The sequence below is a fragment of the Musa acuminata genome, chromosome BXJ3-8 (assembly GCF_036884655.1).
Source record: "Musa acuminata AAA Group cultivar baxijiao chromosome BXJ3-8, Cavendish_Baxijiao_AAA, whole genome shotgun sequence".
NCBI classification, from domain to species: domain Eukaryota; kingdom Viridiplantae; phylum Streptophyta; class Magnoliopsida; order Zingiberales; family Musaceae; genus Musa; species Musa acuminata.
In genome coordinates this window covers 47,343,209-47,413,721 of record NC_088356.1, presented here as the reverse complement: position 1 = coordinate 47,413,721, position 70,513 = coordinate 47,343,209, and the positions used below count along the sequence as shown (strand labels likewise).

Below are 70,513 nucleotides of genomic sequence, written 5' to 3'. Positions count from 1 at the left end.
CCGTGTGTGAGCTTTGTAACATTGTTGCAGTTCCAGCTCAAGGTTTTCAGCTTTTTCCTTCCACTCCAAGCCCTGCTAGATTTCAATGCTTTGTAACACAACAGACCATATATATATATACATAAATTTATATACATTAATGACCTGAGTGAAGATGATTTATGTTATTTTCAGTCATTCATCACCGAATGACCACTTTAGTCTAACATAACAACAACCAGAATTTGAATTTGAATTCAATCCATTAGATATGACTTCATTAAGAATAGAATGTGTCTAAAAGCAAATCAATAATGTCAGTTATGGGTGAAATACATGTGTTATAATGACTATTGGTTAAGTCTGAGTTTATTCTAAATGTTGGTTGGCCTTTTGTATGCACATATATGTCCATTTTACCCCAAATTATAACATTAACATCCTACTAGCCATCCATCACCTTTCTGCTTCACTCTCTTCATTTCTCCTCCCTTTGTCTCTCTCCTCTCCCTCATTGTCACCAAATTCCCAATTTCATGATTTTATAATTCCCTGGAGTTAATTCTCTAACTTCTATTATTTTTGAAGTATCTGGCCTTCAGCTTAGTTATTCGGTTCGAGTGCTGAGGATCCTAAGTATGTCAGACATAAAAAGCCTGATCCAAGCGAAGCAAGTTTTACCAACAGAGCAAGGGTGGGAAAGACAATTCCTACATTGTCAGAATTCGGTGCAGGGATGAGAAAGAGGATTAAATTAAAAGTTGGGGAGAATTTGTAAATGGCAAATCTCACCCTGTTCCACCCAACTGTCACTGCTATTTTTTTTATTAAAACCATCATACCAAAGACATATAAGAGATGGACACACTTAGCCTTAACCTCCCACAATTTCTTTTGGAGAGATGAGAACTCAATTGTATCTTGATATGATAGAAGAAAATCCAATATGAGGATACAACCAATGAAAAAATTTTCATCTGAAACTCAGTTGAAATTCACCACCATCTTGTCATAATCCGAAACATAGAAGACCCCGTCACACCTCCAATAGCACAGACACTAATTAAGGATTGGACACAGTTTAGTGGCAAACCAGTATGACATGATCCTTATATATGCTACAAAAAATAAAAATTAAATCCTTATTAAGCCGACTCATCCTTTTTAGGGCTCTACAATTCCTGGTGTCGCCTAGCGGGCATGTCTGGCTAAATGCAAATGTTATAGCTGTCATATAAGCCTAATTTTTTCATGCTTGCACATGATGGTTGAAAATTTGGATAGGTTTATATAAACTTTATTCAGAATGGTTTCTATGTAGTTTCAAAGGTATTCATGCAAGATTGTAACTTTACGAGGTAATTTATGAAATAACTCGTGGTTGGAGTGGCATGTAAAAGAATTACAGTCTCATTCTCTGGTGACTTAGATCCTTGAGCCATGTCAATCTAGATCAAACTACACAAACCATTCCAAGGATCAATGACACTGCTCATTCTCTGGTGACTTAGATCCTTGGCCACAATGGCGATTCTTTATGACAATTAATTCGGATATAATAACAAGATAAGGCCAGTCCCAGATTTTCACAACAGTCTAACAAATTGACTATGCTTTTATTTCAAAGCATACTCAAGATAAAATTTTATGGTATGTGTGCTTCGTTGACGATAATGATTTTGACTAATCAGAGTCTAGCTAGCATTGACCTTTGACCATCAAAACAACTTAGGAACTAGGGTTTTGAATAAAAAGACTAAGACAAAATGTATAAAACATATGAAGTGAAAATTTAGCAATACGACAAGAATAATTAAGTCATACTCTATGGTTAATTAGGATGGATAAAAATTTTCAAAAGTATTTAAGTATTAGGGGTGTTGAATTAAGAGCACAGGGGAGATGGATTAAGGAAGAATCAATTTCCGATATAGCCTCCAGACAGCACCAGTCATCGAAGACGACATCAAATCGCATGTTGTGTAAATTTCATCTATTTACAGAGAGTATAATCCAATTCCTCCGTGTTAATAGGCACAAACCTAACAATGGTCGTTCTCCCGTGGTGTAGATCCTGTTCTAGGATTATCAACAAGCACCGGAAGTCCCACTATTACATCAATAGAGGGTTGCCATTGCCCCCGATTCCATGGTGCAGTCTCGACGTACCTGGGCGACGAGGGGTCTGGAGAGGGCGTTGATGGCCGGAGCGTGGGCGCCTTCCTCGAGCAAATGCCGCTTTCGGAGCGCCACGATGGCGCGCTTGATCGCCGCCGTCCCGATCTCTTCCGAGCTCCTGGAGATCCAAGAAAACACAAATCAAAATCCAGCAAGCAAACAGCTGCCCCAACACAAGGACGATTGGAGGGGGGAGTGATTGGAGCTTCCATACATGTCTCCGAATCGAGGCCTCAAGAGCAAATCAAGGGGTCTGGGGGCATCGAATCGATCGATGTTCCTCCTCTTCACCCGAATCGACGATCGATGGGGAGGAAGTGAAGGCAGAGCTGTTTCTTAGATGACTACGGGTTTTACTGGGAAGAAAGAGGAAGCCCGAAAGCAACCCGAACCCGGTTTGTCGGCTGATGTTGATGCGGTCGTCTCCGGTTCGGTCCGTTGCAGAACCGATTCATCGAAGAAAAACCAAACCCGCTGGGAGCCAACATTTTTAATTTATATTCAAAATAATATGCATATTATTTATCTATTTTATCCATAAATAATGTAGATATTTTTTGTATCTAAAATAATATGTATGAATAAATATTTATATCTAAAATTTTATTTACAGGTTCAGCTAATCAATGACCTGAGGATGATGCATGAACCTGAAATGGTACATAAATATAGTCGGCAACCAACTATGATGCCATGCCATGCCATTGACAGTAGCAGGGAAGAAGGTTGACGATCAGGAAAACCAAAGTGCCAATGGTTGGCAGTGCAAAAGGAAAGAGTACCAAATCATGAGGAACCATCACATGTGGCTTGACATTAATACATTTACTTGACAGTTTACAGAAAAGACATTTAGATATAGCTAAAACAGCTAGCTGGTGTCATATCATCATCCTAAAATGCCTGGGAGAATTATACCTTCTGATTGAAATATCAGTTGCAGAAATTGATTGCAACTTAAAGGGACTAACTTCATTTCTAACACTAAGAAAAAGGAAAACCTATACATTCTTATCATTGGTTGCCACAAAAGAAAACATCATGAGCAATTCCACTAAGAAACTGGTTAATTATCATCAGAAGGAAAAAAATTGTCCAATCATTAACCAATTCATCAACTAGGATTTACTTTCAACATCCATCTAATGCATATAAACATCCACAGACAGATTATATGATTGATAAACATAAAAAAAATGTACACAACCCCAATCAAAGCGCATGTATGAATTTTGCAAAGAGGTGAAAAGTTCATCCAGCCCAGATCCTATCCAATCTGTCAACACTCTTCCGTCCTCTGTCCAGTTGATCAATGTTCTTCCTAGACTTATCAAAACAATCTAAACTCCTCCTAGACTTCTCCATTTGGTCAAATGATATCTTTAATTTTTCCAAATTTTCCACATTTGTAGTCCTCTGATCTTTGCTTCTTGACTTCTCTGTAGTTTGCCTAGATTTTTCTCTTCGATCAATGCTCTTCCTTGATGGTTCAAAGCAATCAGTGCTCTTCCTGGGAGGTTCAAACTGTTCTGCACTTTTTCTCCAGGTGCTCCTCTGAGAAGGTGATTTCTCAACTGTAGATATAAACTTCTTGATGTGTTTAAGGTATTCTGGAAAAAGCTCCAAGTCACAATGCTTTCCTCCTTTTAGCCAAAGAGGTTCATACTTCTCATTACACAATTCCCATAGCTTCTTACCATGAGAAAAATCCACAACTTCATCAGATGTTCCCTGCAGATAAAAAATAAATAAGAGATTCATGACTGAAATCACACTCTGAGAAAATTAAGGCAAAGATTTGGAGAAATCTGTGGTAGGATCTATCCATGGTGCAGAAAAATGCAATAGCTTGTGTAGACTCTTATAAAAGTAAATCAATAATTGCTGAGAGGAAACTATTTATGCACCTTTCTCAGAAATTTTGTATACTTCATTTTGTTGAAAATTGTCCTTTTGTTCTCTTACCAACAGAAAGAGACATCAAATTGTGTATTCAAGGAAGGCTAACACCTAGAGTAGACCAGAGTCTGGAACCATCAACAAATTCAAGAAAACAAATGTTTGTAGAACTATTTGTGAAGCTTCACTTTGAAACTTTAGTTGTCATAAAGAAATTTGAGAAGACAAAGAAAGCTGTCCAGTGCTGACTCATGTATTGTTTCGAGGGAGATGAATGGAAGATGCAAGTATAAGCATGTTGAAAGTTGAAACTACTGAATGTGACACGAACACACCATGTCATAAACAATTATTATACAGAGATAAATAAAGATGTCTAATGCTGTCACATGTATGGGATTGTGGGAACATGATAGTTTAAACATGTTAAAGCTACTTGATATGATAGATAGCATCTGCTCCATATGACATTATAAAGCAGTTGGCAGAACAATCATGTCCATATCGGGAAACTAATGGCTTATTAATTCAAAGTGAGCCATAAGATACTGTGAATAAGCATTACATGTACATTTCATTAGATTTCTCCGTTCCTTTTCTGTTTCATTGGTTATTGTTAAGTCCATATGTCAGTTCTTTTCAAGTAATGTACATATTTGGATCAGATATAAATAAATAATTGCAAGTTATTCTCAGAAAGAGACAGTACCACATGACATTTACAAAATCAATATACAGTGTAAGGGGGTGTAAGGGCATATATACTCACATGAATTACTAGCACAGGACAATTAACCAATGATATCTTGTCGATGTTCTGGAAATAGAATGATGAGTAAGAAAAAATTAATATATGCAAAGGAACCATGAAAAGAAAGAAAAAGAAGCATTTAGATGAAAACTAACCTTGTAGATGTCAAACCAGTATGTGCGTTTTACAGGATACATCACTCTTAAACCTGATAGTATAGGACTATGCAGCATGATAGCACGAAAATGAGGTAAACGGGCAGCCAAGTCCACAGTTGGTCCACTTCCCACAGATTGGCCATAGAGGATAATTTCTTCCTCCTTAGCACCATAGTTCTCTATGAGGCACTTATAAGCGGTCTCTATATCAGCATAGGTGTTTTGCTCAGTTGGCTGTGAGAGTGAAAAATAAATTTACTTAATTTGGACCTATTATCATCCTACCAATCACAATTTGCAAAGCAAGAAAATGTCATCGAGCAGATCTAAGGAGATTAGTATCTAACCTTTCCGGATGATTGACCATAGCCAGAATAGTCATACCTGCAAGCATATGAAAGCCTCAGATGATTTTTGCATTTTTCCTGCAACTGCTTGAATTTTATCATGTGACATTAAACACATTCTGCTTATCCAACTGGAACTAGAAGGGAAGGTATATACAAACAACAGAAAACCTAATATGCTCAGCTGTGGCTCTCAAACTGAACAGTTTGAAATGAAGCAAGATCTCAATTTCTCACACTAAGATCTCAATAATTGAACTAACCGTGAAAGAATAAAGATAGTTTACATATGACCTTAAAAAAACAGGGATGACGTTTTGTCTTCAAAGGAAAAAAGAAGGTTCATGCTCTGATAACTGATCTTATGGATTAACAAAGCTTTTGATGTCATCCCAACAATTGAGCTGTATCTTAAATCTTAATTATAAGATTCTAATACAAAATTGATAGCCCCATATCAGCAATCAAAGAACAAAGAACAAAGAAGATACGGTGCTGTGAGACATGGCTACTGTGTTACACCAGGAATTCATCAGCTTTCTGTTTTTCCAAATCTAATCCCCTTCATAGAAAGTATTATCATGATGCTTAATAAAAAATGATTCACATATGTTATTTCATCAGTTAGCATAAAGAATTAGCTATAACATACAAATAGTAATTAATCCATCCATTTCTGTATAAATAGATATATGCCAAGATGTATCTGAATATCTTACAACAGTAAACCATGTTTTCATTAGTCAAGTCCCTCTTCATTGACACAAAGCTTTTCTTCTACTCTTTCATCTATATTGTCATACGATTTCAAAAGATTCTCATTATACGTCATTATAAACAGTTCAACACATCTTATTCATGTTTCTTAGCTACTTATTTAAGGCATTGTATGACCGATAAAAAGATAAACTCATTGGCAAGGATGTGATGATCTCAGTGCAAAAGGCTTCTGTGATACTGGGATTAGGTTAATTAGAGGTAACGCATACAGTTGATAGTAACACATCCCAATAGGGTGAGGGAAAGAATACCTTTTTGAGGCCAAGTCTGTATATAAGCTCATCCCAACAAGATGATGCCTCATATGCTTGTATGAAGATGTGCTTATTAATATGCAAGAAATGACCATCCCTTTACAAGCCATGTGAAGGATATTCATTTTGACTATCAATTTATCATCTTCAAAACCAATAATTTGGTATTGAATAACATGCTACAAAACCATATATGCAGGAGCAGAGCCATGCCATTCATGCAAAGCGGACATTCATGGAAGTATTCATTTAATTGGTTACCACATGGTCCACATCTGTAATTCTTATTTTAAAAGTGTTTTCAATTAACATAAAATTATGAGCATATGTTCCTAATTATGAAAAGATAAAAAAGAAATTTGCAACGATCATGATTTCCTCATGCCCTGCAATGATTTCTTACACAGATATTTTGAACTAAAACTAATAGTCTATTCTGTTAAATCAAACATTTGTAAAGAAGCTTATGCAAGTACATGAGGTACTTGATGCCTTCAGGTATATGGCACATACTGTGTGTACACACGAGTAGAGAATGACACATGAGAGAATGGCTTTGTTCTGGCATAAGTTGCACCTACTGATTAAATAAAAAGACAAATGTAGAAATCAATAGTTGGTCTGTAAAAGAGAAAAAGAATACACACTTAGTAATTGATCATTGATTTAATCAGTAGGTGCAACTTATGCATTGTACTGATAAAATCTTCAGGTCTATAATTCAGCTCTGCTGAGAAAGGAATGTTAATCAAGCCACAGGAGCATAGGCATGGGAAGAAGGGAAGGCAAGTTACCCTTCTTGCTACCATTCATCAGGTGTAATATGACAAATTCATTTGGTTAAATCAAAGTGTGAGTAGCATGGTGGCACATATGCAATTAGTAGGCTAAAACCTTTTTCTAAATAACCAAGCACTCACACAAGATGTCATTCTACTAGTCTTTTGCAATGGAACAATCTCCAGATTGCCTCATTGAATCAAGTTATCTTAATTTTAATGTACAAAGGAGAAGAGTTGAGAAAGGTATGTTTGTCACAAGAGAGAGCTCAAAAAGCAACCAAGAGCAATACCGAAAAAGTAGCAGCATGCCTCAAGAGACATGCTTAAATGTGAAATCCCAAGATGATGCTAGACAAAATAGCTCTTGGCTTTCATTTCAACCTAAATTTCAAGCAACAGCAAAGTCAATACCATTGAACTACATGTAGACTAGAATAGAGCATCATTCATGTAATAAAGAAAGTCATGGCGGCTGCCTTGGCATGTTAGAAATTTGGCAACCATTAAACTCTAGTTTACATGGCTGCTTCCTGAAGGCCCAACCAGAAGAGAATGAGAAGGGAAAAGAAATATATGATTGCATGAACAAAAGAAAAGAAATTTACAAAAGAGATTCACTTTAGTGATTCTAGGGGTTCTGATATGTCTGTGCCCCTATTCAGGGCTGTATCATTAGGGACTATGTCATGTAGAAGTATTTGTAGATTTAGAGTTGAACTGTTTAAGTATTTTATTATAACTATAATAAGAGCTAAGTACAACCAAATGGGTAGTAACGGACTATAATTATGGGTTGTATTCACAATCTTATTGTTTGCATTAATGGACACCTCAATAATCGGATATACAACATGACCTGCTTTTATGATGCTAAGCTTAATTTCAGCGACTTTAAATACTAATATTCACATGAAAGGCCTTCTGATCAAAATGAACTGAAAGTGCCCTTCACACATTAATCTTGAAGTCCAATGACAGTCACGGAAGATGCAAATTCACCCAGAATTCAACTTACTATTCTTATTCGACCCCAAAAACCTATAATACTAGCTTAAACCACACCGCCGTCCTAGATTAGTAGCTGGTAGAAGAAAAGCATCAAAATTTTATCGCATCAAACCCATCTTAGATCTATAACACTTGCAAAAGTGTAAAATTTCCTACTCGATTAACTTAAAGATTCCTTACGAAGCCCAATAAAGAAAAGTGCCCCCGAGGATGTTCGGAATCGAAGCAAAGAACCATTTTTCGCTATCAATCAGGAACCGAGAACCTTCTCAGCCATCAAAACCCGAGCTTCTAAAGCCAAATTCAACCGGAAAGAGGAATGAGGGCGAAACAGGAAGGGACAAAAGAGAATCGCGTGGAGTACCCCAACAGGTTAACGCGGAGGTGGATGCTAAGCTCGAGGAAGAGCTCGTACATCTGGCCGAGATCGGCAGCGTTGCCGTGGGAGTAGAGGACCGTGAACGCGGCCATGGGGTTGCGGACGTAGAGGGCGACGATCTCCGTGCCCCGGCGGGTGGGGAGTCGGAGCACCTCCACGTTCTCGCGGTGGGGGTAGCGGCTGAGCCGGACCACCCCGGACTCGGGCTCCGTCACCACCTCGTAGGACGGCGGCGAAGGCGGGAAGAAGGCCAGCTTCGCCGCCACAGACGACGTCACTCCGCCCATCGCCCCCCCCTCCAAATTCCCCTGCGATCTCTCTCTCTCTCTCTCTCTCTCTCTTCCCAGTGTGAGTGCGGTGGTGAGTGCGTGGCCGTGAAAGAGAGAGTACTTCGGAGGGGAATACCGTTTAATATTCTTGGAGGGGGTAATGTGCAAATAAGCCCTTAAGCTGTCTGTATTGTGCAAAATACCCTTCTCTACTGTAATAATATTCATATTAGTCCATAAAGTTTCCATAAATATATCATCTACCCCCAACAATTACATAGAATATGATCATTTGTCGCCTTTGTTGCCATTATCAATTTTGTATACTTGTATGTTGTAGCATCAAAATTAAAATTATTAATAATGGTGAATACTAATAATTGATGGAATTTAATATGTGGACATCCAAACATCATGTTCCCACTAATCTATACTAATTTAGAGTACGTGACAATGTTATCGATAATATTTGATGGTTTAGTCAACTTCTTATGTTACTTATCCAACAATATCTTAGAATAATTTTCATAAATTTATATTTTTTAACTTTGTCGATGATTATTATAACCCTTTATAAAAAAGAGAGTGGATTTTTATTTTTTTTAATTCTATAAATTCCTTGTTACTTAATCATTTTTTTAACTCTAATAGTATCAGAATATTTTTTTTGTAAAGCATGTGTTTGGCATAATTTTAAAATAATAAATATTATTTTATTATTTATGATCTTAATATTATTAATTTTATCCTTTTTCTTCTTCTTCTTCTTCTTCTTCTTCTTCTGTAGCCTATTATTTTTATCCCCGTCCATGTCGCTTGAAAGAGAAAAAAAAAAGAATATATGGAAAAAAGAAAAAAAAAAGAATAAGAAGAGAAGGAAGAAGAACATTATATATGGAAAAGATCACTTTTGGCAAGCATCAAAGTTGAAGGGTGTTCCTGCATTTATCCCATACGGAATGGAGGACGATGAGCTGATGTAATGTGATGTGATGTCTCTCTCTCTTTTCTTATTCTGAAGGGGAAAGAAAGCAAAGTTTTGCTTTGAGATTTATGCCTTCTTTTTCACTTGAGAGTGAGTGATCGAGTGCTTTTCTCTTTATCAAGAAAGAAAAAAAGAAGTGAGAGAGAGAGAGGGAGATGATAATTCTTTTTATAGGTCTAAAGAGAGGAAATGTTAGAGTGGAAAGAGGAAGAGAGAGAACAAAAATGGTGCATATATCGCTCGCATGTGCACATCTTTATCACCTAGGAAGAGAGAGAAAAGCCTAGATTTTTTTTCTTTAACTAAGTGTGGATAGATTATGATTAACCAATAGAAGTAGGGATGATAGTGGGTTCCATTTTGTTTAGGTATTTGAATAAGCTCTTAAGCCAAGTTTTATTATTTTTAATTAGATATGGGATGACATCCAATGTGAAAAAATAGGTATTCGAGTTAGATTTGAAAATAATTAATTGATTTCGAATTCAAATAAGATGTAATTTATAGTTACTCTATTCATTTGTCATTCTCTCTTTTTTTTTACTATGATATTTTAGCATTTACAAATAATAAATTTTGTTAATTGGAAGTCATTAAAATGGAAGAAGGGTGATGAATTAGGTCTGATCAATTAGAAATATTAGTAATAGTAAGAGTAATAACAATAATAATCAGCATATATAAAAACAACCAATTCAAATCCACCTGATTCCTAAATTCTATAAACTATTAATCTGTAGCAAACATGTAAAAAAAAAAAGAAGAAGATGAGTGGCATAACACAAGTAAAATATAGTATCCTTATCAGTAGGACCTTTCATGATCAGTGTCTCAAATCAACACTGTCATGCAATCCTTTTATTGGTGAGGTTATTTAAAATTATCCATTTAATGAGTAAAAGATGTGTGAGAAGGGAAAAGAAATGGACTGTTGTTGAACAGTAGGTTGAAGTCTATTTCAAAGGAGTACAAGTTGTTTATGTTTTCATGACCTTTTTACTTTCTAAGATAACTCTTCCTAAATGATCTAAAAGATATACAAATGTTTAAAAATTCTAGTATCAAGATCAACCAAAAATAAAGAAATTAAAAAGAAGAAGGTATATATATATATATATATATATATTATCATAAAAAATAATAATGATATATGAACTAGCACTTTAAAAAGCAACAGATATCTTTTCAATTCAACTTCCTATGCATAGTGTATATTTGAGCAATTGGTTTAATATAATGAGTTTTTATGTATTTTGAATTATATAAAATTTATGTACCTCCTTAGATTTGTCTGATCTTTGCATGATATGTGCAAACATAATTGGAATGTAATTGAGATGTAACAAAAATAGTAGTGTTTAACTCAAAACAAAATACATTGTTCATGCTCACCTATCATGTGCTCATATCATGGTGGATTTGGCATGGTTAAGCCAACCAATAAGTCCAAGCAAAAGAAGTGTCCATGAAAAGGACAATGATAGTATGCTATTTTGTTCATTCTATATAATTTGAGGAAAAGGATTTATATAATTAAAATATTATAACTTGTTATTATCATTGTAGTGATGGATGTGACTTCCTTGTTATTTTATTCATAGTTTGTGTATATATAGACACATCAAATTTAAGTTGTGATAAGCATATCAAGATCCATGTTAGTGTCACATGAATGTCTATGGTGATTGTATCAGTACCATGGTTTATACATGCTTTTTATTTAATTTATATGTATAACCTTTTTTTTTATTTTTTTTAGAATGATGATAGCAACACCAATCATTCCCTTATATCTTGCATAAATGATAAGAATCAAAGTTTAAGTGTTCAATTTTGACAGACTATTCAGCAACATCATTTGTGTGTTTAAAGTAGACAATTCCTTTCTTATTGTATATGAACTGTCTTTTTTTAGTTAATTGATGACTTACCCAACTTTGAGAATTTCTATGTCCATGATTGGTTAACTCTTAGAATTATTATTTTATATTATGTGATAATCTCAATATTTGGTGTTTTTTTAATTCACTTTCAATTGTCATCAGAATTAATAGTCTAGTTAAACTTCTTGTGCTGATTTTGACTTTTTATTTTGAGAGAGAACCCTTTATTGAGTTAATCAAAGAACAGGCAAAAGTATACTGAAGTCATTTTGTGAGCTATCTTAGCTAAAAGAATATAAAAATTTATCCAATCAAACTTTAGAATCCTTGATTCTTGAAAAGTACATCTTATCAATATTTTAGATTGAAAAATTCAAACTCTTAACCCCCATAACTTTAATAAGTGGATGGAACAATACATCATCCCTTAACTAATGTTGTAGGAGTATATTAATAAGATGCTATGTTGTTTATATCTCTGGGAATACAATAAATAAATAAAAAACCATCATGTCAGAATTTGATAAAAGAAAGTTCAATGTTACTGTGTATGATGAAATCATGATGTTCTTCCCACCACAACCATTTATCCAAAACCACATATCAGCCACAAATTTAAATGGTCATGGTTTTTGTTGCAGCAGCCAAGCTCTCAAGAACACAAATGTCCTTCTGACCTCTTAGCACTGCACATTCACACACTCTTGACATGTGAAGGGGAAAGGTGAGGAAACATTGCATGTGGGGCCTCAGTATAGCTTGTGCAACACACATTGAGGTTTCTCATTCAAGCCACACATCCAAAGCTCACCTCCCCAACAGGACCAAGTGGTGTACTGAGCTTCCTCCTCTCTACCTGAATGGATGTTCTTTTGGAGAACTTCCAGGGATCTGATGGGTGGAGGGACCTGCATGAGGAGGATGCTGGGGGAGGACTGAACAATTTGTAGAACACAGGAAGAGAAACAAGGAGAAGCAGAAAGTATGGGTTGTGCGACACAAGAAGAGGGAGGACCACAATGATGTGACTGAGGTTTTTGACACAGAGAGAGAGAGAGAGAGAGAGAGAGAGAGGAAGGACCACTTGCATGCTTGGAATGAGAGGGAAGGGAATATAAATAGATGAGGCATGTGGCTTATGCATGGCAACATGGCATTGAGATTTGAGCCTCACTGCCTGCCTTAGAAAAAGGTTAGCTTGTCCATGATATGAAAATAAAAAATAAAAAGAGCCAAATGATGGCTTTTATTGTGTTGATTTTGCAAATTGATAGTGCTTAATTGTGGACTAGTGTGTGTTAAATGTGTAGAGGAATTCCCAATTTTGTTAGTTTATTTATATTAGGAAAATATTCATGAAATGAAGAGTAAAAAGAGGACTAATAATATATTTCTTAGAATTAAAAAAAATCAATCATCATAGTTTAATTCATAACTTAAATATTTTGAATCAGTGTCTGACGTAATATATGTTAATCACGAGTAATATGATTTAAACTCATCTAATTTAATTTGATTAAACTACTTTTTCTAAATTGCTTGATAAATATTAAATTGTATTAGTTACCAAAGAGCATCACCACAACAACTCCTCTATGCTTTGATGGAGGGGGAGATCAATAATTAAATTGTTTCATAAATAATATTATTGTGATATTTGCCAAAGCACATTACCACAACAACTCGATACATAGATCTTTCAACTTTATCTTAAATCCAATTAAGGTCATATAAATAGCCCATAGAATGCATATGAACTTGAGCCCCTCTGTTTTCTCAAAGCTTTAGCTTATTCGAACATGATGTGTAGTTGATTACAAGGAAAACAAAAGGATCAAGGATTAATCATGAAGAGACAGACAAACGTTTAAAATATGTAATGATCTGAAGTTTCATCATCACCTACTGCAAAGAGCTTAGCATTCCAATGATCATGAAATTACATGAGAACAATAAGATCATGGAATTTCCAATAAAACTTTCTTGGTGGAGGCCCTTTATAGTTCTATCATCCAAGTTTAAAGAGAGAAATGACACAAGTTTCTTCATAATAAATCTAATTTTTAAATAATATAAATCATTCAAATTTATTTTTATCAACTAAACTAACCAACATCTTAGTTTAATTCTATAATAAGAGTTTGAGTCTTCAACATGAGAAAACTAAATCAGATGCATCATTATCATTCCAAAACACATCGAGCAAGTCCGCAATGATTTATTACCTTGCTCGAAACAAAAAGATCATGTAAGCCTCCATTATCATCCTAGCTACATATTTTGTGGCCAATCTTATGCAAATTAATTGAGTCGGAGCACAAATTTGATTGATTCAATTGATTGAAGATGAATCACACCATACCAAATAAAAAAGTTGAACAAATTAAAATAAAAAAGGTTTGATTCACAAAACCAAAAAACGAAAACAATTAAGGAGTTAAAAATATATAACCTTTACCAGTTGATCATTACATGTTCATCATCGACGTTTCATCTTTTGCACTTTATTATTATTATTTTTCTTCTTCCTCATCTCTTGTAGTCTCAAAAGGAGATCCTTCCATCATCTGCAGCTTCTTTTGAGCCCAACATCTTGAAGAAGCCCATGGGAAAATACTCTGCAACTTTAATTGAAGCCTTCTCATATCTCTCTCCACTTACTGTGTCATCCATCAGTAATAGCAAGCATATAAAGATTCCAAGTATTTAATTGTTTAATTGTTTATAATCTGTCAGGTTAATTATGAGGGAAGGTTGTGGGTCAAGAATATTTTGGCATGCCAATTTTTTCGCTTCCATTTTTTGTACAATTATTTTAATCAAATCCAACCTAGCTTTAATTTGCTACACTAATTAACATAATGATAGCTTTGGCAGCATTAATGGGTTTAAAAGAGCTTTTTCATATTGAGTTTTTTAATGTAAAAATTCGGTGTCTCTGATTGATTTATTGTTCTACTATTTATGCTGCTTTAATTAATATTTATATTTTGATAATAAGTTAGTATTTTGATGAGGAAGATAAAGAAAGAGGGAAATGAATTATTCCACTATAACAATTTTTTTTTCAACAAAAAAGAACTTAGTTTCTCCATGTGGATAATCAGATGTAATGCTTGTTATTACCGATTAGGATAAACAATGAGACCTAGTAGATCATCTAAACATTAGGCATACGCATACATACATACAATGAATTCGGTAAAATAATTTTTTTTGGCTCTTATTAATGCAACTTATAGTTTCGTGGTTCTCTTTTCGATAAGTTTCATGTTGGAAATGGATTAAAAAAAACTTAGATTGAGTTATAATAACTTGATGGAAATACTATCGTGAATTTGAATCCAAGTATTTTATATCATATTTTTCTAGGTTTATCAAGTTCATATGATAATTATCACATTAGGGAAGAATATATAATATATTCATTTCTTTATCTGTTATATATTAACTAATGTACAAGCATAAATGAACGAACGAAAAAGACCTATTAATTTGCTTAAGTCATATGATTCCCATCCATAAAAGATTAGTCGAAAAGTAAACATATTCGATCCATAAATGATTTTGTGAAAAATAGAGATTAATGACTTTAAAAAAATGCCGAATAATTCTTAAGGTCTAGTATAGACACGATGATTTAACAAGTTTCCATTAAGAAGCATATAGACAAGAGTTGTTTCAAACTTACTCTCCCGAAGAATATATATATACATATGTGTGCGCGGGCGTGTGTGCTATGTGTGTGTTTTTTGGGGGACAAAATATATAAAATACATAGCAAATCTACAAATCACTTTTCAAATTTTTAAGTAAAATTTCAGTAAATATGATGGAAGATAAATCAAAACAAACCCGAAAAGAATGATGACATGGAGATTATCAACACCAAGCATGTGTGGATGGCCCAATGTTGACTTGCGCGCTCACCTCATACGGTCTTTGAGCCGAGTCCATAACACACATACATGGCTTAATCCCACAGCCAACACTTGGGAGCTTTTCACCCCACTGTTCATCGTCCTCTCCAACCCTAAACCACCGGCAATATCTTGACCGCCATGTCCACCGGTCGACCGGAGTCCAACAAAACATCTCCATCATGATCACTTCATCTGATCACGGCAGCACGAGTTTTAGCGGCCGAGACATGAGCTGATGGCCTTGTCAACGTGGTAGGAAAATTGTCCCATCATAAACGTATACCAACTTTACTTTGGCCACATCCAATGCATTCTCTTCTTCTTTTGCTTTAGGAAGCACATCATGTTTTCATTATTCCCAATAATCCAAACACCTCATGGAATGCATTCTTTGACATGATACAATCACCATGTATCCATCGAAAAAATTATAGATGGGTTTTTAGGTTCCCATGGATTATTCTCATGATTTGTAATGGAAATATGGGGTTGTAGATTTCATGCTAATCATTATTTTTTTTATTAGAAAATTATTTTTTCTAACTTCATGTTCAATTTTGATGTACAATATATATATAATATTTCTTTTTTTTTCTTAATCAATCTATCAAATCATAGTCTTATAAATAGGAAAATGAGATGTTTGTCATTCAACTTTGATGACACTTTGGATCCTTCCTAATGTATTACACAGATAGTGATTGCTTGCGCCATGAAACAAAATATGAGTTTGAATTCTTCTGCACTTCATTCTCATTGTCTATACTCGAGAAATATGAGACAAACATTGAGAGATTTAGTTATGATACGATTAGATTTGATAATTAATCAAAACTCGACATAGAACATCTCATTTAACTAAGACATGACACATGTTTACCAATTAATCATGAGGATCCACTTAGTTAACGATGATGTGATATCATCTCAATATGATGATGTGATACAAGTCATTGTCCCACTCTCGTAGTTGGTGATTTTGATGCAACAACCCACCCTCCAACCGTCGGTGGTAGATTCTCTACCTAAAGCTCAATCGAAGAATCCACACCCCACCTTCCAAGAACCTTCTCGGTTAGGAGGGATAGCCAATGCCGCGCCACAACCTCCAACGATGGAGTGTAGCGTTCCGCTAATCGACACCCAAACCTTACCAGAGGCCTAGTTCATCAATTCTTAGGAATACTCGATGAAGGTGTAGCTCCAAGATATGAACCGAAGGATAGGTGAGGTTCAATTGGAATTTTGGTACCCTCGTGGCGATCCCAATACATCTCACGATTTCCCCCTTTATTCAAATCATTCAAGAGGAGCCCATCCCAATCAACTTCTGTCTCCCCAGTCTAGAAAATTTTGATGGCGGCTTCGACCTCCCATAGCATAGTATTACGTTCCCAGCCTAGATATCTTTGTTCGACACTTCGGACACTCTAATGTGTTAGGCATTCCCGATGATGCTAAGGGAGTCAGCCCAGAAATTGTACAATCACCTTAAGCCATTTTCAATTTTTTCTTTTTTCATATTTTGCCAAAGAGTTTAAGCTCCACTTTCCTTGCCATGTGACCAAAGCCTTTGCCAAAGAGTTTAAGGTCTACTTAGTTAACGATGATGTGATATTGATAATGTGATATCATCTTAATACGGTAGAAAGTCGAGTTGAATTCCTCGTAATCTTACCAAATCGCATCATTCCTCTTTCGTCTGGAATGAAAATTTTGTGACCCATATCGTTTTTGGTGCATACATTTCCAATGATTAAATAATAAATTATTTCCTTTAGAGAAAACTTATCTGTAATTTTTTTTTATCGAGATGTTTTCGTTCTTAATGAGCCGATCGAATCAGAATCTTATAAATAGGAAAAGGAGATGTCGAGATGTGCAAATCCAAAAAGACTTCCGATCGATGCCATTGCGCTTCTAAGATGACATGGATGGGGTTCGTCCAAGCATTTCTCCCACATCCACACACTTCACTCTCATGATTTCTGTTGTGCGATCAATGACAGGTTTATTGTTCATAACCAATATGACTCACAACCCATACTGCTTTGAATTGGGTGTCGGTACGAGTCACAACCCAACGAAGCAACTTCTAAGTGAATGGAGATGTGTGTGTCACAACCTACCTAATATGATCTTTGATGTGCTATTATTATTGTTCCCACCAACATCTTGGAACAAAGCAATTCCTTCTCCGCATGGAAGTCTCAGTTGATGCTTGCCATAAGAGTGCCAAACTCACTGTGGAAGTTGACATGAAGTCGGCGAGCGTAAGTAAAACAAGAAATGATATGTTGTGACACACCACAATTTCCATGCTTAGCTTCATCATACGTAATCACAGAATATATTGAGGATAATTTTAGGTTTCCCCATGACCATGATTTGAAGGTGATGGCGATGTGGATTCTTCCGAATCTTTCACACAGTAGTAATCTTCAATCAAGCACCGAGGAAAGGATGGATATGGTGATGGAATGGTGAAAGCACTGGCATTATTTTATCTATTGATTGGTATATCTATCCGTCTGTTTGTCACAATTGGTCAAATATCATTTAAAAAATAAATAAAAATCAACACTCAAAAAAGAGAAAAACAAATGGCATAGATATGATAACAATTGTTGAATTGATGTGTATGCTGCTCTACCGACATAAGAAATAAAGATAGGCATAATCTTGTCCCCATTATGGATTTTTTATTTTTTAGTTACATAAATCCGTTCTTTTCACTTGGAGTAATTTGATCAATCCTTAGAAAATGAAAATAATAAAAAAATTTCACTTTATAATCCAAAAGATAGTGGATAGTACTATGTCAAAATCCAAGAGGACCTTTCCATCTCATTGGGCAAACCTGATGAATGACAAAATAACGTGATTTTCGTATTTAACGCATAATATTTCGATAAACACTCTCTTCCTATTTCAAATCCTGATTGTCTAGATTGTAAAGGAAGAATCTTAACTTGAGACCAAGTTTTTAAGTTCACTAACTTGATAGATAAAAATTGGTGTGTATATATATATATGTATATATAGTAGATTACCTATTATTGCATGAGTAGATGATAACTTCTACTCATCAATTTCTTTTGCTTCATATTATGTTGCCAACATGTATAGATTTGCTGACGAAGTTGCTTCAACAACTCATCATCCTTGCAAAATGCCTTCTCAATCCTTATCATATCAGCATCGTAACATGCTCTTTCCAACCATAATATATCACATCCATCTTCTTTCTATTTACTCCATGCCTTCTTCTGAGTTTTCTTGGACACCATTATTGCTCCAGTGTCTTGAATCCTATGCGATGCAGCTGTGTCACCGTAACATGTATACTTCAGCTGTAAGTCTCTTGGCTGCATGGAAACTTGCGGCAAGCACACAGGTTTTGGCACTTTTTTCTTCATCAGCAGCTTGCGCACACGACAGAGAAGATACCAGCAATATAAACATATATATATCATGTAATTATTGGGAGGTATGGGTTGTGTGTACCGACCAGTCTATATTTTGATGGTGAGCCGAGAAGAACAGATAAAGAGATCTCAGGCAATTCACTACTGACAGAACTGCTGCGGAAGTTTGGCTTAGGAATCTGTAAAGAAGGTTGCACTGCATCATGGATCGAGGATACTGAACCACATGAAGCACAAAAAGTAACATGGAGGGTGCTTTAGATCATGGGAATCCAACACGCAATTTAATTCATCTTGCTGCTGCTGCATTAAATGGGATCTTATCTTGATGCACATGACTACTGGTTCTTCAATCAAGCTTGATAGTGATTTCCTTCTCACATTGCAAGTACAAAGACATGCACGTCTAAAGCATTATGTCAGGTTTGACATGGAACACTGCTAGTGTGGTAGCTTTTCTCCAAAAGAGAATTCCCAACATTCCATAGAACAGTGGAAACTAAAAGACTGCCACAGTAAATGAACATATGATCTAAACTTCCATGTGCAGCTATTACTTCAGTAAAACATAGTTCACTCTCTGCAGATGATTGACCACAGAGTAGGCAGGCAGTTTGAGAGCCATCAATTAAATGACACTTAATGTGGTTTTCTCTTTGATGTTATCAATCTGCCAAAATATGTCTCCCAGGAGCCATCAGAGAATCCAATAATTTTTAATGTTTATGTCCCAGTGTTGGATAAAAAAAAAGGACAAAGGTGTACCAGATCTAGAAGAAAATTCTTAGTGAATCCATGATTAATTCTGTTATTATTTCAAATCAACTACATTGCAAAGTGTACTTAAAAGGGTGAATAAATTGCTAGTCTATTCCCACAAGGAATAAACTATGTCAATTATGGCACACTTTGGCAGTGCTGCAATTGGATTCTAGTAAATAATGGAGAGCTAAAAGAACCATTAAAGTTGCCCAATAATTAACCCTGTTGTGCTAAATAATGAGAAAGCAAGTACTTTGCACCTCTACTTTGATCTCTCCATACTTTCTGCTTTCCTCCAGAAAATGACTGCAAAGTAATTGGTCTACTGGGCATAAAACAGATAGACATAATTTACACTGTTCACATCAGAATGAACCCAAATATCAAAGATATAATATCATATTATTGGATCAGTATGGTTGGAAAGCCACTTGCTAACTCTATTTTCCTGGGGACTATAAAATTATTTCTATGCGAAAGAATACATTTCTAACGGTATATATAATTCTCGAAAATGAAATCGTTTATACATTATATATATATATATATATATATATATATATATATATATAATCTCTTGAGCCATCACAATTCAGTTTATCTCATATAATCTAAAATCGCTCTGTCCTAACTAAAACTTGACATATCTTAGTCAATTCCTCAAGAGAGAAATTCTTTAAGTAAATGAAATAGAAGGGTTTGTTGTGTACTGATACTACTAAATATAGTTTCTCATTGAGGGCTCTCCAAACCATCTGTAATGACTTAATTTGCATCACTTTGATTGCTTGGAATCCATAGTGAATCCATTTACTGTTCACCATGTTGCTTTTGTCTAGTTTCCGAAACTACTACCTAAATAAAGACCAATAAGTAGAGCACTTTTGACCTGTTCTTTTCTATGCTACATAGCCAAAGATTGGAGGACATGGTGTATCTTTTGGCTGTTCTTGTTTGTATTTTCTGTGTCTTTCTGCTTAGAGGCTTCAAACCCTAATCTTCATGCAGCAGAAAGAGTGATCAGTGTCTTCAACAATGGCAGATGAGAAAGGAGTGGATTGTTATAAGACGTTGCATGGGGTCACACATCAAAGTGATCCTTATCTAACTGAAGTCACTGAGGAATGTTATGAGGTGGGTGGTCCTGTGTACCACTGGTTGCTGATCACAACCGGGACAGCAGCTTTTTGGGCATGCAGGAAGCTGTGTGTTCTAAGCAAGGATGTTGGCTTCTGATGGTGAGAACGGTCTTTGATAGGAAGAAGTAGAAGTTATATTTACTGCATCAAAATGTCTGTGGCATTCACAAGGTAGCTAAAATTAGCTGATATGATGCAGGTTTTATGATAGAATCCAATACTGCAAAAAGATTACTTTCTCTTTCATCTCAGTAATGGAAGTTGACTTGACTGCATCAAAGTTTGTGGTTGTGGAACTCAGAATGTGATTGAATAGATATGTTCTAGTTTTCTGATAGAGTTCGATGTAGCTGAAGGATATTAGTTTGATGGGAATAAGGTCTTGTGGAATTCAGCAAGGTGGCTAAGTAGAGCTGATATGTTCTAGTTTTGTGGTTGAATTAAATTTCGCTGAACACAGAAGTGGATGAGTAAATGGAAGCTGGAAGTGTTACTTGAAACATATATTATGAATGCTTCAACTCTTTCTAAGTTCCATGAAAATGAAACTGATGTATATATATATATATATATATATATATATATATATATATCCCAAGACTCTTCATCTTCTATTTATTGTCTCTATCATATTAGACTTGACTTGCTAACAACATGCCTAGGAAGACAAAAATTGAAACACATCATGAGTCATAAAAAAAGATTATTAATATCCTGTTCCTCATTGGAAACATGTTGGCTCTCTCTCTCTCGCTCTCTCTCTCTCTCTCTCTCTCTCTCTCTCTCTCTCTCTCTCTCTCTCTATCGTGAGTACTATTTAAGCAATGAACATGAGTGCAAAAGCGAATTGCTCTCATTTTGACAAGATATATTGCCTAGCATTAAATGTTGAGAAGGCAAAAAAGAGGAGTGATTGGTCCCTCTTTCATGGGTTGATAAGAACTTAGATTCGAGTACTCATGGTGATGTGAGTAGTTGACCTAATGAGTTCTCGTTGGGGAATCACTGCATCCTTTATTTCTAAAAAAAATTATTGTTTCTATCAAGAAAAAGGGCATAGAAAAAAAAAAGATTTATGATTTATGATTTATTATTTATAATTTCACAATATTTTTGTTTTAATGGTTTTTAAATATTTCATAAATATCATCTTCAATTAACTAGGAGAATGTAAAAAAATAAAAAAGAAATTATGCTAGATAATAAGATAAGAGTTAAGTTTTGCAATGCAAACAAAAATAAGACTCATCCAATATTCATGCCTATGCATACAACCCCATATTACATTGTCATGTATTCCGTTGCTGTTTGTATATATACCGTATAATTCTACGCCGCTATAAGTAGCACCTTTCTGTCCACGTCACACCCAACCCTCGCCTACTCATCACGTGTTAAGCACGTGCGAGCTGTCGATTATATACTGACGGAATTGGTCGAGATTATCACCCTAATTACTCACCCACTTAATTTACCCGCCTCAGAGTAAGATAAATCCTCAACCTCGGACCACTCAAATCAACAGATTGGCGCCGACAAGCGGCGTGGGTTGACGGTCACTTGCTAACTCACCCCATAAATACCTCATCGCCCCCCATGTCTCCGCTCCGCTCTCCCTCCTCCTCTCTTCTCCGATGCATCCTTGCATCCCATTCTCCTTCCGCTCCACGGCGGAGCACGACACTGCGACACCGCAGCCCCGACCCCTCCGCCTCGCCGTCTCCACCGTCTCCTCCTCCTCCTCATCTGACGCCCCCGCTGCCGTCGTATTTGACGATGCCGCCTCCATCGTCACCCTCCCCTCTCTCCCCTCCCTCCAATCCAGCGTTCCCATCTCCGGTTACCTCAATACGACGCCCCCTTCGGCCTTCCACTTCTGCCTCGCTTCTTTGAAGCCACTTCGCCCCACCTCCTCCGCAGCGGCGCTCGCCGTCTCGGCCGCCGCCTCCCTCCTCTACTCTGCCTCGGATTCGGAGATCACGGTCTTCGATCTGGTCACCGTCCGCCAGGTCGAGACCTTCGACGCCGTGCCGTCCGCCGGTTCTGTCAAGTCCGTCGCCTTGTCCTCGGCGGGCAAGCTCTTCACGGCCCACCAGGACGGCCGCATCCGCGTGTGGTGCCGGTCGGAACGCTCCGGAAGGCACCGCCTCAACGCCACACTACCCACCGCCGTCGACCGCCTCCTCCGCTTTCCCCTCCCGGGCAACTACGTAGCCGTCCGCCGCCACAAGAAGCTCCTGTGGATCGAGCACGCCGACGCCGTCTCCGCCGTCGCCGCCCGCGGAGACCTGCTCTACTCCGTGTCGTGGGACAAGACTCTCAAGGTCTGGCGCGCCGCAGGCGACCTACGCTGCCTGGAGTCCGTCCCGGCCCACGAGGACGCGGTGAACGCCGTGGCCGTGGCCGTGGCCGGTGACGGCACGGTGTACACGGGGTCGGCAGACGGGAAGATCCGAGTATGGGCCCGCTCCCCACCGGAGGAGGGGCGGGGCCGGAGGCGGCGGCACACCCAGCACGGACTGGTGGCGACGCTGGAGCGGCACCGGTCGGCGGTGAACGCGCTGGCTCTGAGCGGCGACGGGGCGGTCCTGTACTCGGGAGCTTGCGACCGCTCGATCCTGGTGTGGGAGCGGGAGGAGTCGGCAGACCACATGGCTGTGGCCGGGGCGCTGCGTGGGCACGGGAAGGCCATCATGTGCCTGGCGTGCGTCGGGGACGTGCTCTTCAGCGGCAGCAGCGATCGGACGGTCAGGATCTGGCGGAAGGAAGGCGAAGGCAAGGGTTACAGTTGCCTGGGCGTGATGGAGGGGCACGCGACCGGTGTGAGGTCGCTCGTCGCGGTTACGGTTCCGGTGCCGGCGCCCGCCGAGCTCCATCCCGAGCCCGAGGAGGAGGAGTATCGGGTCTGCAGTGGGAGCTTGGACGGGGAGGTGAGGGTTTGGCGGGTTCGGATTCCCATTACTCAACGATCCGATTCAAAATAAAGATTCTGTAGAACCCAAAATAAAGGAAAGAAAACAAATGGAAAGTTTGCAGTTTGCGTCCCCTCCCCCGGCTTTATTCTTTTGTTGCTGACCATGGAAGGTTCTTGATGCCAATTTTATGTACTCAGTAAGCTTGTACGCCATCATGTTTCCATGATGGCTTCAGCTGTAAAGGAAGGAACAAGACATGGTCCATAGCACTGGACCAACGATCCCTACAACTGTGAAAGCCAGTATGCTGGACGGGAACTGGGAGTGCTGTTTGAAATCTTGGGTGACTCCAATAGTGAACAAAAAAAAGTCAAACATGGAGATCATGTTCTCACCCTCTGTATCAATTTGTTCATGATGATGAACACTTAAGACTAACACTGGAGTATCTGAGTGCTTGCGTTGCAGATGGAGCATGAATCTGGTGTAACGCGACTGCATCTGATATCCAAGTGGGCTTTGGCAATTGTTGGCAGTGGCAGGTAGTCCTACTGATCCTTGAATGAAACCTTTTTGGAATGCTGTAGTTTCTTATAAATCCACCATTTAAATGCTTGCTGCCCAGCAAACTCAACTAATAAACCTGTCTTTAGTTAATTTAGATTCTTAACAGAAAGCATGTTAGCTGAAACATATATTTTGAGACAAGTTGATGGAATCCTGTTCTGGATCAGTCAATCAATCGAGTTAAAGGTCTAACTTGATTGGAATCTGAAAGAGGATTTTAAAAGCTGCTGCACTTAAATCAGGTGCAACTTTGCTGATTCATGTTATGATATGCTGAGGCAGTCTGGATCTCCTTGCACATTTTAAACAACCAGTAAAGCTGGAAGAAGACAGATCAGGAGTCAGTGTCAATTAAGTTACTGTGGTTTGACAAATCTGGAAGCCTAGTTGATTCAACTCTCGGTACTCATTTTGAGTCTTCCAACATGTTAACATTTACAACCTGTTCCAACAGATCATAGATGCAAGATAGATGTAGGAGATGAGGAAATGTTTGGTCTTTTTGATGTCCACTTGCCTAGTTAAATGCCCTCCCTATCGCAACACTATTAACTCAAGCCATAAGCAAGTTGATTATGTTGAATAAAAGCATTAGAACTGAGGATTGAAGAATGCATAAAAAAACATGACAATATATACTCTAAAACGATTTACATATGTATATTTATTCATTATATGTGCAGTATATATCTGCAAACTGTTAACTGATGATAAAAAACTAGTGGTGAATATAGTCATGGAACTAATCAACTTGCTTGTACTTAAAAGGAGAGGGCAGTCTGTCAAATCTGTGTCAGGCAACACCTTAGATATGTAGGTCATGAAACAGATTTAAATGTTTTCAGCTTTTTTTTTCTATCATGACCAGCTCTTCCACAGTTTTAGCTGAACAGATTGCTTTCATGCTACTAAAGGATATCATATGGTGCAGACTTATCTGGGAAAGGTGACCCCATATTTGTAATCTTGAAGTAGTGATGCAATTATCTAAAGCTAAACTTCTCTGCTTCCTTGCTGCTTTCACTTTTATGTTCAACCCATGGAATCAAGGACAAGCTAATTTCCTACGTAGAAATTGTAGCAGAAGAATGATTATATAGCATACTTTGCGACATGGTCAACTTATGCATATTATCTTCTTGGCTGTCATCATTTGTATGAAGATGAACCGTAGTGTGGGATATGGCCTTAGCTTTTGTAAGTAGACATCTTTCTCAAACAACACATAAGAAAAAAAGGAAAAGAAGACCCAGCTTATCTAAATGAGAACTTCACATATTGATGAATCTGAATCTACATTTTTAGCTGATCATGAAATCTTATGATGAGTGAGTCATAAATTTTACGCATTAGTGACAACTCTGGAGTGCGAGTTGCCCAACTTGCTCTGCAGCCATCTTTTGGGACCAATAGAAGGAAGAGCCACTACAACTGCTTCTTCAAGATTTTGCAGTCTCATCCATAACTTGAGGTCATCACTTCTATCACCATGAGTTCATCTTTTCTGTTCTTTTGCCACCAAGGTCTTGGTTATCTTGGAAAGTTTTCTTCCAGCTAAAGCTGCAGTAAGACTTTTGGTTGCAGAGAGAAAAAGCATGGCCACTTGACCACTCTTGTCTGCACGATGACAACAATTAAAAAAGGAAGCTTGATAGACGAGTTGATGTTATATTGCTATAGAACAATTTGAATACCGTGAATGGGAATACAAGAAGTCATTGCTATGATATTGCCCGTAGATTCCCGAATTCTTCTTCTGCTTTTCTGAGATGCATCGGCATATGTATCTCTACTATTTCCAGTAATTGCTCTTTGTTCTCTTTCAACATCAGCATTCGAGTGATTGGATCAATGGTTTCAGGAACCATAAGGTACAAGTTCTTCCACAGGCTGAATGCGCAAGTTATGTACAATGAATGATGTAGAGAATTGACTCAATTTCCTTGCAAATTGGTATGACTTCATTAAATGGAAGATTCTAATGCAGGTACGGAACATCGAGCGCATGTGCCATGAAGCTGCAACTAATGCAGACCAGGCTGGCATCAATCATTTCATGAGGCACAATGCAGACAGTATCATCAGTTCATCACAATTTGCAGAAATTGAGCTGAGGAAAGCAGTGGGCAGAGTCCCAGTTGTAGGACCTAAACAAGTCTGTAAGAGTCCAAATAAACATTTGCTTGTCTATACTCTCTGTGAGGATTTAGAAATGTAGAAAGCCAATATGATTATGTGATTGTTGATGAAGTCTGATAAGGTGCATATCAACTGAAACTTTAGAACATATCTTGATGATGAACTGCTGGTGATGATTGGGGAGAGAGAGAGAGAGAGAGAGAGAGAGAGCAACAAGCCTTCCGGACCTCAAGTGTCTAGAAACAAAGTCTCCTGGTATGATTCTATTGGCTTTAGAGATTAAGCAGAATTCTAATTTTTTTGCGACATGGTGATGAAGTCTGATAAGCTGCATTCCAACTACAGCTTCAGATTAATCTTTGAACTGGCTTGTTGGTGATGAAGGTGGAGAAGAAAGTTTGGAGAAATGATGAGTTTGGAGCAGCCATGATGATTGGGTGGACATGACTCAGCCATATGAAGCAGAATTTTATGTGCTATTATTGTACCAATCACATGAAGAAAATGATGACTTGTTTAGCCATCTTAACATGCAACTTGGGATAACCTAATCAAACTTCGTGAACATGGTTGGAGGACAGTACACAAATACTGTCGGTATACATTTTTCTGCACGTGCGTGTACTAACAACCCTTGGAGTTGTTATCTCCTTTTGTCTCAGTGCATGTTCTTTTTTGTGATGTAGTGCACGTACCCATCTAACTCGGATCAGACCGGCGAATCCAACCGGAACTCGGACCCATGATTGAGTTGACTCACAAATTAGACCGATTTAATTAAACTCAATTGATGTAATCTTAATGATTCGAGATTTGATCGGATCTCATAGTGATAACTATGATTCAAAGGATTATGAAATCCTTTACTCTGCTGCTTCCGTAAATCCCAAAAAACCCAATATGCAACTTCTCTTTAAATTTCTTAGATTCGATGGGTCTTTTGGGTTGGATCAGATCGATTCGGGTCGACATCACCTTCACGTTGAGTTTTACTAAATACAACGAGTTATGGTATCAAACTCAATTGTACTCGTCAAATTTAATTTGTTTGATGAACACCACCAAATTCCTTGACCTAACGAGTCAATTTAATTGGATCATCGGATAGGTTGGGTTGGGTCACGTCACGTTAAGACTGTCAAAATTTGCAGGAAGAGTCTCTATAGGTGGAGATGCTAATGCGAGAAAGATAAAGAAAAAATATGCCATGCATGCAACGTAAACATATAACTATTTTAGTGATTGGTGCAAAGATACAAACAAGCATAATTCGTTGCTGCTGTTCTTGCATTATTCGATCATATGTGTCTTGTTCTTGTTTGAATGTCAACTTTAAAGTCAACTAACCCACTCACAATACTCTCTCTCTAAGTTGATTAGCTACATGCATGTAAATGGACAAGAGAGACATGACAGAAGCCAAAAATGAGGGATGGATTGGAATGCTACTGGATAAGCTAAATTAATATCTCTCACACCAACTTCATTAGCTACATTGTGAAATGGATGTAAATGGACAAGAGAACAAAGTCAGAAACCAGCTGGCTTTTCTTTTTCTACATGCACTACTGTTGAGTACGTGAAAGAAATGTCTGAATTCAATGAAGGTTTCATAACAAGTAAAATCTAAGCTCCTCATATCTCAGAAAGGCCACAGTGGTTCTGTGCAAGTTGCTCAAAGCTGCAAACTTCTTTCTTTCAACTCGGCAACTAAAACCTAAACTCCTCATGCTCTCATAAAGGCCAGTGGTTCTATGCAAGTTGCTAAAAGCTGTAAACTTCTTCCTTTCAACTCAACAAGTAAAACCTAAGCTCCTCATGCTCTCAGAAAGGCCACAGTGATTCTGTGCAAGTTGCTCAAAGCTGATTTACAACTACCCATCTTTTGAGGCATAGCAAGAAGAAGAAGTTTCTTCTTCGCTACACTATCCTCCAAGCATATGGTGTTTGGATTCTTGGGTTTAGTGTATATCACTGATCCTAGAACATTCCTGACTTATTGGATTTATATTTAAGAGAACAAAACAAAAACTAAAAAAAAAGGAAAAAGACAAGACATGATCAACTGTGGGCAATCCATCTACACCACAAAATCTTGTCGGATAAGGTTGGTGTGTCCTGTGATTGCTCCTGCAGTATTAAATCAAAACATTTTAATTAAATTGAAAATTGATTTATTTTTTAAAATATGAGTCATAATCTTGATCGAAAGAAAAAAATAAACTACTATAATGCATTGAATATATTAAAAAAAATATGAAGTACGATCAAGATGGGTTGAAAGACCAAAAGATCTAAGGTTTCAAATATTATAGGCTGTTATATGATTAACAAAAAAATTTGTTTTGAATTGTCTCTATTATTTTTTTCAATTATATTTGATCTATAGTTTCTCAATGTCCACTTTGCTATGATTAATGCGCATTTTGGTCTTGTTGTCCACTCATAGAATCCCTGTGCACATTTCTTATGCATGTCTGGATACATCCAAAAAATGAAGGAAATAATTCTTAAAGGTTGTTCTTTCATTTCTGATGCAAGAGTTATGCAACATAGGAAATTACCTTTTTATTTAGTTTATTACATTCAACAACTTGGAGCCATAAAGATGGTACTGTGACACTTGTTCTATTTTTCTGTTTCATCTCAATCATGAGTCAAATAGTCAGAGATTTGACTTTCTACATGCTATTTCTTTTTCTTTTGGCTTGCTATATATATATATATATATATATATATATATATATATATATATATATATATATATATATATATATATATATATATATTCATACTGCATGACATGCAATGATTTATTAGTGAATTTGTCATTATTTAACATTTCGGTCAAGAAATAAATGTCTCTGATGATTCATGGTAAGCTATTTCGATGTAGTTAAGTTAGAGATGACAAAAGAAAAAGTTTTCAGGGCATGATAAAATCTTATCAATGAAATTTGAACAAAATTAACATTATTTATTTTAAAGGAAAAGTAAATCATAATACCGAAATTAAATTGGATTCCTAAACTAAATTAATTTCATATGTTTTTTCATTAGGCATGGCAAGTCCTCTAATTGGGTCAAAATTGATGTTTTTTGGGGCCCCATCTAATATAGCCCAATGTTTGGTGTCATACGTGCGCATCATTTAGGTGATCAGCAAATTAGACAAAAGACTAAACTATATATCCATGAAATCTCTCATAAACATACATGTATACCTTTGTAATTAATCTTTATTAGTTGACTATGATTTGAATTTTGACAATGTTTATAATTTTTTTTCAATTTACCTATAATTAGTAGAGGATAACTTTAGATTTGTTTAGATTGATGATACCGAGAAGGATGTAAGGGGCTGATCTTAATATTTGGAGGGACATAATCTATACTATAATTTAAAGGGATAAAAAAATTGAGGATAGATAAATGAGAAGGCTACTAAAGAATCCCAACACTATGAGATAAATATGTGAAGCTAAAAAAGGTTGTTGGAAATTCCATGAATATGTACTTCTATAAAAAAAAAAGAATAAAATAATTGTATATCAAATAGCAGATTATTTTCCTAAATCTTTGTATTTTTAAACCCCATTATTTCTTATTTGAGTGATAAGATAAAATTCTTATATTTTCTTAAAAAATATTCTATGCTTGAGAATATCTCATGGGAAGGAACAAATTAAAGAAAAATCAATCTTTTTTATAGTTCCAATGTGAAGTAACATATGAGAAGTAAAGATAGAAATCAAATAATTATTGAGAAATCACACACACACACACACACACATAAATATAAATATAAATATAAATATAAATATAAATATATATATATATATATATATATATATATATATATATGTATGTATGTATGTATGTATGTATGTATGTATGTATGTATGTATGTATGTATGTATGTAATAAACCCTAAACCCTATAAGTAACAAAAGAAGATAAGACAATGATATAATCTTGTGAGAACCTATCTATGAATTATATAATAACAAAAAGATAAAGAGCAAATATTATGATGCATTCCTTTTATGTAATGTTAAGGAGTATAACTTCTTAATTTTGTTTATTTGTTTTATAAGGTATATAAGTCAAGTCTAAGAAGAAGTCTATCGTCTTCATACCAATCTTATCTTCCTTAAGTTATGTGCAATGATACAGTTTGTAGTCTACAGAGAAATAGGACATGCCTAAATTGAGTGGCCAATCGAAAGCTCATACATTGTCCATCCAACAAGAACCCGTTTTAATTGCTTTGACTACCTTTTCAATGATCAAATGAGTTGACTATTTCGCTAAAATGTGGTTCAAATGTTTATAATTTGTCATAAGATTTAGTCATCGGAATGTGTTCTTCGCATGATATTGTAGATCGATGTGACTGCTTGCGAACGAGCAGCTACTTCACTCACAACTTCATCTACATGTCCGGATCCAAGGCAATCATGAAGTGTGGAGCTTAGAGTCCCAGATTTTGTATCCCAGATCTTGACGATCCGATCCTGGCCGCCACTAATCACGGTATTGTTCTTGATGAGCTATGACTTTCGATATCAGCATTTAATTGGAACAAAAAAATTATCACAGTACATAAAGTTCCAACAAATATTTAAATCTTCCTCCCTTAGTTCCTCCATTGGACCTTCCTCTTCAATCTATTTTTCTTCCTCATCAAAACATCGATATGTACTAATATACCATGTGTTAATACATCGGTACAGGACAACACGTTCTATGCCACCGGCTAACCGACACATCGGCTCTAACCAGTAACTCAAACCTTAGTTTCAAATCCTTAAAAACACTCTTCTTACAACATCAATTAATGCACACTTTTTACCTCGCTATAAAAATGAGAAATATCATCAAAGATTTTAAATTTGGTCTGCAATGTATCATAAAATATGCAGTTTAACCGGTCACTATCTCCGAACACACAGAATGTGCATTATACAGCAAGAATTAGGTAAAAAATAATGAACCAAAGTGCATCGACTTGAAAACAAACAAACAAACAAGAGCATACCTGCTGAAAGGAGAGAACATCAGACCTGAAACTTAATTCTTTCTCCTTTATCACACTTTATGGAGGATTGAGGAACATTTGGAATGGACAGACAGTTCACCAGGAAGGACGATGTTGTGAACCTTATCATGATCAATCTCAATCAACGATGGATCCGGGGAATGTCTCTTGAAGTGCTTCAAACGGATATATCCAGTGATGTCATATCAAATTAAAATATTGAGAAATCTTTTGACTCCTCGATTATAGCAACGATCATTTCCTTCTCGTTGCGTTAATATCCATCATTATTCCCTTCGTTAGGGATGACACCTCAATTGCGATAATAACATGATCGTTCTCTTTAAATTGCTTGTACAAGAGGTGGCAGAGCCACCATAGCATATCACGCAGCATTAACGAGAAGCGCATCCGCTTTGATATTTTTAAAGAGAACGATCATATTGTTGTCGCAATTGAGGTGTCATCTCCAACGAAGGGAATGCTGGTGAATATTAACGCAACGAGAAGGGAATGATTATGTTATTACTGTAATTGAGGAGTCAAAAGATTTATCTATATTTTCATTTGATGAACTAATGAGTTCCTTGTAAGCACATGAAGCAAGGTTGAATAGGTCATTTGAAAAAAGTAAAGTAAAAACATTTCAAGTTAAGGGGGAGTCTTCTACTTCAAAAGAAAAAAAAAAATCAGCAGGAAGAGGATGTGTCAGAGGAGGATTTCGTGATAGAGAAAATGAAAGAGGGCACTTTGATGGGCATGATGAACAAAAGCAATCAAATTATGATTAAAAAACTATAAGAGTAGAATTTAATGTCACCATTGTAAAAAGTTTGGTCACATGAAGGCAGATTGCTAGAAAAGGGAAAAGCATGCAAGCTATGTGGAGAAAAATGAAGAAAATAGTAAGTTGTTTATAACTCATTCACAAGTTAATGATATTTAGTTTCTAGATAGTAGATGTTCTAATCATATGTCAGGCATAAAATCAATGTTTATAAATATTGATGAAACTCATAAGTTGAAAGTTAGATTTGGAGATAACAAATAAATTCAAGTGGAAGGGAAAGGAACAATTGAGGTGAAGACAAATCAAGGGAAGTCGCTTTTTCCCTTAAAATAGAGTCAAATTTGTATATCGTGCTCTTTAAAAGAAAATAATGAATTATTTATTGAAAATCAATTCCCTTCACTTATTTGCCTTCACTTATCATTTTTAAACAGGAAATTGTATTTAGAGATAATTTTAACTTTCATTTAACTTATTTTTTAGGTGTTTCCATTTTTTTCTTTATCGTGAAGCTATTGATGTCTATGATAGCTATTATGTTGAATTTATATTCATATTTTAACAAAAGTCACTGATACAAGCATGCTATGAAAGCCTCACTCGAGTATGAAATTCTTGAATAGATACTTATTTTATTTAAACTGATTTTTCTAAATATTCACATGAACATGCTCTCTTGTACGTAGATGATTTAATATTTATAGGTAATAATAGCTCTATGATTAAAGATTTTAAGCACTTTATAAAAAAAGAGTTTGAGATGTCTGATTTAAGCTTAATGACTTATTTCCTTAGTAGCGTGCTTGATCATCGTCCTCTCATTCTCTTTCAAGAGCTTAGAGATCCAAGAAAACACAAATAAAATGCAGCAAGCAAACAATTACCTCAACACAAGGACGATTGGAGGCAAAAGTAATTAGGGATTTCATAAATATCTAAGCAAATCAAGAGGTTTTGGGGGCATCAATTCTCTTCAAGTTCTTCACCTAAATTGACAATAAATAGATGGGGACGAGAGGAGAAAAATGTATATTTTTTTTTATGACTATGGGTTATTGTTGTATTGAAAAAATGAAAAGCCGAAAGCAACCCTTTAAATTTATATTTAAAATAATACTCATAAATAAAATAAATAATATGAGGAGAATTTACGGGTTCATGCATATTATTTTTGGATATAAACTGATATGCATGAACTAGACTTATTATCCACTTTATTCATGAATAAAGTAGATATTATCCAAAATAATATGCATGAATATTGAATAAATATGTATATCCAAAATTTATTTAAATCGATTCAGAAAATAAAATGACATGAGAATGCATGAACCTAAAATGGGTACATAAACATAGTAGACAACCAACCATACTATTGCCATTGTAGTAGACAACCAACCAAGGTGCCAATGGGTGGCAGCGGAAACGAAATGGCCTTTCCAGCTTGGTTCCATCCATCTCTGTGCTATTTCTCTCTTTGATCTTTCTTTCACCAGCTCAGTACCAATATTGATATCAGCCTCTTTGCTTGCTTGGTATCAGTTAAGAGTAGCAGGATTGAACTTTCTGGCAAGTTAGTCGATTTCTCAGTGTGATGATAGTTTTCATCTTTTTTAATATAAATAAAACAGAAACATCCTTGCGAGAAGGAAGCAAAAGTCTATTTCTACAAAAGAATTACCTTTTTTCGTACAAGTCTCATTCAAGATACTGATATGATAATTTCTTCTTCTTCTTCTTCCTACTTGGAGTTCATCGTCAAAGCACCTTATTTACCATATTGAAACACTAACAGTCCCACATCCTCTATGGACTCGTTTTTTCATCCCTAATAGTGAGAATTTATGATTCACCTGTTCCCATCATATGTTGTTGTTGTCGTCGTCGTCACCAACAGCCTCTCTCTTTTCCGAAAAAGAACTTCCCAAAGAGACATTTCCTAAGTTAAAAATCAACAAAGGAAAAAATTATGGTGGCTATGAGCATTCTCTTCACCGAGGATGTTATCGAAGCCATGCTTCTCGAATAGGATATGACTGAAACTTGTACGAGAGGTGATAGAGGAAGCGTGTCTACTTCGATATCATGTCCTCCTTTGATGAAGGTAATGCTGGTTGCTATCATGTCTTTTCCTTTGCTGAGGCAAAAAAAAAGGTAAAGGGAAACTCTTGAACGAATATCCTCGATGCAGATTCAATTTTTTGCATCTCCTTCGAAAAGAGAATGGACGATCAAAAGTAGAAGGTTCACCTCACCAATGGGGTCGTAGGAGGCTTGAGGATTCCACTTCTATGTTAGGGTTTTCTTCATCATTACTTCCATAAAACTAATGGTATGATCTACAGTAGCTTGGGCAATCTCGAGAGAAGGGTCCGAGTTGTTGTGACAATCCAAGCTACACCAAATTTAGATTAGATGATGAGCTAGAGTCAATATCGCCAAAGAACAAAAGCAAAAAAAAGAAGAAACATCTACCATTCCAACACATTTAATTAGCTGTAACATATCTAGCATCTGACGAGATACAAAGCCTTTTCATGTTGTCTTTCTCTATGCCCACTGAAAAGTAGCTACAGCACATAATAATACATTTCTAACATCACAGAAAATTGTATCAACAAATTTGCACTTGAATTCTCTCCAACCTTTCTATGCCAAGTCAGCCTAATTTATATTTAAAATAATATTCATATCAATCTTGTCTTCTTTAGGTTATCTGCAATGATACACTTTCAAGTCTACAGAGAAATAGTACATGCCTATATTGAGTGGCCAATCGAAATCTCAGACACTGTCCATTCAACAAGAACCCGTTTTAATTGCTTTGACTACCTTTTCAATGATCAAATGAGTTGACTATTTCGCTAAAATGTGGTTCAAATGTTTATAATTTGTCATAAGATTTAGTCACCGGAATGTGTTCTTCACATGATATTGTGCAGAAAGTCGTGCTATTGTATTCTTAAAACAAGAAGAAGACTTTCGTGCTGACTCAAGTCAGATTCAACTCTTCACAGAAGTGTTTCTCTGCAAATGAGAAGTAATCCATAGTGTGCCATTGTCTTCTTAAGCTGCTCACAAGTGTTGCAGTTTAGTAGGGCTTTATCTGTGACAGCATTAATTTGACGTCCCTACTGTTCGGCCTCTCGGCGGGGTCGTCATATGTGCAGAAGTAAGCAACCTTCAACACCAGCAGCATCTGCTCCTCGAACCCTTTCCCCATCAACCTCCCGTCGATCGCCGCCGCCGGGTCGGCCGACCGCAGCACGTTCCTCAACCACCCCACGATGCACATCTCGTCCGTCGCCTGGAAGAACTGATCGCTGGGGAACCGGCCGGTGACGAGCACCGCCAGTATCACCCCGAAGCTGTAGATGTCGCACTTGGCGGTGCAGGTCATCGTCTGATAGTACTCCGGCGCTATGTAGCCCAGCGTGCCGGCCACGTTGTTGGAGGCCACCGTCCCGCTCATCATCTCGTGCACCACCTTCGCCAGCCCGAAGTCGCCGATCCGGGCGTTGAGGTTGCAGTCCAGCAGTATGTTCGCCGGCTTCAGGTCCCTGTGGATGACCTGTGGCCGGTGCACCATGTGGAGGTACTCGAGGCCGGCGGCGATGCCGAGCGCGATCTTGTACCGAACCGGCCACTGCAAACTCCTCTGCTTCAGGACGTCGTGCAGAGACCCGTTCGGCATGTACTCGTACAAGAGGTAGTGGCAGTCGGGCTTGGGGACGTGGGCCAGCAGAGGAAGAAGACTGGGGTGGCGCATCCGCCCCACGGTGAGTATCTCCGACCGTACCTGCCGCGTGTGGATGTTGAGGAGCTCCGACTCCTCCTGGCAGACGCTGGCGGCGCCAGTTGCGGCAAGGTGGTCGATCTTCTTGATGGCTACGGGGATCGTCCGATTCTCGACGAAGATCTCGGCTTTGTATACCTCGCCGCACCCGCCCCGGCCGATGATCTGGGCGAGGAAGGGTAGGCCTTCGTGCTGGAGATGCTGGAAGAAGGGGATGGTGTCCGGGTGGCGGAGCATCGGGCTGAAGACAGTGGCAGCGTTCGCAGGAGCTTGCTCTTCGGCCAAGATCCTGCTAAGGGCGCGTCGGTGGATGACGAACCGGGAGAGACGAACGACGGACCACCAGAGGAAGAAGAGGAGTATGCCGATGGTGAAGCCGATGAAAAAGGAGAAGGTGGCGCTCATCCAAAGAGGGTGTGACAGGAAGAAGGCCGTCGAAGGAGGCGGCGGCATGTCGGGAGTCAAGCCGGTGCTGCTACTGAGAAGAGAACGTTGTAGAGTGAGGCTAGCAGCGCCGGAAGTAGCGGCTTGTAGCTTCGTGCTTCTTGTGCGGGTGGCACAGGGAACGAAGTCGAGGAAGAAGAGGGAGCGAGGAAAGGATGACTTTTCAAGTCAACCGAAGAACGCGTCCTATATGGTAGAATCAGATGGACGGTGAGATCAGCGACAACAAGAAACCATCACGACTCGTAAAGCGTTCTACTTTCAAACGTGGACTTGCACGTCAAAACAATGATCACACCAATCCTTCCACAAACGCGTGGAAAACTTAGCTTAGCCTTTGGCTTCGTATCATCACTCATCAGATTGATTCGTAGCTTAGCATCAAGAGTCATGCAATTCGTAGCTAAGCATCATAGAAAGGCTCTTTGCAATTCAGACTCTACAATCTGTATCATCCTTACTGCTCTTCAGATTTGAGCCCATGCGATCCAATAAAAAGCCCATGTAAGGCGGCCTTTGAATCCAATAATATTTACAAGATCATATCATGCGATCGAGTGTGATCTGATCTGAATGTCGCATGATCGAGTATGATTTGATCTGAACGACCTAAAAAATCAGTTGATTTATAGCTCAAATAGTTTGGGGTCTCGTGAAACGTGTTTTAAGATAAAATAAAAAAATAATATGAATTTATCTATTAATAAACTATATTTTTTATATTCATCTAATTAAATAAAAAAATCAAAGTGTTAATTTAGTCCGAAGAAGAATTTGATGGGTAGGTATTGGACTCTACCGGTTACATTAACCCAATTAAGGATTAGCTACAAACCCGAGTTGGCGAAGAATTTGACCATGGTTAGGGTTTCTCTCTTCTCTCTCTATATATATGCACGACGTGCGGTGCACAGTCGGCCACCGCATCGCCTCCTTCCGCGTCTGTTATCCTCCTCCTTTTCTAGGGTTCGGGTTAACGTTTCTTCCGTGACAAGAATCCTATTCCTCCTCATCTCCGTCTTCCGATCTCAATTACTCCCTCCTCTTTCTCTCTCGAATCGAGTCGATCATGGAGATCGAATGCTTGAAGGAGTTTCCCCACCCTCTGATGGATCGCCGGCCCCGGAAGCGCCCGAGGTTAGGGTGGGACGTTGACCCCCTTACCGCGGCCAAGGTATTGCCCCCTTGTTGTTCTCCCTTGTTTTGATTCTTCTATTTTATCATCTGATCTCGGATCGGGTAGATCAAGGGCAGTTTTTCTTTAGATCTAGCGGTAAGATGAGGTGATATCTCGGAATTTACTTTTTATTTGTTCTTTCTTTTATATTTCGTGTTTGATCTTGTAGTTTGTCTTTTCAATTATCTTTTTTTGTTTCTATCTTGATGGATCTGGGCAACCGTTGTGTATCCTTCTTCGCTGGTGCTCGTCGTCGTCTTTTTTGTTTTTTTCTGCATGATTTTGAAGACTTCGTAGTATGAGCTAGAAAAGTATCAATGTTTTCCCATAAATAAGCGGATAAATTTTTGGAAATTGACCATGATTTTAGAAGATTTATGATATGGCAGATCTGGATTCGCGGCGGAGTATCTCTTCGTGTAGGAACTTGATATGTTTCTTGGTTCTTATGAATAGATAGCTGGAAGAAGCAGACATGACGCTGTTTTTTCCCTTAAAATATAGTCGAATTTGTATATCGTGCTCTTTAAAAGAAAGGAACGAATTATTTATTGAAAATCAATTCCCTTCACTTATCATTTTTAAACAGGAAATTGTGATCGAGAGATAATTTTAACTTTCATTTAACTTCTTTTTTCAATGTTTCCATTTTTTCTTTGTCATTACGTGAAGCTATTGATGTCTGTGATAGCTATTATGTTGAACTTATATTCGTATTCTAACAAAAGTCACTGACACAACAGGGTGAGTTTCTTGTTTATCAGATATTGCAATTGTTCTTAGGTGAGGATTAATCCACTGGCTTGTTAATGTATTATAAGGAATTTTGATCTGATAAATGCATATTCATATTAGCATGTGCTTGGCCCTTGACATTCTATAAAGCTTGATATTGTTCCTTGTAGAGTGGCTTTAGGCTTTCTTGTTTGTCAACAGCAACCAGTTTTCTGAATGTCCATCACGAAAGTGAAGAAAATAAATTTATAAGGAAATAATGATTTTGTTTGATGGATGGGAGAAAAATAAATCAATGGTTGTCTGTAGGCTCAAATAGGTATCTTATGTGGACAAGAAGTTAACTTGAAGAGCTTGGTTCCTTCGGGGGGTGCTTCAGATCACACTTGTGCATCCCAGTCTGCAAAGGATCAGGAACGAGATGCTTCCCCTCCTTGGAGAGGAGATGATAAAGATGGACATTACAAGTTTGAACTTGGAGAAAATTTAACCTCTCGCTGTAATCATACTTATCATTTTTTCCCAATTTTCTTTCTCTCTGCTGGTTTTGCTGTATATGGTGTGTGATCTATCTGTTAAAAAGTCTGTCTTTCTAGAAACCTTCAGTATATGCCAGAGTTTGCATCATTTTGACAACTTCTTAATGCCTTTAGCCAATTGGACTGATTATTTGGCAAAGTGATATATTTTGAGTCAATTTTTTATAAAGTATATAAGATTGTGATACCCAAGTTTTATCATAGGATTAAAGAAATATATCTATTCTTCATGGTTGTTTTTGATTACTATCTATGATCTAATCTATTTTTCATCTATCACAAGTCTGTCTTATTATTTATACTTTATTGATTAATGTTTTGAAAACAGTAACATCCTTAATTATTCAATCTACTATGAGTTATCACCTACAATGTTTCTAAAATATGTTTTTTTTGCTTTGACATTGTTGGATTTTCTTGTATTGACATCGTTTTGCTTTCTGTGGATGCTGCTACTGTTTATCTGACTTCATACTTTCTTTTCTTTTTTCTTTTTTGGCAGATAAGATTCACAGCAAAATGGGTGAAGGCAAGTTGATATCCCTCCTAATCTTTCATATAAATCATTTCTCCTTGCATGGAAGCTCAGTGGGATTTATCTCATTTACTGCTAATGCTGTCCTCTGCCAGTTTCCAAGTGGTTCATCTTTCCCCCCTGTAGTTCATTTCATCACTTTTTCTTGTCCTGTGATTTCAGGTACCTTTGGGCAGGTTCTGGAATGTTGGGATAGGGAAAGGGAGGAAATGGTAGCCATCAAAATTGTCCGGGGCATCAATAAGTACAGAGAAGCTGCTATGATAGAGATTAATATGCTGCAACAGCTTGGGAAGTATGATAAGAATGCAAGTCGGTAAGTCTTGTGCATCACTTATGTTGCCTCTAATTTTTAGATTTACTCTTTTGAGTTGTTTTAGTAGGTTTAAGATTATACATGTATAAGATGGTGCATTCTTGCAGTTGTGTGCAAATACGGAACTGGTTTGACTATCGTAACCATATCTGTATTGTAAGTATATGAGTTGTGATAATTTCCCTACTTTCCCAAATACAGTTGGGAGTTGAAAATATCTGTCAACTTAAATGATCTTAACAGGTATTTGAGAAGCTTGGTCCAAGCTTATACGATTTTCTACGCAAAAACAGTTATCGCTCATTTCCAATTGATCTTGTCCGCGAGTTTGCCAGACAACTATTGGAATGTGTAGCATGTGTGTAGACAGTACTTCCACATCTTTTTTTTTATTGTTCATCTTCATCTGTGTTTTTCTGCTTGTTTTGTTTTTACCCTTATGGTTATATAACCTATAAAAAGTGTGGTAGTAAAGGCCTAAATTCTTGGGCCATAATAATAGCTTTGCAATGGAACAACGCCTTCACTCTCATGAGGGGCTTGTATCTCGTTGCTTACTATTGGCCACTGTTACTTGAGATTTGATGATCTCTTACCAGTGGTTTTAACTTTTCTGAATCTTCTGTAGTCACTTCCTTTTATCTATTTGTTTGCAGTTATGCATGACATGCGCCTCATTCACACTGATTTAAAGCCTGAGAATATTCTTCTTGTTTCTCCGGAGTACATCAAAGTACCTGATTACAAAGTACTATTCTATTTCTGTCTTAAATGATGTAGCTTAGAGTTTGTTGAAAATAACTTTGACCTTATGGTTGACATTTGCTCTTAGTAATAGGTTAGCTGAATCCTTCGTTTCTTTGTGGTTAAATAACCATTGGAATGCCATTGCAGCACTAATAGTCAACTGTTTACTTAGGTGTCATCCCGATCTCCGAAACAGGGTTCCTACTTCAAGAGATTGCCAAAATCAAGTGCCATCAAGGTGATTGATTTTGGAAGCACAACTTATGATCGTCACGACAATAGTTATGTAGTGTCTACGAGACATTATCGGGCACCTGAGGTTATCTTGGGTGAGTTCTGTTTAATGAACAAAGAGCATTTTGTTTGCATCCATTTACTTATTGTTTGATAATATTAATGATTGAGTTTAGGACTTGGATGGAGCTATCCCTGTGATATTTGGAGCGTCGGTTGTATTCTTGTTGAACTTTGCTCAGTATGTTTATCGGAGAGGAGCATCTTTGTTTTAAAATCTGTTAACATTCTTCGGCATAACTCAAAGCCATGAAACATTGCTGCAGGGTGAGACTTTGTTTCAGACCCATGAGAACTTGGAACACCTGGCCATGATGGAGCGGGTTCTTGGACCATTACCTTCTAACATGCTGCGACTTGCAGCGTAAGCCCCTGATATATTGATATATTTATAAGTGTTTAAAATTACTGCAACCTGCATCGAGTAGCTGTAATCGACTGTTTGTCCCTATAATTTTCTTGCAGCCGAGATGCCGAGAGGTATGTTCGAAGGGGTCATTTGAATTGGCCCGAGGGTGCAACCTCAAGAGAGAGCATGAAAGCTGTGTTGAAACTTCCTCGGCTGCAGGTACTACCCTATTTAATACAGATTTATCTATCATTTAATTACCCGTTATTTGCTAATATAAAAGAGTTGGGAGGACAGTGTGTCGGTTTTTGTGCTTCATATCTCCCCTTGTGTTGAAGCCAAAAATTTTTGTGATGATTCGAGCTGTCTTATGATGGCTTTTCTTTGTAGAATCTGGTGATGCAGCACTCGGATCATTCAGCTGGGGACTTCATCGATCTTTTACAGGGGCTTCTGAGATACGATCCTGCAGACCGATTGGCAGCAAACGCAGCTCTCTTGCATCCTTTCTTCACAAGAAATCGTTAACTCGTGTATCCAATTGAGAGAAAGGCTTCTGCTAACCTGCACTTTTTTGCATTTACAATGAATGGGGCGGTCTCGTTTGTAAAGTTTTGTATAGTGGATCTGATATTGTTCTCTGATGCGTTAATGATTTATTCTGGTAGCTCGTTTGTTCTCTATTGCGTTAATTGTTTAAATCTTGTGGTGACGGTGGCGCGGAATCTCTCCAGAAGTGCTTTTTCCTAGTATGACAAGAAACTAGCGGAGATAAGCATATCGATTGTATCTCATTTTTCCAAGATACATGAAACTATTTCAGCTCTGCCTCCGCTTCATAAATATGTTCATCGTCGTGATATATTGGTTTTGTATGAAGGATATCAAAGCAAATGATTGTCGTCCCTTTTTCGTTTTTTAATGAACACAGTTGAGAAAATATTAATTAGATCAAATTTGATAATAATACTTTAAATATATACGCTAAACCTGTGAAGTGAATAGTATCTTTATCACGGGCGATGAACCCAACAGAAACCGCATACGTCGACCTCAACACCTGTGATCGTCTCCTCATCCTGTACTCGTGAGCTTAACTAATGAGGGGCCCGAAAGAGTTCATGGAACTTTGGTGTCACGGTTGCTGCTTCCCTGCACTCCTCCGTGAAGTCGTCAAATCCGAATCACTTTTAACTCTCCAAATTTGACACATATAAAGGTCTAATAAAAGCAAAAAAATCACACTCACCACCATTGCTGCAATATTATTTGTACACTTATTCAGCCACACTCACCACCAGTGCTGTGTTAATCCTCTAGACATGCACTGATCCCGAGAGTCCAACATAAATCTTCAAAGAAAAGAGAAGCCAATGTGACGGCACAGGAGAGAGAAAGTGGCACTTGGCTGTGATGTTGGGGTAGGGGGAGAGAGCGAGATAAGAGGGAAATGGTCATCTTCCATGCATCAACTCAAACCACCATATTTTCCTCACCTTTCCATTCTTTGGATATTGCTGTTCCAAGAAAATAATAAAATTCTATGATCTTTAAAAAAAAATTAAAATTACATATTCAATATATATGTATATATATTCACAAAACAAATTAATTTCGCATTAAATCCTCATCAACAAACTATTATTTGACTATCGTAATAATTCTTAGTAATCATAGTCCCTAATGATTAATAAGCTATACTAAATTCATTGGGATAAATTCATCCTTTTATAGATTTTAAACCTATATATATAATATGCATTTTTTAATTTTTCCATTTAAGACAACAAGTATGAAGTGGCCCCGCAGGCCCCCGCACCGCTCAGTGACCTCTCCGGTCTCCCTCCGGAGGCGGTTGCCTCCCATCGATTCTTTGGCCCCTTCGCCTATTTATTGCAGAGCATTAACCGGAGAAGGAGAAGAAGCCATCAAGAAACAAGAAACGGAGAGAGAGATAGAGAGACTACGGTGGTAATGGAAGCAGCCAAAGTAACTCCAAGGTTTCTCATATCAAGCCCTACTCCTATCCATAAGCCGCTTCTCCCCTCCACCGCACGCCTTCATCGGCGGCCGCGGCCCCTCACCTTGCGTTCCCTCCAGACCCCCGACCCCCCGCTCCCCTACTCCGCCGTCGCCTCCGGTCTCCCTTCCACCGCCTCGGTCGCCTCGTGGACGGGTTCTTATTTTCTCATTATTTGCATGTTCTTGATCTTTGATTGTATTTGTTTGATTGTCACTGTTTTTACTCGTCTAGACACCTGCAGTGCTGTTGTTGTACTTTATTCTACTGTAGCCAGAACTACTGTGGTCTTGAACTCTATTTGCTATGTCCACAATTATCAATCCATCAATTGCAGGCGTAGTACCTAATATTAGTTTAGTGGACAAACTCTCTGCCAGACAGAGGACTTTGTGTTTGTATATGCATACCTTGTGCCGAACCATGCTGACAAATTGTGGATGTGCCACAGTAGTGAAGATGAATATTTCGTTATAAACAGATGTATGTATACTTCATCTTATGTTGGTGTCGTGCAGAAAGAAGAATTCATTGCATTACTCTTCTGTTCGACATGAACGGAAGTTTTGACAAGTTCTCATCATCCCATTATAGTGTAATTGCAGGCAATGTTTTATCTCCGGATGAATAAAAAATTAAAGAACTGGTGAGTGTCGTATGAGAAAAGAAAATCGGTGTTGTTGCACATTTTTACGTGGATCCAGAGGTCCAAGGCATATTGACTGCTGCACAGAAGTTGTGGCCTCACATCCATATATCTGATTCCTCGGTAATGGCAGATAGGGCTGTTAAAATGGCAGAAGCTGGATGCAAATATATTGCAGTACTTGGTGTGGACTTCATGTCTGAAAATGTTGGTGCAATACTTGATCAGGCTGATTTTAAGAAGGTATGTGGTTTTCATTTGTTTTTATCAATGAACATTTTGCGTACTCATTCTTCTTGTTCTGTGTTCCCTTAAGATATTTACAAAAGTACAAGTTACAAGTTCATAGTTTTTCAGTAACAGTATATAAACGCAATCAACTGCTGGAACTAAGGTTTTGCTCCAAAGAACCCATCATTATAGTCAGATTATTTGCTTTAAGGTTTTGAACATTGATAGTGGTTGATTAGGTCTTCACAACTGAAGGTTATAATTATTTCTATTGACTTGGAAAACTTTCAAAACTTATATGATGTTGCAAACACTCACCAAGTATGAATCATGGTTCTACATTTCGGGTACCAGATCCATACTGACTTGTAACTGGACCGGATCCATGTACTGTCACATGGTACCATAACACACTGCCGCAAGAGTACCACATGTGGACAGACTGCCCAAAATTGGACAGTTCATTTACCAGTCAATGGGTGGATTGATTTGTCAATTCCTGATAAGAGAAATACAAATTTGGTTTAGAACCTAGGGTGTAATCAAACCTATAATGAACTTAGATGGTCTGTGACAAGACCTATTTGGTGTCATGCCATCTTTCCTTAGAGCCTATTACTTAATTGTTGTCAGACAACTTGGAGATTGTCTCTTCAGAGCAGTTATCTTCTTTGTTTCTTTATTGGATTGTTGTTTGGTCATGATCCAGCAGATGCGTTTGTATTTACTATTTTGCCCAAGAGTTGCCTATGGACATGAACTTTACCAGTTCTTGGATGGATCATAACTAGCCTGTCAGTCAGATAAAAGAGTTTTTGCACACCTTTGGCACTGCAAGATACCTATAGCAGCACCCAGTCAGACAGCTACAATATGCACTTGGTAGTTTGGCATGCCTCAGTACGACAGTTCAGGATTTTATCTTGTCACTGGGATACTAAATAGTTGTTTGTTGGCAGGCTCAGATGTATGGCTTCTTGATTTTAAAAGAACTATACTCATATGTTCTAAAGGCTCTAATGTTCTCTTTATAAAAACTATGTTTTGGTTTTATTCTAGCACAGTGGAATATATCTTCAGGTCTCTGAACTTTTCAAATTTTGTCTTGCTATGATGTTTGTCAATTATTATATACATTTAACACAATTCTTCATTTTATTTTCGCAGAGATGTCTCCATCATCATCTTATACTGCTCTGTGAATCTCCTACAACGGCGCAGTTCAGATGTTGCAACATGCATACATTTAAGTTTACATGTCAATCACATATTGAGTCTCATCAGCCTCTTGTACTCTGCCTACATTCATGAAAAGGAAAATCAAATGCATTCTTTTTATAATTATTTTCATTGTGAATGTTAGACTGTTAAACTTTTTTGAGTTTAGATTTTATCCTAACTCGTTTTGAGATAATAATAATTAACAACGATCATGTTTGTTCTTTGCTTTTAGAAACAAGCATGAATGCATCTTGAAGTACATTTAACTGGTTTATCTTGCACAGTGGTATCGTTTGGAAGACTCTTAACCACAGTAGGTTTCATGCAGGTTGGTGTGTACAGAATGTCCAATGAACTAATTGGTTGCTCCTTGGTGGATGCAGCAGGGAGTTTGACATATATGCAGTTTTGGAGGCAGCTTCAAATTCACCTCCTTCATTGCATGTGATCTACATAAATACTTCCTTGGAGACTAAGGCCTATGGACATGAACTAGTGCCTACAATCACTTGTACTTCATCTAATGTTGTGCAGACAGTTTTTCAGGTTGGTAATGCTCGTAAACTCTTTGCTCCCTTTTAGATTTTGCATTTCATATCTGGTAGTTGCATATTTTAGTGAAGCACATTGCATCAATTTGGATTACTAATCTCATATATTTGTAATTTGATTTTTCTCTAATAAAATATTTGCTAGGCATTTGCTCAAGTACAGGATTTAAATGTTTGGTATGGTCCTGATTCTTACATGGGTGCAAATATTGTGGAGTTGTTTCACCAAATGGCTGACATGACAGATGAAGAAATATCAGAATACATCCAGAGCATAACAGGAACTCCATAAGATCATTACTGAAGAGGCTGCACTACTACCAGGTTTGTCGACCGTTGCACTGTTCTTCCTTTCTTTAATCAGCATTTATTACACAGAAATGCTACTTTGATTTTTGGCTGTCATTCGCAATATTATTAGTTATAAGGTTTTATACATGTTCAGTTGGTTATAGAAATTATTTTGACCAACTTCTTATTGTAGCTTAATGTAATTATGTACTACTGAACACTTCTGGTATTGCTTGGTTATATCACAGAAAGAAAGCTACTAACACAGACATGTCTGAGGTGCTTTTTGATGCATTATCCTGAAGAAATTTTTAGAAATTTTACTTGAGTGTTTCAAATTATTGATAAGACATGCTAGAATGTGCCTTAAATTGCTTATGGGAAAGGAGACATGCAGTTGTGCTACAAATGAATTCTTTTTGTCAATTTAATGCACTGTATTTCTCATGGAGTTGAAGTTGTATCCACATTAGATTCTGAGTTATTATAATGAACGCGGGTTGACATGGGGCAGGGACAATTCACAGTGTAGGGATTTTAAAAGGCTTCAAATCTAACAATATATTAGACAGACCATGGTTTATATGGAAATTGAGTAGTTCTTTAGTTATTACCGACACTTGTGTTTAAATAAAAGTTATTGCAAATGCTTTCTCTAATAAAAATTAACAATATCTGGTAATTCCAGTGTGTTTGTCTGTTGCCTTTGCTGATCATGATACTCGTTCAACTTTAACATACAGGATGGTAACTGCATTGTGCATGATATGTTTGGTCATGAAGTAGTGGAGAGAATAAAAGAGCTGTACTGTGATGCATTCTTAACAGCTCATTTTGAAGTTCCTGGTGAAATGTTTTCTTTGGCAATGGAAGCAAAAAGGAGAGGAATGGGAGTTGTACGTTCCACCCAAAACATTTTGGATTTCATTAAAAACCAGGTACAGAAAGCTTTGGACAGGGACATCGATGATCACCTACAGTTTGTGTTAGGAACCGAATCTGGAATGTTGACTTCCATAGTTGCCACAGTTCGTGGATTACTGGGTTCAAGGGAATCAAGATGTAAAACAATCTCCAGTCTTATCGGATTCAGTATCAAGGACATCAATGAATGGGTCTCATGGTCTAAATTCTGCTATACCAAGTGATATCAAAGAACTTGCTGTTGTTCCCGGTGTTGCAAATGGTGAAGGGTGCTCTATTCATGGAGGTTGTACTTCCTGTCCATATATGAAGGTTAGTACCTCTTTCTATGTATCTAATAATTGATGATTCTACAATAATCTTTAGACCTCGGTGTGAAATCTTAGATATGTTGTCGAAATATAAAAATGATCCGACTGAGGCATCTACTAATTGAAATCCTGCATTGTCATGAAAATGTATAGACTGCTCCGACCTGCTCTAAAATCTTCATATGTTGAGAGCAGATAAACTCACTAAAATCGTCGTTGAGAGTTTGCCAGCAACTTCCCAACAAAAACGGCACTCTTCGTGCCTATGAAGCTAACAGGTTTAATACAGTAACACTTGGTGGAAAACCGGTTGTAGATATTGGATGTGAGCCAATTCTACACGAGGCACCTTTAGATTAGTTATTGGTTATTTATGTGCATCTTTTTATACTCTATCTCATTCCAACTTTTGATTTAGAGGTTTGTCAAGAATTTGTCTATGTTACCTTGTCTTCCTATTTTGGCTTTTGCCGATGTATCATTACTCTTCAACTTGATGGTAGTCAACTGGAGATAATTTCTCTCTCTCTTTTTTTTTTCATCCAGGCAACAAGAAGGTTGTGCAATCCATCATATCCTCCATAGACGAATACCAACAAGTTTTAACAAGGTTATGTAATCCATCCACAATTCACTGCTTAGTGCAGGTGTGCTCGATATGTTTGACTCGGTTATGCCAATTTGATAGTAATTATTTATATACTTGGGTGATTTGTTGTTGGGTCATGATGGTGCATCTCTTTCACACTTTAGTCATTGCTTATATTGGGTATTGTTCATTCAAAAATGAAATAATGGCTTTAATTATTCGTCAAAGCTAGAAATAAAATTTAGAATTTGAACTCCAAGATGTTTCAATACAGATTAATATTTAGTATGATAGATTATATTTCATGTAAACCAATTTTTTTTTTTTGTTTTCCAAATTTAGTCCATTTTTAGATTGAAGATATGACGAGGTTTATAGGACCAAAAAAAAAAATAGAAAAAGAAAAAGAAAGAGGTTGTGGATATAATCCCGTCTTCGTCAATTGCACTTTGGGTGTAAGTTGCGCTGCTACTTCGCCCGTCTTTGTTCTCCTCATTGTTTACCCCGACCGGCCAAAGCCACGTGGGATGAGAAAGTCTCTGGGCTAAGAAAGTGGGTACTTTCGTGACTCGCTAAAAATTTATGGCAGCTTCGTGACGAGGATAAGAACGCAGAGCATCTCCAAGAAACCGTTGCCTCCTCTTCCCAACCCCCATTCTCCCACGCCCACCATCCTCTACATCGAACACCGCCGCGCAGCCGGCGATGTTGCCCTCCGCCATCGCTGCGGCGAACTCGCTCTTCTACTGCATCGATCCCCGCTTCCCTACACGGCTTCATCTCATTCATACTAATCCCGTTCTTCTGGGACTCCACAACCCCTCGCCTTTTCGGCCCAAATCGACCACAAGCCGATACCCTTCTCCGATCTTCAGAATCCACTCTTCTCTCCATCCCGTCGCCCTCACAGACTCGAACGACGCCGCGGAGTTGGTCCCCTCCTCCGCCGCGGCGCTGGCCGCCGCCATCCAGCGGGCCTCGCCGTCGTCGCCGGTGGTGTTCACCCAGCGGGTGGAGAAACAGGGGAAGGAAGGGCTTGTCCTGCCGAGCCCTGACTTCCAACGCCTCTGCCTCGAGCAGCTCGATTTGTTTCGCATGGTTGTGGATCCGGACGCCGTCTTGTCGGTCAGTCTGGTTCTCTTCCGTGAATTGTCTCATGTGGTCGTGTTAAGGGATCCCAGTTTGCTTACCAACTGATGCCATCGCTTACTGTGGTCTATTCGACAAGCAGGAACATGATAATCTCTGAGTTGTTGCTGATTAGACCCGCTCATAGATGAGATTTTAATAGAAGTTACATACGTTGAGTAATTGTAGTTTAGGTGTTTGCTGTAATGTTCTTGTGAGTGTCGAATATGAGGTAAAGACTCAGAGGGTGATGACATGAGAAACAAAATGGCATCAGTTGGTGTAACAACCAAATTAGTATAAGACGAAAAACTTCATGAATTTCTGAAGCACACAGGTTTCTGGAAGTATTAGTACTTAACCACATCTTTTTTTGAAACAAAGCTTAATAAGGATGAGTTTCTCCTTGAATCCTTTGATTCTTTGAGACCAGTCAAAAATATAAGCATCTTTGCCTGTAAATGAGGTTAGCAAAATATTTAAGCTTGCGAGTATTTGATGGCTTAACATACACTGAGGACTTTTTTGCTTTCTGTGGATTGGCCTTGGAACTCTTGGGTCTTCCTAATATACGAGACCCACTTATATTGATTAAGATGTACTGGTGACGGCTGTAGGTACCAGCCAATTATATCTAACTCTGCTTGTGACCATCTTGTTTGTATTAGATCCTGAGTAGAAGCAAATGATACTTAGGTCATCATAACTACATGAAAACCTAGAGTTAGAAGTCCACAGCAGAGAATCCTCAATTTTCATTCTAATTGATTCCTTCCTATTAAGCCAGTGGTTTTTTTCAAGAAGTTGTAAGTAAAATTATCTAAAATCTAATGCTTATTTTCCTTTGTCGTTGAAGATGGAGGTACTTTTCAGACATCAATATATTTCAGAAGCACGAATTATTTCTACATTCTATTTAATGAACATTCTGTTGATACTTTGCCTTAGACAATAATAGGGACTAAAAGTTTAGAAATTATAGATTTATTTGTAAAATTAGAAACATTAACTAAAGAAATATCTTTAAAGATAGCAAATTAGGTAAGAGTATAGATACGATTGTTACCCTATTAGGATGTGGAAGAGTTTAGGAGATCAAAAGGTATATTGTTGAACTAGAAGTTTAGAAATTATAGATTTATTTGTATAATTAGAAACATTAACTGAAGAAAATTTTAAAGTTAGCAAATTAGGTAAGAGCATAAATATGATGATATCCCTATTAGGATGTGGAATAGTTTAGGAGATCAAAAGGTATATTGTTGACTAATTTTTTTAACAAAAAATTGAGGATAAAAAGGGTGTATAATGTATTGAGAAAGAGCTTTTTATTACTAATTTACATGAACAGGAGAGATTTTAAACTACTCTAACCATAGAGAGATCAAACTATTGTGTCATATCATGGAACTCTTAAAAAGGGTGATTCAATAAAAATAAGATGTGAAATGGCTATTTTTAGAATTAATTTGATTTTATGCCCGGAAGATCAATCTTGAATGCTATTTGTTTATTGTGACAACTAAAACTATATAGAGAGAAGAAAGATTTTTACATGGTTTTCATTGACTCAAAAACAAAGTATGATCGACTTTCTAGAGATTTGTGATGACACATTTTAGAAAAGAGAGGATTAAACAATAATTATTTTGATTTGATAAAATATATGTACGTCACTACGATTATTTATAAAGTAGATCAGTATCAAGAAGTATTGATGAAGACATTGTTCATTGAGGAAAGGTGGGGTGATTAAAGTGGAAGAGGGACCTTGGCATTTTAGAACTATAACAAGATGGTTGAGTTCTCTTAATTTAACTAGACATATTGCATTGCTTAGAGCTCAATGACAGGAAAAGATACATTGTCCCACTCCAAGTAGTTGGAACATTGCAGCTTGTTGTTGTTATATTAGAAACCCTATTTTATTCCCCAATGTAATGTCTCTTCTTTTCTATCAGAGGCCTTAAAAAATTGTTAGCTTATGCATAAAATCTCACCATGTTTATGTTTCTTTATGCCAACTGTCTAAGGTAGTGCTTACGTTCATTCCATACTCATTTCCTGCTATTGTTATTATTCTTTTAATCCATGCTACGTATAATTGTTATGAACTCACATGATAGGTCATTAGTCGTCCACCATGATGTTTTCCTCCAGGATTAGTTCCATGAGCTATGGTCCTCTTTGACAAATAGAGCCTTAGTTTTGTCTATAGTTGATTCTAGACTAAAAATTTAGGCTGTTGTGCAAGCTTCTTCATTGGATTGTCTACCTTTGACATGCTTCCGTATTGAGCAATCTATCTTGTTAGATTATCTTTTTGAAACATACTCATAATTGCTTTATGCATTATGTTCAAATAACAATATTTAAGTTGTATAAAGCCCTTTCTTTGGTTTCTATGCTCTCTTTCACTCTGCCTGCAAATTCTTGCATTCAATCTCCATGAGAAATTCTTGTTATAGTTTTTAGTTCACATTTCTTTGTCCAAAGGACACCCTGGTAACAGCTCGCTTTGTTGGTTATGTGGTCTTCATGATATTTTCCTTCATGTTAACGTGCCCTTAAATATCTGTGCAGGTGTATGTCAGGCCAGCTGGCAGTTACATAATGGACCAGTTAGAATTACGGCGAGTTGTTTTTTATCCAGAAACTGATGTTTCTGAAAGTGCAGATTGTGTGATATTAGTTGGTAATTTTTCTATACCATCAGGTTTACGTGCAGCTGAAACTGCTCTCTCGAAACAGAAAGTATGTCACCTGACCTTATTTCTGGTATATATTATGACAATTGGTTCATTTATAATCTGCTAATAGATTCATAGTAATTGAGTTGTAGGTGGAAGTGATATCTGGGACTGGAGCTCTTGTTCTGCCAATGGTTAAGCATCCATTTGTTGTAGGATTTCTAGTTGCAGAACTACCAAAGAAGGATTTGGATTCATGTGAGAATGTGGATAGTGGTGAACTGTGTGTGCCCTTTTGCTCACCTAAAGATGATTGTTTAGGTGGAGCACCATATTCTAGTAAGAAACCCTGGGAAATTGAGGCTTTCAGTGAAGATTTGATGAAAGCTTATGGCCAATTCACAACTGAACAAAGATCAAGAGCTATTGTGATTTCTCGATCTTTGGCCACAGCATATGTCATGGATCAGGTAGCTTCTGATCTTATGCTTTTCCTTTATGCATGGAGTTTAGGTTGACAATAACAGCAACAACCATGATTTCCGAACAATTTGGCAACCATTACATGGATCCTTTCCTGCCACCGAGTTCTATTCAGAAAATTTTTCTAGGAAACTAAGAGTCACCAGCCTCTCACCTTTGGGCTTTTTTCTCTTGAATCCAGATGAGAGACATGAGCCTCTCATTTTACAAGTGAGATATTTCAGATATTGTTGTCCTCTCTTCATTCAGTTGGATCTTATTAAGAATCCTTTGACTTGTCTCTTGCTACCTTTGTCATCCATCATTTATCACCATTCTACACCACACCTAGCTTTAGGCTTTATTCCTCACATTTCCATCTGATATTCAATTTTGTTGCTCTTTTGGCATATGGCTACACTTGAGAATTGGTAGATTTTATTCTTTTTCCTCTTTTTCTGATACCACTAAAGCTGTAGTGGAACCTTTCTATGTTTGCTTATGCTTCGGACTTTGGATCTTGAAGATGGCTGGTTTTAGTGAAATTATTTGCTTATTCTATCAGTGTATTAGACCTTTCAAATTGAGCATCATCTTCCTACATGTCATAATCATTCAGTAGTAGACCAACCCTAGTGGCAAAAGCAGTTCAGCCAGAACAGCTCTTGGCAGCGTACTCATTGAGCAATAAAGTCAGTTTGTAGTAATTCAATTAATTATTTTTTTTCGTATCTTGCATATAATAAGTGAATAATGTGTTCCTTTTTTAAGAGTCTGATTCTTGCTTCATTCATTAGTCTTTCTTTATTTACTTATATATCTGTTTTTGATTCTTTTGACACCTCCAGAAAGCAATGCTTCTTCAACAGTCTTCTTGGCAAAATAGTGTCAGAATGAATCATCTGATTGAACAAGTAAGTCTTTCCAGATTGTGTAGTAGGTGCATTGCTTTGCTCCTTGTTTAATATAATTAATTGTGACAGATACGTGCACCTCTTTCTAGCATTAGAGCTCTGACAAAAATGTTATCTGTTCATGTCAAGAGAAGTGAGGTTTGTCTTTTGTACTTGAAACTGTTTACATCTGGGAAACCTTTTGCCATCTTGGAATTTGATATTTATATTCCTTGGCAGATTTCATATGATATCATCGAAGACTTACTTATGCAGGGTGAACATATGAAAGATGCCTTACAGCAGCTTCAAGATTCTGCCTATCTCACCAAGGTGTTAATTTCATTACCAAAGCCACAAAATGATTCACCTATGGTATTATATGAATAGAAATATTTAAAGTGGATAAAAAGCCCACATGTTTGTCATGACAAGTTCGTTTGAGTATAACTACAAAAAAAAATTGGTGCTTTTATTCTGGAATTTCAATGGGCATAAGTTGCTGCCACAAATCCCAACAACATTTTTTCTTTTTTTAATCTACACATTATTAACATATCCAATTCTTTGGTTAGGCCTGTGGACCATGGGGATTGTGTTGTCATTGTGTATGACCTGTAACCCCTGATGTCTTTTGCTTTTAGACTTGAGTTTATTTGGTAGAAAGGTCATTTAATAGCTAAGACATTCTTGCATGGCTTTGTTGATATCAGCTTAGATTGCATATGTTGATCATTGGTTGAGAATTTGTGGTGGGCAAGTTTAAGGTACCACTTCTACACGGTAAGAAATGGTTCTAATAGCCCTTGTTTGGATTTTTCCCAGGTTAATATAGTACGATACAATGAAGAAACAATAAAGAAGATGCATGATCCTAAGTTCAGCCACCAAGAATTGTCGAGGTCACTGCCATCTGAGAATGATTCAAGCGAGAACAAAACATATAGTATGCAGAAGATGGAACCTGTGCTACCACTAAGCTCTGGAAAAAAAGACCTAGCAATGCCGATGCCACCTCTTTGGCTTGTGCCACTAAAACAAAACATTACCAGGTAATCTATTGCATTAAATTCCGAAAGAGAACTTTTCATTCTCTGACATTTTTTTGTGATCTGTAAAAACAGCCATTCCATTTGTTTAATTTAAGTGACCTGTGATAAAGAAAAAAAGTTAGCCAACCAGAGGAACACTTTAAATATGAGTTTTTCCTCACTAAAGAAATTTACATGGAATGTGTACGATTTCTGAGTTCAAGTTCTAAGTTTACCTTTGTCGATCAGGTTAGCCTTTTTGCAAAGTTAATTTACTTATCATGGCAAAGTCTCTTATTATACTTGCTAGTTGCAAAGCATTCTCCCATTATTCAAGTATTCCTCTTTGAGAAAAAATTGTCTTGTTTATATTCTGGCATATTTTAGTATCTCAAACTATTAAAAACCTTTTATCAAATAAGTTAAAGAGTAAACATCATACTGTTGGAGTTTAATGATCATGTAAAATATAGTAAGATAACATAAATTTTAATTTACAGAAAAAAAGTATCTATTAGCAGTTTCTGTAACCATTTCCCAGAAGTTCTGATAAAACAAGATTGCTTATCAGCCATTTATTGTTAACTGGTTATCAACAATGTATAGAGACAAAGCCACAGAGAGAAATGATTATACAACAATTTTGAGAACACAATTTTAGCATAGAACAGACTGGACTGATACTGATCCTTGATATTTTTGAGACATGCTGCTCCTTGAACTTGATATCATAGTTTTCACAGTAGTTTGAGGGAGCTTGAACTGGTTGCTTTTGAGATGAAAACAGCCATAGTAGTATATCTCCATCTATTATCTTTTCCAAACCTTAGAGTGACTTGGAGGGTTACTCGTTGCATTAGCTTGGCACTTCTCCGTCAAAGACACTTTTTGTTAGAAGCAAATATCGGAAAAAATTCTTCATATGCCCCAAAGGAGTTTATTGTTTGATATGATGAAAGAGGCAACACAAAGAAGTTTGGAAAGACAACAGTTTTCATTTATCCTTCTGTATGTTTGGAGTGCTGGAAATTTGGAAGTTGTTCGTTACCAAACATGTGTTGAAAGGTTTAACAGGTGGAAGAGATGGGAAACTTTACTTTTCATTTCAGAGAAAAAAATAAAGAAAAGTCAGATCATTTTTTAAGAAACCTGTTAAATTTCCATATTTCCTCCCAGCCATAGATGATAAAGAGATTTTTCCAAAGGAACACATGACCTTTTATGTGCAAACTTGCTTATTCCTAGTAAAAACTGGAGAGCAAGATCTTGCCTTTATCTAATCACCTACGATTAGATTGTATCAACCTGTTAAATCTTAATGACTAAAATTGTCAAGAACAGATTTGTTTTGTATTTTAAGTTCATGACACTAAAATTAGTCTTGACAAAATTCTCTTACTACAGCTGAATTAAACGAACAGAAGTTATATGGCCTAATTCCTTGTGAGGAACATACTATGGTTGTGGAGCATTCAGAATCTGTGGTTTTCCTTGTATATCAGTAATGTTTCTTAAGAATCTACTGTTTATGTGGGTGTCCTGTGCATCTATAAAGGACTTTTTGAGACTTCTACTATTTTTCCTTTACAGTTAGAAGACTTATGTTTGTATTCTAAATAGAACTTGCTGGTCTATTTGATGCCATATATTGTGAAGTATGAACTTCACTAGATTGCCTGGAACTCTGGATGACATTTGTCTCTGATGTTTATGTCAGGCAGACCATGTGTTGTTTCTGATATATTGAAAGATCTGGTTGGAGCTGCTCTCCCTCTCGCTGACAATCAACAACGATCACTGGAACTTAATGAACTGTCACAGTTTCTCCAGGTTGGTGTCGAAGAATCTTCTCTGCGACAGGCACTTAGTAATCTGATAGAGGGGGCTTTGTTGCGCACATGCATAGGCGGGAAAGTTCAAATATATGCAACTGGAGCACCTGCTGGTGGTGCCCTGGTCATAATTGATGATGACGGGCCTGACATGCATTACATGGTAATTATCAACTTGCTTATTCAATTCTTCTTCCATTGGAGCACTTTGAATGGTTCCTTTTTGTGCATCAGAGGATTTCATGTACAGATAAACTGTTAGTTCATAAACCAGCAATAGATGTCTGTATGTGACTTCTATGTCTCTGACATAGCAGAGACCAAATCATATGCATTTAGGCATTGATGAATTAGTATAAAGAGTTAATATTCAGTCATGAATGGTATCATGTTGTTGTTTGATAGAATGAGTTTTATTTATTATGTGAAAATATTTTGTTTGGCTGGGTTGCCAGTCACAATACATGGCCTGTGAGATATTTGCTATTGCAATTTGGTCTTCCATAATAAATCATTTTCCAAAAAATAAATATTTTTTATTTATATCAGAGACCAAATTATGCTTTTAGGCATTGATGGATTAGTATAAAGAGTTAATATTCAGTCTTGAATGGTATCATATTTTTGTTTGATAGAATGAGTTTTATCTGTGTGAAAATATATTGTTTGGCTGCGCTGCCAATCACATTACATGGGCTGTGAGATATTTGCTATTGCAATTTGGTCTTCCACACAAATAATTTTCCAAAAACTATTTCTTGTTTATAGCATGCATTGCTTCTTACTATGCTTGTGTTCCTATCATCCAAAACTTGTGGCATGAGAAGGCTTATTCATCTGTAGAGACTATTCGTATTCATGTCTAGTTGCTATCTTATTCAATACAAATGTATGTTTACCCGTCTGATTATAATTGAGTTGATTCTGTTCGCATCTGGCACCTACATATAATCTAAAACTTGATCAGCTCATCATATCCTCACCGCTGCATTTCTTGCAGACTCAAATGCGCTCTCTCACACCATTTGGAGTGGATCTCTTTGCAGATGGCATGGTGGAAGACAACATGACATGGAATTTTGTTGCAGGGCTGACCATTGCTCGTGAGATCCTAGAGAGCTATGGGTGTGTCATCCGTGTCATTTCGCCCCGGGCCTTGGATGCTGCCTTTGGTACCGGGGGGACGCGTATTGAACTCTGGTTCCCTGCTCTGCCGTCTGATTCATCTGATGCAGCCGGAGAGGTGTAGCAAATTCCGGTACCCCATTGTTCATGCCATCTTGGTTTTTCCAAGAGCAAGGGTCGTAGAATTGGTTTCATGAGAACACGTTGGTTAGTGTTGCTGATAACTCACTTTCTTGTATCTTGTTTTTCTACTAGCTCATCATTGATATGAGATGCACGATTACAAACGGTGAATAGACTCGACATAAAAAAAAGGACTTGTTTGAGATAGTGACTCCCCAATTCCTAAACAATGTAGGAGTAAAATTGAATCCACGACACAAGTTAGCCTGGTATTTTACACATATGAATAGGTTTTTTCTATAAAGGAAAATGGATAGGTTGTTTTGATGTCAATTAAATTTGCATATTTGAATATTTCAAGTCACGCAGTCATTGAACAATGACAACTTTGTTAGGTCCATTTGTTTAAATAGTTTGTGGAAATTCGCCGATGTTTATTATGATGTCATATTAGCTACCTATCAATATGGGTCAGCATACAAATGTCTCTTTGAGGATTAAAGTACATTCAAATATATTTCTCTACATCAATCTTCATGTTGGACCAATAGTTTGTCTTAAATTCTCCATTCGACAAACATAAACTATATTCCCTTTGAGTCGTGTCGTATCCTCTTTGATTAATTTTCTCATGGTTACTACTTGGGGATCATTGTACAATCCATCTTTGATCCTTGAAAGGCAATTGGAGTGCAACTGATTTGTTTAGCCTTCGCATTTCAATTGCATGACATTGGTTAGTTCCACTTTTCGGCTCAATGTATCGATCATGACATTTGCTCTTTCGGACTTGCACCTCATTGTCATATCAAACTCAACTAGAAAGTCCTGTCATTGTGCTTGCTTTAGAGAGAGTTTCTTTTGAATTTGGAAGTAACTCAATACAATGTTGTTTGTTCTTAGTACAAATCATGATCCGAGAAGGTAGTGCCGGCAAACTCATAAATAGTGGACCACTGCTGTCATCTCCTTCTTGTGCACCGTAGTGATTTAAAAAGACGTAAAGGCGAGGCGAGGAGAGGCCCGAGCACCTCACTTCATTTCCAAGCGACGCACTTCAAAGAGGCCTCGCCTGGGCACTTGCCCGAGCCCAGGCATCGGGCGCTTCGGGCGAGTGCTTGGGTTAAACCAGGCGACTGAACCAACGTTTGAGGTCTGGTTCGGTCTCCGGTGCTTTAGTTGGTTCAATCGAACCAACTAAAGCATCGATATCAGTGTGACTTCCCCAACCCGTACCCTGCTCGTCGTTCACGCTACTGCCACCGCTGCTCGCTGCTACCGCTGCCGCTCTTGTTGTCGCTGTTACCGTTGCCACTATCTCCGCTCGCCGCTCTCGCTCCCGCTGCTCGCTGCTATCGGTGTCACTGTCGTCGCTTGCCGCTCCCATTATTGCTGCTGCTCGCTGCTGCCACTACCACTATCGTCACTCGTAACTACCACTCCCGCTCTTCTCAATCAACACCCTCGGTCTTCCGACTCTTCCCTTACACTCTTCTCCTCTTTCGATAATATACTGTTAACTATATACTAATAATAGTATTTATATTTATTAGATTAATTTAATAGTATTTTTTTATTTAAAAATTTAAATAATTATATTTATTAATTATATTATATATTTTTATATTTTAGCGCCTCACTTCGCTCGGGCGAGCGCCTAGCGCCTCGGGCATTTTTGGACCGTAGCGCCTTTTGGCGCATAGCGCATTTTAAATCATTGGTGCACCGTATACCGTCATTCGGTTTCGTTGAGTTAGCAGCTCTCATAGGCAATCAGGTGACCCTCCTGCATAAGTACTCCATCAATAACGGAGTCTGAAGCATCCGTAGGGACTTCGAAAGGCTTCTCATAGTTTGATAATTTGAGTATCGGCTCTTCCAACACATCGACTTTTAGATCTTGGAATGCACTTTGTATTTATCTTACCATCGCCAAGGCTGCTCCTTCAACAACTTCGTCAGTGGAGCTACATGCTTTGAATACCCAGTTATAAAATACCGATAATAGTTGACAAAATCAAGGAATGATCTTAGCTTCGGTATCTTCTTTGGTGTTCATCACTCCACCATAACTTGTACTTTTGATTTATTTATCCGAATGGAACCTTCATAGATTTAGTACCCTAAGAACAAAATCTCTGTTTGAGCAAAGTAATATTTCTCCCTTTTATGAACAAAGTGTTCTCCCCGAGAACCTTGAAAATTTTTCGAAGGTACTCGATATGCTCCTCAAGCGTTTGGTTATAAATGACAATATTGTCCAAGTAGACAACCACAAACTTATTCATATACTCCTTGAATAGTTGATTCATGATAGTGTAGAATGTGGCCAGAGTGTTGATTAAGTCGAAAGGCATCACCAAGAACTCAAACGCTCCATACCTAGTTACACAGGTAATCTTCGCTTCATTGCCTTCAGTAATGTGCACTTATCAATAGCTCGATTAAAGGTTTAGAGAAATATTTTGCTTTGCCCAATTGGTCGAACAAGTACATGATGAGCGAGATTGAATACTTATTCTTCACCATCACCTTGTTTAGGGCTTGATTGTCAATGCATAATTAGAAGCTCTCATCTTGTTTCTTTTGGAAGAAGGATTGGAGCTCCAAATGATGCTTTAAAACTACAAATGAGACCATCGTTTAGTAGTTAATTTAATTGCTTCTTGAGCTTTACCCAACTCTAGAGGGGCCTTACGATATGATGGTCTCACTAGAGGCTTCACTTCGGGCTCCAACTTGATGTAATGATCTATACCTCTATGTGGCAGTAGAGTTTTCGGCAACTCGAATGGCATGACGTTTATGAATTCATTCAAAACATTCGTCGCCATAACAAGTTCAATGATGGCCTCCACGTTAAGTGGCTCCAGCTTTACGACCACAAAAGTTAATTCACCTATCTGTACCCCCTTCTTCAATTGTAATGCCGATAATTATTATGGGTCCTTAGTTCCTCCTCCATAAACTAAAACCACGCAAGGGTTGTCACCTCTCATAAGGCATAAGGAGTTTAGGAACGACATTGGCACCAACTTCGCCATGTGCATGAACTCCATTCTGAGACTCACTTGGAAGTTATCTAATGGCACCACCATCATATTTGTGCTTCCACTCCATATCTTGATCTTGATAGATACCCCTTTTGTCAGCCCGAAAATCTGTTTAACCTTCGAGATCACAACCTTCATCCAACTCGGGCTCTTCTCTAGGTTCAGCCCAAGTTGCCTTGCTTCTCAATTGATAATGAAATTATGGGTAGCGCTCATGTCCACCATCGCACAATTATTTAGCCATTTAGCTTAATGTCCATAACATCAGCTCACTACTCTATGCTTTATGTGGCTTCATATTCATGTTTTCCCTCACTTGATATTGTAACGTATTCAACAAACGCATTGCTCCCATCCGAGATCCTTACAACTCCTTATTGTCGTTGCTAAATTCTAAACTACTTGAACTAAAGGCAACGATCGATCTTGGGAGGTGGATTAATACTTTCAAGGTATTAAGTGCTTACTTTTGTATGCACTCCCTCATCATGTGCGATCCTCTGCACAAGAAGCATTCGTCAGGTTTTGGGGTTTTGTCTTTTGAACTTAGCTCTTTATGGAAACTCCTTTTCTTTTGTTCACCCTCGGACTCCTTCCGTCGAAAATATTTGGTGGGCGATTTCCTAAGATTGTTTCTTCTTCCCCAAATCCTCTGAGGAAACAAATTCAGTAAGCCTTTTTGCAGCTGCAATTGTCCCGATCACATTGGTAATATTTCTTCGATGCAATTTCTATTGTGCCCACGACTTCAGACCATCGAGGAAGCTGAACAGCTTGTCCTTCTAGGACATCTCTTGTATATATAACATCAATGTAAAAAATTGCTTCACATAGTCCCGAATTTAAGTATTTGGGTAAAGTTGTCTCAGCTTCCTTCTTACGATGAACTCTGTGTTCTCGGGTAGAAACTAGTTCTCAACTGTCACTTCAAGTCCTCCTTTATGTTCACTCGACACCAACCTTGTTGAATCTCTTCCCATTATATTTATCACCAAAGTTTTGCATTCTCATCTAGATACATATTGCTATTAAAAGTTTGACTTCTTTAGAATTGGGCCTCGTAGCTCTGAATTATTGTTCCATGTCAAACAAAAAATTCTCAAGCTCCTTCGCATCCCTGGCATCACCATAGCAACGCGACTCAAGTGCCCTTAAGTTCTATGGTAGAACAATGCGGGTGTTGCTCCCTCTCACATTAAGAGCCCTTATGAGTAATATAACCCTGGACGTGAGTTCCGCCACGACTTTGTTTAGATATTATATGGATTTTTTGGTGTCTTCCATCAATCGATTAACTAGGAACTCAACCTTATCAATTATGAGATTCAACTTCTTTTTACAAGTTCTCTACCCCAAGAAGCCTTCGTTGGCTTTGATAAAGTTCCTCCAAACTTGCTTCAAAAACGTCAAGGCGGGTTTTCGTATATGTAAGCCTCTCCTTATGACTTTTTTTCTTGGTTGGTGCTTTAGATTATGCCTCCTTCGCTTGTAGAGAATAGCCGACTTCTTGCTCGTCTTATTCACTGTCACGTTCCTCTTAAACGACTCCAATAGCTTGAGAGTGAGTTTGCACTTACAGCCTACCTATAACTGCTTGGGGTAATGGTTTGGCTTATCCCATCTTGCTCGATTCGCCACGATGCTTCACTATGACGAGATTATAAATTTTTTCATGGTTTACTCTAATTACTTACTTGCTCTAATATCATAATGTCATGAATTTAACTGAAGTTGTTGAAGTCCTGAGACACTCTTGTGTTAATATCACAAACTTAACTGAAATTACTTAAGTCATAAAGCACTCTTATGCCAATATGATGGACTTAGCTAGAATTACCTAAATCATGAAACACTATTATACAAATATGTCAAACTTAGTTGGGATTACCTAAGTCATAAAGCTCCTTATATTATTTGTTGGCAAAGGGTCAACTTAATTACAATCACGTTTAGGTCTAAGACATATAAAAAAGTAAATTAATTAGTTTGAAAATAAAATATGAACAAAATATCAATATCTCGTAAAAAGAACATCTTTGCAAATAATTCAACCACTCGATGTGTAAGAGAGAAAGAAAGAGAATAAATAAATAAAATTTTAGAAGGTAAATGAATAATTATAAGTTCGAAAATGACTGTTCACCATGTGTTGGGTGCAATAGTAAGTTTTCGTATACTTAACATGCAAACTTGTAAAATCCAATCGCTAGATATCACTCGGGAGACTTCCAAAACACTAAGATGACCAACGTTTTGTATCATAACATAACCTTCAAAAAATAAGTTTTACAAGAGTGATCGCTGTGCAGCACTATAATATATATATATCCTCATCTTTATCATTTTTATACACATTAATATTCTCTTGTCGAACATTTGACCTATTAATAAAGGGATAATTACCTAATTCTACCTAGATCTCTATTTCTATTCTTGCTTAATTCTCGTAAATTAAAATCCAGCAAATAAATAAAATAAAAATCTCCTGACTAAAACCCTAAAACACAACCCTCACTCTCGTTCTGGCAAACACTTCGTCTTCCCAACCGATATACCACGTCGAGTGGCCTTGGCCAAACTCCAACGAACGAACACGATGCTCTGCTCTTCATTTCGCCTCCGTCTCCCCTCCCTAACCTCCTCCTGCTCCTCGCTCCTCCGCTTTAGAACCAGCCCTACCCAACCTCCGCTTCCGTCCCTTTTCTTCACCTACGCCACCACCACCGCCTCCCCTGTCTCCGACGACGACGACGTCGCCGCCGCCGCCGACCACCTCCCCTTCCCCTCCCAGGAGTCCGTCCTCTACGTCCTCAAGAAGTTCGACAAGAAGCCGCAGCAGGCCCTGTCCTTTTTCCGCCGCGTCACAGCTCGGCCCGGCTTTGCCCCCGGCCCCCCAGCCTACAACCTCATGCTCCGCATCCTCGGCCGCCCCGATCACCTCACCGACTTCTGGGCTTTCCTCAGGTCCATGCACGAAGCCGGCCACAACGTCGACCAAGGCACCTACCTCACCCTCCTCTCCGACTTCAAAAGGCACAAGCTGGCCGCCGAGTCCGCCGCGCTCGCCCAGTTCTACTCCAGGACTGCCCAGCATGCCACCTCTGCGGCGGCCGTCTCCGCCGCGGCGAGAACCATTCTCGACTCCGACGACTGGAACGAAGGCGTGGAGAAGAAATTGGAGCTCCCGTTGACGGAGGTCGCGGTGGCTGGAGTCCTCCGGGAGGTCCGCGCGCGCCCGGCGCAGGCCCTGGCCTTCTTCCGGTGGGCCGGAGGGAGGCCGGGGTACGACCACGGGTCCGTCGCGTACAACGCCCTGGCCCGTGTTCTCGCCCAGGAGGACTCGATGGGGCAGTTCTGGGACTTGATTCAGGAGATGAAGGAGAAGGGTCACGAGATGGACATCGACACCTACATCAAGGTGTCGAGGCATCTCCTCAAGAGCAGAATGATGAAGGAGGCCGTGGAGCTGTACGAGCTTATGATGGACGGGCCGTACAAGCCGGCGATCCAGGACTGCGGCATGCTCCTGAGGCAGATCGCGCTGTACGACGCCCCGGATCTCGATTTGGTGTTCAGGGTCGTGAGGAAGTACGAGGCGGCCGGGTACTCCTTGTCCAAGGTGGTCTATGATGGGATCCATCGGTCCCTCACCAGCAACGGCAAGTTTGACGAGGCCGAAGAGATCCTGAAGAAGATGAGGCTCGAAGGCTATGAGCCGGATAACATCACTTACAGCCAGTTGGTGTATGGGCTCTGTAAGGCCAAGAGATTGGACGACGCCTGCAAGGTGTTCGATGAAATGGAAGCGGCCGGTTGTACCCCTGATCTCAAGACCTGGACAGTTCTGATACAAGGGCACTGCACCGCAGGGGAGGTCGATAAAGCCCTGGAGTTGTTGACGAAGATGATCGAGAAAAACTGTGAGGCAGATGGGGATGTTTTGGATGTCTTGGTGAAAGGCCTGTGCAGCAATAACAGGGCGGATGCCGGCTGCACACTGTTCCATGAGATGGTGGAGAAGGTGCATGTAAAGCCATGGCAAGCGACCTACAAGCATTTGATTCAAGAATTGCTGAAATCAGGAATGCTGGAAGAGGCATTGAAGCTTCTTAGTTCCATGAAGATCCATAAATTTCCACCTTATGCAGATCCTTTCCCTTCCTACATAGCCAAGTGTGGGACAACTGTGGATGCTGAAGAGTTCTTGAAAGCCTTGACGGTGAACAACTATCCATCGCCTGCAGCTTACTTGCATGTGTTCCAGTCCCTCTTCAAAGAAGGTAGGTACTCTGAGGCTCAAGATCTACTATACAAATGCCCTCATCATATTCGCAAGAATGTGGACATCTCCAAACTCTTTGGTTCAATTAAATCTGAGAAAGCTTCTTAATTCCAGTGCTCCCAGCGCACAACATGCCCTTGTTGTGATCAATGTAGCCATTGCATTGTCTTTATCCTCTATGATCTATGTGTACTTATTAGGGAGGCTTCATTCTCAAGGTCATCAAACACCGTCATGCAATGGTGTCAGTAGCTGCTTGTTGTTTTGTCTGTTTTGGTTTCTTTATTTCCTATTTTTTCTCCAACAATTTACATACTTCTCTGAGCTTTTCTTTCCAAGTATGATGCACTTCTTGAAGATATTTTTTATATTGAGGGATCTGAAGTGAATTTGAGTTGATGTAAAATGTTTACCACCAGAACAAAATAATGTGTTAAAAAATTGTTCTGCTTAGGAAGTCAAGAGTCTTAAGACATACAAAGCAGTCAAGTTTCAAGTGTTGTAATAAACTTTTGATAATTTGATCAGCAATAGATCCTCAAAATTATTAGTTTGTTTTCATAAGTAAATTTTTGCCTCAAGATAGTTTACTAGATTCATTGGGTGTTGGAAACTTGTACCTTTTTTGTTTATGATGATACCCACTCACCCAAACACTTGAAAGATAATTTAGTTGGCTGAAAGAAAAAGATACCTAAGTGCAGTTTATAATCATGCGACCAGAGATCAGTACTAAGATTCCTAGCACTTTGGTTGGTAATCTATAAGAAAAAATTGTAAAAACTGTTCATCTTAATAGCAGAAATGATCTGTTGCAAGACAGAACAAAATAAAGCCTTCTAAATACTTCCTGGACAAACAAGGGCGTTGTTTATGACCAGTGTGTAGTTGAAATCATGTTACCAGAACCAAATTCAAGATATTTATGTTAGATGTCAGCTAAGAGACCAAAGGCACCCAAGGGTTCATAACAGTAAACAGAGATAAACCCAACTTTACCTAAAGACCCAACAAGTAAAGGGCAGACCAATAGTTTTAAACCTTGCTGGTACCAGATCAAGAAAAGTATTCCATACTTCAAAGTGTGATTATAAATTTGCAATTAATGTGCCTCGCTTGGCCAAACAGAAAGCCTGATCCCATAACTTTTGATTCCACTATTCCAAAATTGATCACCATATAACTCAAACTAATGAAAATAACCTAATGAAAATCTCATAGCAATATGCATGGTATTACGTAAATTGAAGTTGAGAAAAATACCTGAAGATATGTAACGATGCCAGCTTACATAAGCTCTTGTAGGCATGACCTCAATATTTCAAGTCGTACTTCGAGTGTCGGGGTTCTCACATGACCCTTGGATGTCTCCTTAGACAACAGAAGCAATATGTGCAACCTAAACAAAAGTTGAGCTTGTATATTTTGATCACAGAAGCCACCATATATTTCACATAGAACCAAAACATTGAAGAATTTAAACCATAGTGAGCACAACTTGAGCTAGCAAAAGTGAAAAATAGCAATAAGAGAAGGATGAATTATTTATCTTAGCACGAGGTAACTGATGTGACATTGTCAAGTTAGATAGTGACAAACTCTCACTACCTATCTGATCATGCAATTGATTTCTCCATTGTCAAGCATAAATCAGCAAAAGCTTTTCCCGAATAATTAACGACACATTGTCATTCATTACCTTGACGTTAAAATTAATAAGATTTTGGGTATCAGAAGTTTATACTGTGTTCCTTGATGCCCATCTTTCCTAGGTTGGGTGACAGGCTAATCATGCTGATCAAAACCGAGCATAAGCCCTGATATATTGTGACAACTCCTAGGCATCCACAGGGAACTGCATCCTCAGCCTCTCGCAGTATTCACTGTCGTATCTATTGGCTTCCATAATTAATGCACGCTAGTGCGATTGTTGAATCAACACCTTCACATCCCAAACCAGGGTAGGGATACATTTAAACTGCTAGATACATGGCCAAATGATTCTGAACTAGATCAGCACCATTGCAAATGATTGTGAACTATCAGGAACGACATTGCAAATGATTGCTTACCAGAATTTTTCTTTGTTCAATCCTTTCAGAATCTTTAAACAGCTAAAGTTAATTCAGGAAAATTTTACCTTCAATGATGAAGCGCAAATGAGCACAATATTCCTTGTATCAAGCATGTCTGGACAGAGTTTTCAGAACTATGTTCATATTGAATCATCCATTGATTGTATCTGTAAGCGACAAGTAACACATGTCACTCTTTTCATCTCCAATGCATGTTTAAGCGGAATCTCAAAACGTAAAGTCTTTTGCAAAGAGTTCTAAATGCGTCTTGAAAAATAACATAAACAGAGACCATTAATTATCCACTCTTCCTCAAAGAGGACTTCTCTTCACTTTCTTTTTCTGGTAAATACTCTTCAAATTGTTGAAATTGTTCAGCATATCTTCAACAAGGACTCGATTCATTTAATTTATATATCATGGCCATTCATACAGAGACTTGCCCTATAAAATCAAGTTTTTATGCCCTAATGGCACTGTGCCATGTAGCACATCAGCGTATCTCAATACCAGGCAGCTAATCTCTCACTTCCCTCGTAACTCCTAGATCAGTTTGAAGGGTGTTCATGGTTATGACCCAATCCTGATAGTTCGTGATCTACCATTTTGCCTCCGTCTGCATCGAGGTTCCGTATAAAACTTCTCGACGCTCGCAATTCTAATTCCCTTGCGGTCTTCCTTATCACTGTTCATCAGTGTGTCAAAGGGCAGGGGAATCCACCGGGAAAAGGTATACACACTATACTCCTACCGTCACACATCTCAAAAGCCACAAGCATTTGCGTTCAATTGCTTTGGGATTTCGCGGGGAAACAAGGGAGGCGGAGAAAGAGACGAACCTTTCAACGGCGGTGCGTATGTTCCCCGCGGCGGCAGCCGTTGCGATCGAAGGTTTAAGCAGACTCAACTACAAACACAAAGACAAATCGATCGATACAAATAGGACGCGAGAACTCAAAAAAAAGGAGGAAGAAGAGTTGGGCCACCGGAAAAGATGACCTCATCATCTGCGGTGGAGAACGTGCGGGGTGGTCTGCGACGCCCTCAATGTGGCCGCGCAATGGCTTCCTCTCTCCCCCGTGGGAGTCCTTGAGATGAAGAAGGGAGCCAGAGAGAGCGCGAGGGACGAAACGGAGAACCATTCGAATGCTTTCACGAAGGAACAAACCCCCAATTTAAAGAAATCGTTTTACGCGCGCGTATTTGAGATCTGAAACCCTTCAAAAGAAACTTCTAAACAATTATTTTGATACATAAAAAGATGAATCAGTTCGTTAGACTGGAAAAATCGTAAAGCGGTTTTTGAATTGGTTCGATTCTGTTGCAATGTCAACTGTATTATAAAACCGATCTGAACTGGCAAACAAATCATTTCTTTTTTTTTTTTGGGAAATCATGAATTTTTGAATTTTTGCCATTGGGATGCATAAAAAATTAAATATTTAATTAAGTTTATAATATTTAAATTTTATTTATGATTTCTATTAAGATGGAAAGAAAAAAAAGAGAAATATTTATACTTTCAGATCCCCTAGTAAAACAATGCATGAAGTTTATTCGATGAAAGACCGGATTTGCTCACTTTTATTTTTGCTAAACTAAAATATGAGGTAAAAAATTAAACTCGGTTTAAGCATCCAAATCAATCCTTAAGGTTGCCTGATTCTTCTTTTCCTACATCTCTAAAACATGATCTCAGTATTAAAGCACCAATTAATTCAGTCCAAAAAAATAATTAATGTCTCAGTTTTTTTTTTTTGATAGAATGATTGCTAGTTGACTTAATTCAGTCCAAAATTAATGTCTAATTACTATAGGTAGATATTCCTGTAAAATCCATCAATAATCAGAGCAAAAATTGAAAGCAAAACGAAAGATATATCCATCATATGATCTGCCCAAAAGAGTTGAATGCAGAAGCCAAAAAAGGATGATGATGCTGTAATTGACCAGTTCACTGAGGTGTTTGCTCCCCCACACCCTGTCCATGATTCAATGGGCATCATATGTGCATGAGTGATGCAGTGTCATCTTACTATAATTTTCATTTGAATAAATCATGTTAGTTTAATTTCCTAGATCGGTCGAGTAGAATAAGATGAAAACAAATGAGAGAAAAATGAAACAAATCAAATTTTTTATTTTGATTGAAGAACAACCTGCAAGAACAGGAGGAATCTGATCAGCTGGAATATGGGGGGCCAAATAGGAACCTCTGCTGATGCTTTTCCCACTGCACATGCTGGAGATTTGACAGGCACTTGTGGTCTGCTGTCTGCTATCACAAAGAATCAAGAAGTAAAGCAAGAATGGGGCATCCATGGAGCTGGTCCTGAGATTAGACCTGCTGAGACTCGGAAAAAGATCACTCCACTATGTCAGTCATATTACTTAGACCTGCTTAGACTCAACAAGAGATCACTTCACACTGTCAGTCATATTACATGAGTAATCTGATGAAAGTTTCATGTTGCTTTCTACTTCAAGACTACTGCTCACTGAAAGACTTATAATTCCTCTTGTTAGGTTCAGAATTCATAAGAAAAAGTAATATTTGTCATTTTAGTGCATTAAGCTAGTAGCTTGTTAACCAAATGCAAGTCTCATAGGAAAAGGACTACCAGGCAAGTTGCAAGACCTTATTCCATCACTTATTCTCCAAACAAACATCTATCAATATCTCAATAATTCTATAAATGTATCAAGGAAGAAGAAACTCTTGGATACAGTTCTTTTCCAGAGGAGGATAGCTCTGATGATAAACTGGTGTAGGACTTTGGGTATTATCTTATTTTGTGACAAAAACTTAATAAGGGTAAAAAGAGAAATAAAGAAGATCCAAATTATGTAACTGACATTTAATTGCATAACAAATAAAGACACTTCTGTGGTATGGAATACTTATAACAAGACTTGCTGCGGTCAGAATCCATCATTTAATTCAAGAAAACATGCTGCAAACTTGCAATGCCAGAACACTACATGGAGATCCAAAATGCAGAGAGAACGGAAAACTTGGACTTAGACTTGAAATTGCCAAACCAATATAAATGGCCAAACATACTGCAAATATGCCACTTTCTATTCAGTGATTCAGCCTCTAAGAACAGAAATGGCCACCTATTCAGTGATTCAGCCTCCGAGAACAGAACTGAAAAGCTTTTATGGAGCTCTAGTAAATCACTTGCAATTTATTCAAAGACTGACAAAATCTTGTAGCCGATGTTTTTCCTACAATTCCACAGGTTTGCCATTTATCCAACTGTTCTCCAGGATTTCAGATCATATATTTATCTAGAGTATTTTCATTTGAAAAGACCAACATGGAGGTCTGTTATAAAGTGTTGTCACTGATCTACATGTTAAAAAAATAAAAAGAAAAATTGCAACAAGTAACTAATGAAGTCAGATGAATGCCAGGAATAATGAAGTGATACAATAATTTAACAAGGTCCCATGACAAGAAAAGCTGGCTCAACCAGACGCTTGTTCCTTACAGCCGTAATAACAGTGTAGCCCCAAATAGTTACCACATCTTATCACACAATTCTTAGAAGCATAGCCAGGAAAGAATCTCTAACACAACATTCAAGTATCCAAACAACTCATAAGAACAGATAAATATTAAAAGATCTGCAGATTACATATATAAGTATGCTATCAAGAAATATAATATGGTTCACAAAATGCAGAAAGAAAATTAGTATATAGAGCTCTCAACTGCTTTAAAAAGGTGCTAATATTATG

The 70,513-nt window shown here is 37.9% G+C and overlaps 8 protein-coding genes across 15 annotated transcripts in view; 5 read left to right on the top strand and 3 right to left on the bottom strand.

Moving 5' to 3' along the window:
• LOC135645029 (autophagy-related protein 16-like) overlaps positions 1–2,514 on the bottom strand; it is a 5,452-nt gene extending 2,938 nt beyond the window's left edge. The window contains exons 1-3 of the mRNA XM_065163057.1: positions 2,372–2,514; positions 2,149–2,275; positions 1–72 (exon numbers count right to left, since the gene is read on the bottom strand). The exon at positions 1–72 is cut by the window's left edge and continues 110 nt beyond it. Of these exons, the coding sequence (XP_065019129.1) occupies positions 1–72; positions 2,149–2,275; positions 2,372–2,373 (201 nt within the window). The 5' untranslated portion in view covers positions 2,374–2,514. The remainder of the gene's footprint in view (positions 73–2,148; positions 2,276–2,371) is intronic.
• A 692-nt stretch (positions 2,515–3,206) lies between these two features.
• On the bottom strand, positions 3,207–8,891 carry LOC135645030 (uncharacterized). Its single transcript, XM_065163058.1, has 5 exons — positions 8,501–8,891; positions 5,313–5,349; positions 4,963–5,199; positions 4,826–4,873; positions 3,207–3,888 (listed from the first exon to the last, which is right to left on the bottom strand). Exons 1-5 carry the CDS (start codon positions 8,800–8,802, stop codon positions 3,409–3,411), a joined length of 1,104 nt encoding a protein of 367 aa, XP_065019130.1. The 5' UTR covers positions 8,803–8,891; the 3' UTR covers positions 3,207–3,408.
• A 13,579-nt stretch (positions 8,892–22,470) lies between these two features.
• LOC135644636 (protein JINGUBANG-like) lies at positions 22,471–26,651 on the top strand. Of its 6 annotated transcripts, XM_065162390.1 has the most exons (4): positions 22,471–24,361; positions 25,740–25,857; positions 25,971–26,257; positions 26,374–26,651. In XM_065162390.1, exon 1 carries the CDS (start codon positions 22,539–22,541, stop codon positions 23,886–23,888), a length of 1,350 nt encoding a protein of 449 aa, XP_065018462.1. In that variant the 5' UTR covers positions 22,471–22,538; the 3' UTR covers positions 23,889–24,361; positions 25,740–25,857; positions 25,971–26,257; positions 26,374–26,651. The 6 variants fall into 6 exon arrangements, with proteins under 6 accessions (XP_065018462.1, XP_065018460.1, XP_065018461.1 ...); XM_065162388.1 differs by having other exon boundaries at positions 25,740–26,257; XM_065162389.1 differs by having other exon boundaries at positions 22,471–25,857.
• Positions 26,652–35,209: 8,558 nt separating this feature from the next.
• On the bottom strand, positions 35,210–36,738 carry LOC135644627 (leucine-rich repeat receptor-like serine/threonine/tyrosine-protein kinase SOBIR1). The gene has a single exon (XM_065162369.1). It carries the CDS (start codon positions 36,603–36,605, stop codon positions 35,448–35,450), a length of 1,158 nt encoding a protein of 385 aa, XP_065018441.1. The 5' UTR covers positions 36,606–36,738; the 3' UTR covers positions 35,210–35,447.
• A 766-nt stretch (positions 36,739–37,504) lies between these two features.
• Positions 37,505–41,971, top strand: LOC135645493 (serine/threonine-protein kinase AFC2-like). 2 transcript variants are annotated; one of them, XM_065163898.1, is made up of 12 exons: positions 37,505–37,770; positions 38,818–39,007; positions 39,550–39,576; positions 39,745–39,898; positions 40,006–40,054; positions 40,142–40,256; positions 40,555–40,646; positions 40,818–40,974; positions 41,056–41,120; positions 41,206–41,303; positions 41,405–41,507; positions 41,679–41,971. In XM_065163898.1, exons 1-12 carry the CDS (start codon positions 37,666–37,668, stop codon positions 41,814–41,816), a joined length of 1,293 nt encoding a protein of 430 aa, XP_065019970.1. In that variant the 5' UTR covers positions 37,505–37,665; the 3' UTR covers positions 41,817–41,971. The 2 variants fall into 2 exon arrangements, with proteins under 2 accessions (XP_065019970.1, XP_065019971.1); XM_065163899.1 differs by lacking the exon at positions 38,818–39,007 and having other exon boundaries at positions 37,514–37,770.
• A 2,109-nt stretch (positions 41,972–44,080) lies between these two features.
• On the top strand, positions 44,081–47,843 carry LOC135644245 (quinolinate synthase, chloroplastic-like). Its single transcript, XM_065161719.1, has 6 exons — positions 44,081–44,197; positions 45,245–45,300; positions 45,790–45,952; positions 46,992–47,186; positions 47,269–47,484; positions 47,679–47,843. Exons 1-6 carry the CDS (start codon positions 44,081–44,083, stop codon positions 47,841–47,843), a joined length of 912 nt encoding a protein of 303 aa, XP_065017791.1.
• An 825-nt stretch (positions 47,844–48,668) lies between these two features.
• On the top strand, positions 48,669–57,559 carry LOC135645867 (chloroplast sensor kinase, chloroplastic-like). Of its 2 annotated transcripts, XM_065164710.1 has the most exons (9): positions 48,679–49,197; positions 51,784–51,954; positions 52,043–52,360; positions 53,201–53,266; positions 53,336–53,404; positions 53,486–53,578; positions 54,071–54,297; positions 55,998–56,271; positions 57,109–57,559. In XM_065164710.1, the coding sequence occupies exons 1-9, from the start codon at positions 48,778–48,780 to the stop codon at positions 57,355–57,357; spliced, it is 1,887 nt and encodes a 628-aa protein (XP_065020782.1). In that variant the 5' UTR covers positions 48,679–48,777; the 3' UTR covers positions 57,358–57,559. The 2 variants fall into 2 exon arrangements, with proteins under 2 accessions (XP_065020783.1, XP_065020782.1); XM_065164711.1 differs by lacking the exon at positions 57,109–57,559 and having other exon boundaries at positions 48,669–49,197; positions 55,994–56,157.
• Positions 57,560–62,907: 5,348 nt separating this feature from the next.
• Positions 62,908–65,260, top strand: LOC135644761 (pentatricopeptide repeat-containing protein At3g48250, chloroplastic-like). Its single transcript, XM_065162650.1, has one exon. The coding sequence runs from the start codon at positions 63,006–63,008 to the stop codon at positions 64,797–64,799; it is 1,794 nt and encodes a 597-aa protein (XP_065018722.1). The 5' UTR covers positions 62,908–63,005; the 3' UTR covers positions 64,800–65,260.
• The last annotated feature ends 5,253 nt before the right edge of the window (positions 65,261–70,513 follow it).

Bases quoted from the DNA above. Each gene is read 5' to 3' on its own strand.
- LOC135645030 (XM_065163058.1), bottom strand. From the start codon at position 8,802: ATGGGCGGAGTGACGTCGTCTGTGGCGGCGAAGCTGGCCTTCTTCCCG. The intron at 5,350-8,500 runs GTACTCCACGCG...ATATGCTTGCAG, and splicing joins CTCCGCGTTAACCTGTTGGG to GTATGACTATTCTGGCTATG. The intron at 4,874-4,962 runs GTTAGTTTTCAT...TTCTATTTCCAG, and splicing joins ACTGGTTTGACATCTACAAG to AACATCGACAAGATATCATT.
- LOC135644636 (XM_065162392.1), top strand. From the start codon at position 22,539: ATGCATCCTTGCATCCCATTCTCCTTCCGCTCCACGGCGGAGCACGAC.
- LOC135644627 (XM_065162369.1), bottom strand. From the start codon at position 36,605: ATGCCGCCGCCTCCTTCGACGGCCTTCTTCCTGTCACACCCTCTTTGG.
- LOC135645493 (XM_065163898.1), top strand. From the start codon at position 37,666: ATGGAGATCGAATGCTTGAAGGAGTTTCCCCACCCTCTGATGGATCGC. The intron at 39,008-39,549 runs GTAATCATACTT...CTTTTTTGGCAG, and splicing joins AGAAAATTTAACCTCTCGCT to ATAAGATTCACAGCAAAATG. The intron at 39,899-40,005 runs GTAAGTCTTGTG...GCATTCTTGCAG, and splicing joins TATGATAAGAATGCAAGTCG to TTGTGTGCAAATACGGAACT.
- LOC135644245 (XM_065161719.1), top strand. From the start codon at position 44,081: ATGGCAGATAGGGCTGTTAAAATGGCAGAAGCTGGATGCAAATATATT. The intron at 45,301-45,789 runs GTTTGTCAATTA...TGGTGGATGCAG, and splicing joins AAATTTTGTCTTGCTATGAT to CAGGGAGTTTGACATATATG. The intron at 47,485-47,678 runs GTTAGTACCTCT...TGTTGAGAGCAG, and splicing joins CTTCCTGTCCATATATGAAG to ATAAACTCACTAAAATCGTC.
- LOC135645867 (XM_065164710.1), top strand. From the start codon at position 48,778: ATGTTGCCCTCCGCCATCGCTGCGGCGAACTCGCTCTTCTACTGCATC. The intron at 51,955-52,042 runs GTATGTCACCTG...ATTGAGTTGTAG, and splicing joins CTGCTCTCTCGAAACAGAAA to GTGGAAGTGATATCTGGGAC. The intron at 56,272-57,108 runs GTAATTATCAAC...CATTTCTTGCAG, and splicing joins GGCCTGACATGCATTACATG to ACTCAAATGCGCTCTCTCAC.
- LOC135644761 (XM_065162650.1), top strand. From the start codon at position 63,006: ATGCTCTGCTCTTCATTTCGCCTCCGTCTCCCCTCCCTAACCTCCTCC.